We start from the raw sequence: 72,089 nt of genomic DNA on the forward strand, positions 1-72,089 counted from the left end.
AATACAAATAAGATGTAGATTTTGAAACATTGGTCACACGTGCGCTTAATTGACGTTGTTTTGTGGAGTGCTGTTAATTTTCGTTCGGATATTTTGAAACCAGAACAAAGGCAGCGTTTTCAACGATGAATTCGTGCTTGAAAAATGTGTTTATCGGCTATGCATCGAAGCGCAGTTTATCGCAGAACGACGAGACTATGAAATAGAGAATGCAAAAAAAAACACACATTGAAAGGAAAGTACCCAGGATGAGAAGTAAGTTCCAGAGCCTGTTAAATTTCATCGTTCTGCATTTAAACCATTGTGAGCCAGAGCAAGCCAATTTGCGATTGCACAAGACAAATAAAAAGAAAATGAGGCATCTAGTGTTAACTCTTGAGATGTAAAAGAAGTTTCATGAGCGTATATGATCTGCTTTAAAGGAAGGCAAGGAAAAAAAAAACTCTAACTGCATGCACTAGGAAATTGCAGCAAGCGCGTCAAAAAAAGAAAAAAAAAACGATACAGCTCGTTGTGCGGCTGACTACATAGTGAAACCCTTAGGTCTGCTTGCTTGCGCAACAAGAGGTAAAAAAGGAGGTTTTGCATGGTGGATGCCATTAGGTCTCAGCAATCTGCGGCAAAGCTTGTTCACCTTTGAAACTCAAAGTGCCGGTTCTTCGTGAACTATATGTAACAACGAACGGGAAGCCACACTAGGGGGATCTTTGTGGCCGTGTGTTACTGCGGAAAGAAGTCCCGCAGTGATTTGACATGATTTGTTGGTTTACTGGAAAAGGTTGCTATTTGAGTTTATTTTTTTACTACACGCTGGGTATTGTGATAGCTGAATTTCAAAGTTAAGTAGAAAGGAGAGGGGGAACGCAAACTAAACTTTTACATGTGGAGCAACTGTTACTCGTGGGTATGCCACGCGTACATATTCCGCCCTCACACTACGCACGCGCGACTATCCTCCTTCCTTCTCTTCAACAGCTGAGCCTTACTATTCTACTTCACTCCTACCACCTGCTTGCGCTTGCTCCCCCATTGTGCATGGGCGTCTCTTCTCCTCTCTCAGGCCGCGTTCACACTGAGCATTCCGGCCGCCGAAAGTGCTCCGAATCCGGTTCGGCGGCGGCGAGATCCGCCGAAAGGGCTCTGTCCGCGCCGATCGCTCTCGGACCGATTTTTGCGGCGTCTGCCGCCGAATCGGTCACCGCGGACCAATAGGAGCGCTAATCAAGGAGTTTTGAAAAATGGCGGCCAAGCCCTACTCACTTGTTATGCTGCCGTGCACGTAACTGAATGTGGAAACCAACGGGAGTTTAACCTACTCTGCGCCTACTTCGCCTCCGTATTTCGTGAAAGAGGTGACCGAGCTTGCTGTTGGCGTGACCGAGCTTGTTGCGGTCTAGCAAAGCAAAACGAACCCACCGACGCCGCTGAAGTCGGTGGTTTTTCTGCTCTTCGTGCATTACAAGACAGCCGCTTGCCAGCAAAGTAAGCAGTACTGTCTTTTCTTGCGTACGAGAATCGTCGAAGTACACACCACCGGATAGTGTAGTAGCGTTTGCGAGCCGCGACAACAACCGGGTGACAGCACATCCATCCCGCGTTCGCCCCGTAGTAGATGGCATAATCGGCGGCGCGGGGCGCGTTCAGTGCGAACGACGCTGTGTTTTGGCGGCAGGGGAATTTCGGTCGTTGTAGAAAGCGGATGTTTCAGTGTGAACTAGGCATCACAGTTTGAATGTTAAGCTAAAGCGGACTGCTGGTCTCTGCGTCCAATCGGAGTATTCTGTATATCATTGGCCATTATCAGCGATCAGCATGTTCCAGTAGGAAACACCGCTACGTCGCTACGTGCTTTGCGCCTTCCCAGATTTCCCTCCTGCGCAACGCCGCGATGAACACCAGCGTCAACGCCGCTGGCAGCTTAAGCGTTAGCGCCTGCTGCTTCGTGTCTACTCATGGTTCTCTATAGCGAGAGATGGTGTAATTTTTTACACACAATAAGCCTAAGGTACCAAGTGAAGTATGAAGGATCCTCCGAATGATCCTGCGGGGCTCATCGCGAGTCGTTTTTTTAAAGAGAATGCGTGAAAACGTACAAGATTCAGTATTCAATGATGAAAAATATAAAAAAAGGGAAGTGGTCTTTCGAAGTAGTGGAAGCACGTCAACTCATTGATTCGAAGATCTGACCGAGGACACAGATTCAATTTCATACTTTCTTAAAAAAAGGCGCTGAGTGGGTGGTCATATTTCTTATAATACTGTTTCTACGACCATAGTCCTTTATCGAGAGGATTGGGACGTTGATTGGGTTAATATTACCCGCTGTGGGCACATGTCAAGAGGACCTCGAATAGTTGTCTCAGACAGGTATACTCATCCGACGTTTGTTATCGGAAGCGCCAGCAGAGGTGGGAGTCCTTTGTGGGGACCGAATGTGAAGTCTATTGTTTAATGTCGTTAGCGATCCATTTAGTTTCTCACTTTCTTCTTATCGTTGCGCCAGGTTAATGGTACGTATGGGGGCGGGGAATCGTTTGAAAGCGCCCTGAACGTGTTCGGGAAGTGGTGAATTTAACAGCTTTACTTAAACGTACGCAACGAGAATAAGCAAGCATGCAAGTTACATTCCTCTTGATTCATCGTCTATTCGGCCACTTATTTCAGTATCAATGCTTAGTTACTCACTTAGACCAGTTTTTTAGAGTCTACGGGGCGCTCTGAAACAACCACACGAATGTACGGCGAGGGAATACTGTGTGCAAGTCTGGGCGTTGGATCACCTACCGGACTGTTGTGAAACATCGCCACTACACAGGTAGATTCATCAGCACACGTGTCCTCAGCAAGGACAAGGACAAAATGTCCCGCACGATTCTTGAACAATTTCTGTATACTCGAAAAGAAAACGCTAAATGTTCGAGAGTAGCTGTAAACATATTGTGCTAAAAAAAAGAAAAAAAATACGTGATTATCTCATTGCATAGGCTGGCAAACTCCCTGATGAGCCCATTCACTAAGACCCAATGAGCCTAGATTCAAGCCAAGTGTTAAAGTCCGAGCTGTTGAGAAACAATTTAGGGAGTCTGAGTTAGAATCACCTTATCACCTTTTGCTGACCTACGTTTGTATGATAGCCTCCTACGTCAAATTGGGTCTTGTTTATCAATATATATATATATATATATATATATATATATATATATATATATATATATATATATATATATATATATATATATATATATATATATATATATATATATATATATATATGCGTTGAGAACAAATAGTATGAAGATCAGATTCTTACCTGTACTGTGCTCTTTCTGTTTCCTTTCCGTTAAGTTTTTTTTCAGCGCTGCAATGGTTGAAAATACTTGTTATATTTGTTCTGATGCAGCAGATGCCAACAGCACTGCGCGTAACTCCCCAAGAAAAAGATAAGCTATGCACAGCCGCTGACAGGCTCGTTAGCCCAAGCCAATCTGCGCCATCTCGAAATTCACCAAAGCGTGCCAAATCGTAAATGTTCCGATATGGCAGCGCTAATAATGTTCACCTTCGAGTAGGGACAGACTTCCGCAAATGCTCCTATTCCTTCGAATCACGCTACTGCACCAGCATAGTAGTGAAGCCATCGTTTATGATGCAGCACCTCATCACCACAGCTCGAGATGCAAATGATGTGGTGCTCTGTCGCTGACGTGCAAGCTATGGCGGTCGGGTGTGAAATGCCTGGCTCTATGGCAGACGAGAAGAGATCATTATCTTTCCGCGTGAGGAAGTTCTTGTTTCTGCACGGTGCACTGAATTTCTGATGATGACTGAAGAAACTTCTATAAAATAGGCGTATATTGAACGAGTACGAAGAACACAAAAGACAAAAAAAAAAGGTTGACGCCAGACTCGAACAGTCAAAACTTGGAACCCGTCCTAATATTTTGTGTGTGTGTTCTTTGTCCACCTTCAATGTGTACCAAAAAGTTTGTTTCCGCCGTTATGAACCATGACGACCAGCTCTGGCCGTGATTATTTCGAAATAAACTTGTGATAATGTTTGTTCAGTCCTGGCGTGTTCTGTGTGTGTTATATCACCCTTTCTTTGCATTTCACCTTATTCTGAATTGGGACTTGTTTCTCATCAAAAGTGGCATTCATATTCATATAAAACTGCTTGTATAGGCAGCGGCTTCTTGTTTCCCAAGATATGGCCAAATTTTTATCTCTTAGAAGTTTGTGTTTACAGTAGCTTCATGTTCCAAAAAGTTGGTTGTTTATTCACTCGCAGGGGCATATAGCAACATGAATGTTTATTCAAGTGCACGTTTAAAAGCATGGGAGCCCTTGGCATTTTTTTCACTCAAACCCAACTGTAAACATAACAGACAGAATGTGAAGAAACTGCGGAATATCGGTCCTGAGGCACATTGAAAGCCATAAACATTAGCGACATAAAACCTTTAAGGAATCGATAGATGAAAAAAGAAAACTTCAAGAATACCCAGTTGTCATTTGCGCAAAAAATTAGACACTTGCCACTAAAGCCGCAATTTCATCGAGACTCGCGAATGAAGAGAAAATGCAGTCGTTTAAACCATTACTGCAGAGAATGCAGTCGTTTAAACCAAGTTACTCAAAAGAAAATAGTAATGCGTTCTGAAGTTAGTACCAAGACCACCTTAAGCACTGGAAAGGCAATTGTGCCGGCAGCCAACCATGACGTCTTTAATGTAACGTTATTTTCCTCGTTGAAGTCGATTGACAAACACAACAGTTTCGGGGAAGTATAAATGTGCGTCTCTGCGTATTTCAAACACAGAGAATGGTGAACCTGTTTGGCAGATTGACTCTCTACAGGTGACCATCAGCCCCGCCGCGTTGGTCTAGTGGCTAAGGTACTCGGCTGCTGACCCGCAGGTCGCGGGTTCGAATCCCGGCTGCGGCGGCTGCATTTCCGATGGAGGCGGAAATGTCGAGGCCCGTGTGCTCAGATTTGGGTGCACGTTAAAGAACCCCAGGTGGTCAAAATTTCCGGAGCCCTCCACTACGGCGTCTCTCGTAATCATATGGTCGTTTAGGGACGTTAAACTCCACATATTAATCAATTATTTCTCTGTTCAATGAAAGGTAGTGAACCACGTTACAGGTCGCATCTGGTAAACTTCGTTTCATTAAATAATTCTGAATCTGAGCGCCAGCCTCAGACATCATTTGGAAAGCCTGATAAAGTGTTTATCGTGAACTTTTGCGTTTAATGTATATGTGCTAGTGCGCGTGTGTTTTCTTTTTTCACCTAACTTCCTTAGCACCGTACGCTGTGTGTGTTGCAAGACTGGCACAGCAACGGCTGTCAGTGCACTGAAAATGGCGGAGCTGTCATCGCTCGTCTGTTATCTATCATCCCAGAATATTAACCGTGCACCGTCATTCACGTACCCTGGCACTCACTATACCTGCAAGAGATAATCGAGACAGAGATACCATCAGGAACTCAGATAAAAGCTAACACCCAACGTGAAATTTACGCCTTTTGGTGCGCAAGCGTGTGATCATCGTTCGAAGCTACGAAAAAGATGTCGGTTTAGCCTGTGCTTTTCGACTTCGCAATTTTGTCATAGGCTAGGTCAGGAAAGCATTGATGATTGATATGTGGAGTTCAACATCCCAAAACCACCATTTGATTAATAGAGACGCCGTAGGCCAGGGATGCAGATGATGCCTTCTTACACGTGCCGTTGGCTACAACAGACGAGAAAAACAGGTGCTTTGTTGAGTTCTGGAAAAGTATACAGGCAAAAATGCTCGTATAAATCATAGTTAGAGCACTCCCACATTAAAGTTTCACAATGATTTCACTGGACCTCATTTTTTTCTGAGCGCTAATGTCGACATTGACAAAAATTAACTTGGATTGACAGGGGAACTTTAACGGGATACCGTTAATTAAATTTGAAGGTCTGAGCTCTTTCGGGCTGAAGTAAAGGGACGCAAAGTATATAGAGATCGTAATAAGAAGCCGTCATCTCACTACGTGTCGAGGAAGCCTGAGGATAAGCGAAACATAAAGAAAAAAAAGCCTGTCACTGTAACAAATACGCACGTCGTATCTAGCAAGAGACACTATATTCGCCTCTCACCAACCGCTCGACACATTACAGTTAGCGCGGTCCTCAAAGCCGGCTACCGTTAAGGCCTCAGACGGAAAGTGCCTTCGCGAGACCTTTCTTCACGGCATACATCGTTCCTTAATGAAATAAAGCAACGGAGTCGATGCATTTGAAACACTGTACTCTGTGTTCTTCTGTGAAGTCTGGCGTTACTGTTTTCTGAGACAGACATCCAGAGGTGACAGTATGCACCGCTGTTGATAACTCTTCAATGACCGAAAGAACGAGATCAAATATTTCAGTGGCCCGGGTGCAGCCGGAAAAATGGGAGTAAGCAGGTGCGGCTTGGCATGCACGTGACTGATATATTACATTCCCTTTCTTTCTTTCTTTCTTTCTTTCTTTCTTTCTTTCTTTCTTTCTTTCTTTCTTTCTTTCTTTCTTTCTTTCTTTCTTTCTTTCTTTCTTTCTTTCTTTCTTTCTTTCTTTCTTTCTTTCTTCCTTCTTTCTTTCTTTCTTTTTTCTTTCTTTCTTTCTTTCTTTCATACTTCAAGATACGTACTCTCCTTATTTCTTTGTTTCTTTTTAATATGAAGTGACTGTTAGCAGATAAATTGAGTTGCTATACCAACTGACTTGCGTGCTATGCATTGGCAGCAGTACTTCGACTGTGCCTGTGCTTGACTGCGCTAAGCTCCGTCAAGCACAGGCAACAGTGTACGGTAGCGTTTAATAACAAGAAACCTCAATAAAACCTCACATTTCCATGACAAACGTCTGATCGCTGACAGCTCCAAGAGCGTAAATTATTTCAAAAACGGCGGATGTGATCGGTGCCCTTTCGAGCGTCGCATTTCGACAGACTTGCCGGCAGCTGGTTGTCCGCGGAAAACACAGCCGCAGCAGCCACTCAGATAAAAGACTCGTTCACGCTGAGGCCGGAGCGACAAAGCGGCAAAGCGAGCTTTTCCAAGCGGCGATGTGGCAAGTGCGTGCCGTGTTAAGACTGCACGCCTTCTTTGGCTGGCCGCGCGGCAGAGGAGGCGGACATCTTGCGATTTTTCGCACATGTCACCATCTTGTGGCAATGCTTCTCCCAAAGCTACACCATCGCCACAGCTGCGCCACCATCACACTTACACCACGTAGCGTTCTGATTGGCTGTCGCAAAGCGGCGAACTTCAGTGGGTTGTGAAAAAATATGTCCGGGAGTGACAGTACTTGCCGCCTCAATTCCCACCCACTTTCGCCACCTAAAGAGGATGTTTACTCCGCTTAGGGCCGTTCAACGCGCTTCCCGCACAGCCGCAACGCACGTGCCGGGACCCCTTCCGCTCGCAAGCGGGGGACAAATAATCCAATTGGCGACACTGCGAAGGGTAAAAGAGAGTCGCCAATAGGCTTATTTGTCTCCGGCTTGCGTGCGGTAGGGGTCCCGGCACGTGCGTTGCGGCCGTGAGGGAAGCGCGTGGAACGGCCCTCAGGGCCTAACCGCTCTATCGTCCGTTATCCGCGCTGTCGTTATCCGTTCTGTCGACCGCACGTGGTGGGATGCCTGCCGCACGCAAGCGGACAGGGATAGAGCGAATCGGTGACGCTCTTTCGCCTTGCGGTAACGTGCGGCAGGTGTCTCCGCGCGTGCGTTGCAGCTGCGGATCTAGCGCATGGATAGGCCCTTACCGCTTTGCCGCTTTGAGCGCCCAGCTTTCAGTGTGAACGAGCCTTAAGAAGCTTCGTTTCAAAAGTTTCAACGGCATGATTAACTGAAGAGTGGGGCTGTTTGCGTTTTTTGCGCCGTTATTAAGGTGATACAGCATACTAAGAAGTTCCTGCGTGCACAGAATCTTGTGCAGCTATTATATCAGTCTGCTGATCTCGCTGTGAATGCTGGGATTAAATGTTAAGCAACAGAAACTGTGTGTTACGTGTTAACTAATACGGTAGCGCTAAAACCACTTTTACGATACTTCTCAATAATACAATTTCATGCTTGAAGTAAACTAAGTGTATTGTTTTGGAGTACAACGGTGCGCACACTTTGGTTCATTGCAGAGCAGATAGAGGGAGAGAGAGAGGAAAGGCAGGGAAGTTAACCAAGCTTGGCTCGGTTGGCTACCCCACACTTGTGGTGGCGGAAAGGGAGAATAATAGAAAGGAAAGAGATAGAAATGAAGAGGAGTAAGAAAGAGAAGGATGAACATCCCTCAGGTCCTCCCTCAGCAGGTCGCAGAGCAAAATCAATAAAAACTTCCAGGCAGAACCGTTTATAGGGCCGGGCCCTTTGCGTCGGAGCCAGCTACACTATCACAAAATCACGACAGCTTCTTTTGTGCATTGTTTTATGGTACTTGTTCTAATGGGTTATGGCGCTTGTGACAAACCTGACAACACATCGACATTTCGAGTGTTTACGTGGTGATGCAGCCTGAGACGGCGTCGCATTTTGCATGCCTAAGGGGGCTCACTGGTACAGAAATGAAGTCATGGGGCTGTTAAACATAAAAAATACAAAAAAGGCATACAGAATTATCGAGGGGAAGCGTTGTTTTTCCCTCTGTTATTCAATGTTTTCATTTGGTTATGCCGAGGGAAGGAAGAACTAGAATATTCTGCCACGTAATAATTGTACGCACGACAGTGCAGGGTAAACATAATCTGCCAGCACACTTTGCTTGTTCTTTTAATTAAGAAAAAAAAGAACTTCACAAATGAAAACATCCTGCATGTTATTATAAACTTCCTGCATGTTATGTTATGCACCATGCTACTTATAAACAGGACACCAATTATCCAGGCGTTCTTTCCAGCACCTCTTCCAGTGTTTTTTTATCCCTTCTTTCTTCGTGCATACTCAACAGGAGGGGTCACATGTCCTGGCAATAGGACACCTGCTTCTTATCTCATTTTTATTCGATTGTTTGCTTATCCTTTCAAGCTCAAGGATAACAATAATGGTGCCCTTTATTCTCCAAACATGGGCGGCCTATGAAATCTCATCGATATATTTTACGCGTTGCTGACGTCATCCATGAGTAAAGGGATGAAGCCAGCACCGCACCACAAAGAATGTAACAAGTTTCGAAGTTCACCGTTAAATTGCTGTTGGATCTTTTGCGGTGCAGCGTTTTGTAGAAAGCGTATGTCAGAAGACATACACATGCGCACGTTTGTATCCCGTTTCAGCATATATCCCGGAAAACTTCCCAAAAGTTCACGCATTGGCGTTTGCGTCGCATTTTTATATATACTTTTCTTGCGCATTATGTTAATGTTGTAATGTATCCCAAGCCTAAGGCCTTGGTTCTGAAATAAAGGGACAAGTGGCCAGCAAAAATATGGGTCTAAATTTTAGTAAAAATGAGAAGACCGTGAAATAATACATACAGTGTAAAACATTATTTTCGCTAGCTACATGGGATTTGTATGCTTTGTATGTCTTTGTTGCGGAATATATTTTATTTGAATTTCAATTTTAAAAAAAAATTGTGTTTCAATGTAACATAAAAAATGGTCCTACGAGCTCGCTTATGGGCTCAATTGCGTTGCTGTAAGTTGTCCCGTAGTGTGATGCTGTAATGTGCGCCATACACCAAACAGCAATTTGTAGTATCGTAGACTTAGCAAATATTTCAAGACAACGAACATTATCGCAATTCCTGGAAGCTTTCTTGCGCATTCTGAAGAAAAAAAAAAACATTTTAAGCGAATTTTCGGATGTGGACTTTTCAGTTGAGCGAACTTTATCTGCGCACCCATGTCCGTTTCTGAGATAAACTCGATGAAGCGTTGAGCTCTGCAACACTGGCAGAGCCACCACGAGCTATACTCCAAATCGTCTATCCACCGGTGGGGGTGCAAAATTGCTTGCGCCAGCAGCTCCGCCGAGGTAAAGTGACTATGCGGAAAAGCCCGAGCTACATCCGCTTTAGTATCTGTGCAGACATATCAGTTCAGAAAATTGCTTCTAGCGTTCAACCGGAACCAAAAGAAGTGCGAACAGGAAGTTGTAATGGCTGAGGCAGGTTCAAATCTTCTATTTCCAGCTGAAGCTGCCAGATATATTCGAAAGTTGCCAGACTTCGAGTCACAGCAACAACGTCAGAGGCAGAGCGCAGAAGCGTTGACTCTCTGGACGGCTTTATTTCTATGCGCATTAAGCGTGCCAATCCATACAAAAATTACACGACTATTTTCAAAATTATTGGCGTTTCATACTTTTGACATAATATCTGCTGGGCCAAATATTATACCGTATTTTAGTAAACATTTAGTGACATAAATAGCATTTTGTAAACTGCACTATTTTCTTGGGTCCCTTTATGTTCGCTAAAAAGAGGGTTCACTAATTAGCCCTCAGAATAGAGGGCCCAAATTGTTGCCCAGTCCCACTGAATCTTGCACTGCTGACGTCGCAAAAGGAGTCGCAGGTTAAGAAGCGGCGCTGCGCTCGCGGCGAACGGTGCACCACGTCATGAAGTATGCTCGCAGAGTGTATGCAAGCGGAGTAAACCGCAGTGCTCCAACACTAACTGTTTTCGCACTCACCGTTCGAAGCATGTGTTGTGATGTGCGTATATGACTTCTTATGCATGTCAGATAGAAAAAACAAACAAACAAACTACTCATTTCAAGTATTTCGTGCCCTTTTCCACGTTACTATTTCATCCTTTACCGCTCTGAGCGGTATGTTTTCTGGTGCTCTTAGGGTAACATGTAGCATAAAAGTTGATTGACGGTCCCTTAAACTACGGCGCTTGATGGTGCAGACAAGAACGTAAGGTCAAAACAAGAGACATAAGCGACTGTGCAATGGTCTCGACAATAGCACGACAGGACGCTCCGAGCATACAGTCGTATAATCCAGTCTTGCAGTATAACACGAAAACTTCACCGTTGACGTGGAAAAGAGAACAATTACTTGGAGCTCGTCTCGAGTTCGAAGTTTTCTGCCAGCTCGTATAACAGAAAAGTGCGTTAGCCATGATTAGGGCTGGTGAAACGTGAGGTAGAATAATAATAAGAAGGAAAAATAAACTCAGTTATTTTCAAAACGCGCATGCCACAGGACAGCGAAGCTGTAGAGTTCCACCTGAGGCTCACCGCGATGGTCTAGTGGCTAAGGTACTCGGCTGCTGACCTGCAGGTCGCGGGATCGAATCTCTGCTGCGGCGGCTGCATTTCCGATGGAGGCGGAAATGTTGTAGGCCCGTGTGCTCAGATTTGGGTGCATGTCAAAGGACCCCAGGTGGTCAAAGTTTCCGGAGCCCTCCACTACGGCATCTCTCGCAATCATATGGCGGTTTTGGGACGTTAAACCACACATATCAATCACATCAAGAGTTGCGCCTGATGATTGACTGGCAAGATCCGGCGGTGTCGTAGTATACGCAGCTAGGTTCCAAAGAAGCAATCTTACTCATTTCGGGCATCATCTGCATCGTGACTAATGAGCACAATCATAATTATTTCCATTATCATCAGCATTTAGCCTAATTTCGTTCGTTTTCTTTATTCGCTCACCCGTCCATCCAATCACGTGACCTGTAAGACGTGTTTTACTACTACTACTACTACTACTACTACTACTACTACTACTACTACTGGCGCTCTTTGGCCACATCTGGCTCTTGCGCCGATAAACTCCACTAATCATTACTACTACTACTACTACTACTACTACTACTACTACTACTACTACTACTACTACTGGCGCTCTTTGGCCACACGTGGCTCTTGCGCCGATAAACTCCACTAATCATTACTACTACTGCTACTACTACTACTATTACTACTACTAATACTATACTACTACTGCTACTACTGCTGCTACTACTACTACTATTACTACTACTACTACTACTACTACTACTACTACTACTACTACAAACAATGGTGACGACAACGAAAGAGAGAGAGAGAGGTCAAGCTGCCTTTCGAGCAAGAGCACGCAGTGATGCAGGCAAGTAACAATGTACTTCCCTTAAGAAGGAGAGCTGGGTGTTCAGTTTCACTTGGCTACGCGGTCAACATAGAGTGTTTTAACAAGCGCGAGCGTGTTTATCTTATCCACCGCCTTTTACATTGCACGTCGCTCCTGTTCGTGGGGACTGTCGGGCTTGAGAAGCTGGTACGAATCCGTAGAAAGCGGCCTTTAAAAGGAAACCTTGTCACCGGAGCACCGATGCTCAGCATTTCTCCAAGCACCGCAGCTCTTACAAAAACACACGTTGTGCATGCACTGTAGGCGTCACTGCCGAAGAGCTTCGCCGTGCTCTCGATCACTTTCGTGACAGTAAACGTAACGCTCTGAAGGACATGGGGCGTAATAAAGCTGCCTTGAGATTGAGGTTGGCAGTGCGATCGCTTTTTGTAGCTTCGCAGATATGACGTTACTCTGCTAAGCTCGATGACGCAGCTTAGATTTTTAATTATTCTTACTGCAGTTCAAAAGTGCTTGATTTCGAAACTCCCATGTGCTTAGAGTGGGAGTATATGTGATCGCGTACGTGAGTGAACAGGTATGGTCGTAAGTGCACGTTAGTGTCAACTGGAGTGAGTGCGAAGCTGAAAAATATGAGGAAAGGTGAGTATTAGCTCGCACTCTGTTGTAGTGCCGAGCTACGCCTTGCCACCGTGCTTGCGACACTAAGCTATTGTCATGTAGTTCGCCGCGAAATACATGCTCGGTGACGTAGCAGCTAGCGTCGGAATCACGATGGCGAAAGGTTGCGGGAAAACTCGTGTAAACGAGGAGACTTAACACCCTTGTTAACACAGGCAAGGTAAACGCAGTTGTGACTGACCACCTTTAATCACGTTGGACCGCAATTATCGCCAACTTCGGTTCCCCAATGTCACACAGCGCAAAATGTTTCTCGGTCATGGCGGATAACGCAATCTCTAGGGGCTCCCCGATTTCCTTATAGTTAACAGCCGAACCAAGGTTACTAACCTCGGTTTTCTACAACCGCGTTTAGCGGAATAAGCGTGCTTTCGTGCACCATGTGATATAAGCGAACCGCGCCTTAGGCTGAATGTGTAAGAAGGAAGTAATCCTGCTCATTGTCGCTGTTTTCGACAACGTCTGCGTATTTCCCCAGACAAAAGAGGATTGCGTCATCTACAAATGGTGCATAACCTCGACTATATACACCTAACAATGCTGCTTGCGACAGTGGGCATTGCTTCATACAGCCCTCGTTGCTCAATAATCGATCACCTCTTATTAAATCATGCTCATTTCCGTCTGCATATGTAGCCGAAGGCGGCAGCCTAGCGAGATGCAGTGTCGGCATTTTCGCGTGGTTGCTTCTTCGGGCTGCTTTTTTCTCCCCTTCATCCCTTCCCCAGTGCATGGTAGGAAACCGGATGTGCGTCTGGTTAACCTGCCTGCCTTTCCTTGCATCTTATCTCCTCTCTCTCTCTTCGTGCTCGAATGAACTGTCCGCAACAGGTCAATGAAGGCGACGTCAAGTAGTGAGCTTTTGCCTGTTCTGATGTCTCATTCGCTCGACGAGGTTACTACCTAAAGCTGGAAAAAAAATCAAAACTAACACTACGACAAGCAAGGAAACGAAACAAGTTAGCTGGCAATCCCGCTCTGCGAAGGGGGATGACCCGTTGAGCTTCTAAGCTAAGCGCACAACACTGTGCTGACACAGAGTCATGATAGACGGTACACGACATTTATTTGAGCCTATATGCTCATTAAATGTTATTCCATCACTATTTTAGTGGGCTGGAAGTACAACACACTGGTGATTTATTTATTCTATTTATTGACATTTCAATGATATGTTGCATAATTGATTTTTTTTTTGTTGGGTGGTGGCATTCTTAGTGAAAGAGTAGTGAGCTGGTGGTTTTACTACATTTCTGTGGCACCTGCCTGCTGAAGTTGACTGATAATAGCTGTTCACATATAAATAACTGTTGAGACGGTGGTTGTGTCTTTTGGATACATCGACAAAAAAGTTGCCGATGCATTGTAGGAGCTTATTAAAAGGTAAAAAAAAGCTGAGGGCTTCATGAGTTATATTTTGCCGCATCAAAACTTTTTTAAAATTTTTGTTGCTAATTTTACGCCTTATTCTTTCTATCCACATTTTCCTGCTTATCTGTTCCTAATATTGCGATTTTTTATCACCATACTTCCTTCTTGCTCAAATTAATAAAGTAGGACATGATATATTTGAAGATTTGAATAAAACTACCCGGTTCTCGGACGATACCGCGGCACGGGTCTGTTCCACAAGTTGAAGATTCTACTATACTGGTTGGTAAACATTCCCGGAGTTACGAATAAGCTATAGTTATGTACAGACTTGCAGTAAAATTTACGTTATTGTACAGATTCAACGCACATCGTGAAATATGCAACGGCTAGCTTTACCCACGCGGCATCAGATCAGCATCCGTTTCTGTATCTCGTATGCACTTGTCTTTGAATTGCGAGTAATCTTACAGGTCGACTTGCGTCCTTTATTTCCGAGGCTTAAGGAAAATTACTGCTTGCCGCTTTAGTCGCACGTTTTTACACAAACAATAAAAACCAATTCTCCTAGCCATTTGTTATGCTTACGGTCTCGAAATGTGGTGCTTGTTTACATCAATTAGAAGCATCAATGAGGTGAGAAGCATATCTCACCTCATGTGTAGAGAAATGGACACTATATCATTTTATGTTCTTTTTTTTAAGTTGGCGTTTGGTACTTGCACATTTGTTCTCAAAATAAAAGGGCGGAACTCGTATTCTTGTTAGCATTTCTGCTGCGTAGTATAACAGTCCCATGCGCAGGACGTATGACACGCAATGAAATATTTATCAGATGGACACGAACAATAAATGCTTAGTATATGAGACACCTGAACTATTCGGTCATTCCAGCGACTCAGGCGGCGCCACGCTGCTTTCCTCCGAACTTGGCACACGGCGATAAGTCTGCGACGCAGTTCGGTCTCCTGGTATTGATAAGTGCTGATTCGTTTCCATTCAAACATATATGTGTCTTTTTAGTGAGAAAAAGTGTGGTCTGCAGCAAAACTAGGGGGCCTGACGAGCTTTGCTGCCTAAGACGCGCACAACAGCACCGTTTCGTTCACCATTTTGACCTACCGTCGTGCCACCTATAGTCGCTGGAATGATCGAATGGAACGTGCTCTATAATGCAAACTGATGTGGTACTCACTGGCGCGTAACTTATGTAGCATTTAATCTTGCTTTTTTCTTAGGTGGAAAAGATGCAAATAAAGCGCAATGGCGCGTTTTTGTAACCGGTGTTAGGATTGCGCGCGCGCACGCACGCACGCACGCACGCACGCACGCACACACACACACACACACACACACACACACACACACACACACACACACGCACGCACGCACGCACGCACGCACGCACGCACGCACAGGGGGTGGGTCGTTTCAAGGAGTCTTGCGAATGTTTTTTGGATTTCAGACAATGTAAAACATAAGCACAAACTATTCGTTCTGGTCAGCGACTTCAACGTATACATTATAAACCTTAGGACTAGCTTCGCCCACTTGTATGAATTGACGTCATGGAGATACAGAATTTTTTTCCTTCATGCACAGTGACATACAGGAAGATGATGTTGTGACATGCATATAAAACAATTCGGTGCCGCTTTTTATGTGGCACATTTATTAGCATCTTTGAAATAACAAAATTTAAGAGAAACATTCGCAGCGTCAATTTTGTATTTACCTGAAGCTACTGGAAGGCGAGATTCTTCCTAGGTCTTCTTAGCCGATGTTTTAAGTTTTATTAAGATGTAAAAGTATCGGCGGGCTGCAAGGCACGAATTCGTGCCTTGCAGCCTGCCGAAGGTCTTCCGCGCATAATGAGGTTTAGCACTGCCTCACCGATCCGTACATCTTCGACCAAGCGATTTATCGTTTAATGACGACAATCGCGAATGTCATGTGGTATGACGTCACGAATTTCGGTAATATTTGAGGTCTTAATTACGCGATGACATAGCATGGCGGTGTTATCACGTGATGATGATATTTTGCAACACTCGTGTGAACGTCGATGTCACCGATATGGGAGTGCCGCTCAATATTTGCGTTTGATGAAGCATTTGAGATATTCGCCTTGGAACAATATCACCCCCATGTTCATCACGAGCTGCGATTCAAAGCACAGCCTTATGGCTAATGTTTCATTTTCTCTGTCACGGCATTTAAGAGATGCGTACATCAATTAGGCTTTACGTTTAGTGCCGTTAGCTTAGGCATACTATAAGAACACCTGAAGTATACATGCTGCTTCTGGCATGACTCCTAGCTATATATATTGGTAGAACCTGGACACAAACTACAGTTCAAAACGAACATAGTCCTCGAAGTAGTGAATGCCAGCATTGCTTCTGCATTGTAGCTTCAGCGCACTCACAGATCGCAACATTTCTCCACCTTTTTTTGCGCGTATACTTATTCCCAACTAAATAAATAAGCCTACTCAAGGCAAAAGGAAACAGACATTGAATTGATTCATGGAACCGTTATATTCCAACCACACCAACAAGGCTTCCGTAGACGGGCTCTCTCGCTCGTATATGGAGACGTACTCTATACGTATAGGGTACTCATATGGCAGGAACCTAATGCATCACGCCACGCATTCTGCGTGTCTTCCGCTCTGCGATACCTGCTTGGCACTTAGCCGGCAAAGCACATGCCGTATACCTCAGCGGAGAAGCTCGTCTCCTTCAGTTATTTGCAGGAGGAAATACACGTCGGCGGAAAGGCGTCGCTACAGCGTTATAGGCGCAGTATCTTTGGAAGTACCGAAAAGAAAATGGACAGCATCCGTGGCATCGCGACGACTGTATAGAATGCTTGAGAATGCGCTGCCTGAAGCTTTTAGTGCCAGAAGCCGCCCGTGTGGATTGTTTCCACGTGTCAAGTTTCCCACACTTTTGCGTCGTTTTGCGCTATACCATTACAGAGAGCACAGTTCTAGTACACTCCTCCCTGCTCATCGCTCACTCGGTCCCCGATGTCACTCGGGCAAACGTTGATGGCACTCCTAGCCTACCTCACGCGGTTCTTATAAATTGTGTACTGAAAAAAAAAAAAAACAAGAGTCAACAGCTCTTGCTTTATCGGGAAAATGGGCGCACTTGGGTTGTGCGCACTTGGTCGGTCAGTCGAGAAAGACTTGCGTCTTTCTCGATTTTTATGTGATGGTCATAATGATAATTTTTCACTCACAACAAACGACGCCGACACATATCTCTAAATGTCTGCAAAACTAGCTCTTGAAAGCTGTCGCACTAAGAAAAATGCAATGACACTGAGTACTCACAGGAAGGGAATTCTTGTGTTCTATAACAGCTTTGCTCGTATGATATTCGTGTGAAAAAAAAAGTGGCAGATCCCACGTACAGTGATAATCGATGATATGCGAAGCACAAATGAGGAAGGTCGATATGTCACTTTAAAATCAGCACAACGTTAGGAGGTAAATTATGCCGTACATGACTTCTATGTCCCGATTGTCGTGTTTGCACCTGTCATTTACCTTCGTCATCTATTCCCGTCGCGTAATAACAAATTTGGTATATGTGAAGCTAGCGAAACGGCGGCGAGCACGTCATGTAGGACCCAAAACACTTTGAATTACCGTTGAGGCGCGCGCACACTGGGCGACGCTATACGCTAGTAAAGCGTGAGCACTCTGCCGCCAGGTGCGACCGGCGCGATCGGCGTCCATCGGCGTGGCCAGGCGGCAACCGGCGCCACATGTGACGAGCTGCATTTCGAGCCGACGGCGTTACGCAGATAGCACTGTGTCTGCCTCTCTTCGGGACGGAGGGACGCCAGGCACGCTCAAACGCGCATGCGTCAAAGCAACGCAGAGCGTGCCGGCGAGTATCGGCAGGCAGAACGATGCCTGGCGTGGCAATGCCGGCGTGACGCGCCGTAACAAACGCCGGCGTGCACGCGTGCTGGGTCATGTCAAAGTGTACCGGCGCCTTGAGTGTGTAATGTAGTCATGTTCTTACATGACACGCCTCTCATGATTATCATGTTTGCACCAGCCACATACTTTCGTCATCCATTCACGTGACGTAATGCCAAATTTGGCATATATCAAGCTAGCGAAACGGCCGCGAGCGCGTCACGAGAGTGTAGCATGTAGTCATGTCGTTACATGACACGCATGCCATGGTTATCATATTCGGACGTGTCATTTACGTATGCCGTCCGTTCGCGTCACGTAATACCATATTTGGTATATGTGACGCTATAGCGAAACGGCCGCGAGCGCATCATGAGCGTGGAACGTAGTCATGTTGTTACGTGACACGCATGTCATGATTTTCATGTTAGAGTACTCTATCGCTTGTGTTCGCCATGCCATCATGTCATACCATACCAGTTTTGCAACATGCCATGTGAACTAAGCCATCGCAAGAGCAGCAATACGATGAAATGTAAATCATGGCATTTATGACATGCATGTCATGATTTTCTAGTCATGACTTAGATAGATAGACAGATAGATAGATAGATAGATAGATAGATAGATAGATAGATAGATAGATAGATAGATAGATAGATAGATAGATACGCTCAAAGTCGCCGAAGTTCGCTAAGAAATGTTTCGCAATTAAAACTTCGTACCCCGTTTGTGAAAGGAGCGCGAGCGCATAATTACGAGATAAGAATACCCTTACCTCTCTTCGAAAGAGTGCTTGTACTAGTATTTATGCTTGATATTCTCAGCATCTTCACCTTTCGAGTCATTGACGCAGGCCAGAGTATAAAAAAAAACAAATCTAAAAGGCAGGTCAAGGCAGGTCAACACCAGCGCTGGCAGCGACGGCGGACAACTACGGCCCGCACGTAATCCGCGTTGAGATATTATAATAGCTTCAGCTCTAAAAGCTTGTCACTTGTTAGATTGACAAACCGTTTCCTTACTATTATGAAAGGTACGCGTTCTTGACAATGTCAATTACAGTAACGCATTCGGGTGTTGAGTTACAAGTTGCAATAAGCAGTAAATAAAGAAATATTACTCGGGGTTCAATATATAGTGGTGTTTCTTTGGTTAACTTGCTTGCTAAATCGCCGTTTCAATGACTGCGGTAGTTATTGTCAAAGCTAAACATGTTTGACTGCTCGCCACGGTAGAGTACGAGCTATTCTGAATCGATACACACTTTTTCTAAACACACATCGTTAGACATTGGTTGTAAACACGGGTCTGCTGTGCAAGGGTCGCGTACTACTCTCGTTATCCGGGCATCGTACCAGACATATTCAAAAATCCCAGCATATCCACGGAGTGAATGGTGACGAGTTGGCTGAAGCGTCCGTTTGTGCTCCCATCCATGAGTTTGTTCGTCCGTCCGTCTGTCTGTCTCGCTGTCCGTCCGTTTTTATCCCTTTAGCACTCATCAAACGAACAGAGGGTTCGCTTCACTCATCACTATGCACTCCGTGGATATGCTGGCTACGCAGAATGGAAGGAAGACTGACAAGGTGATTGCTATAAGGAGATTCTTGTGACATGTTCTACATGTGAAATAATTGATTGATTTCTGGGGTTTAAGGTCCCAAAACCACCATTTGATTATGAGAGACGCCGTAGTGGAGGGCTCCGGAAATTTTGACCACCTGGGGTTCTTTAACGTGCACCCAAATCTGAGCACACGGGCCTACAACATTTCAGCCTCCATCGGAAATGCAGCCGCCGCAGCCGGGATTTGAACCCGCAACTTGCGGGTCAGCAGCCGAGTACCTTAGCCACTAGACCACCACGGCGGGGCTACATGTGAAATGTGTGCGTTGTTTATTTTCACGCATTCCAGCTCATGGGATTTTAAGTGCGTCTAATTCCAATACCACCACAACAAGCAGGTCTTACTGCCACATAACACGAATATTGCTCTAAAAATGGATGAACAAAACAAGAAATTTTCTTCGCGCAGCTATTTTTGAAACAGTGTTCCACTGGTTGCTAAGCGGCTCCATGTTTCGTCACCAGAATGAAGTGTAGAAAACGCGAAGGCGAGACATGACTCGGGCGTCCACCTGCATTGAAGGTATTCGAAACAATAGAGCGAGTGACCACCTGCAGCTGTTGCTCGCGCCCGTGTCCCCTCATCCTTTTTTATTAGATGCGGAGCAGGTTCTTGCTCTTCTTCCTTGGAGAGCACGAGTTTCTGTGGCATTGGTCGTGCCCTTTCGTCAAGAAGGAACACGAAAGGGTACAGCTCATTTTTCGACCGACTTGGTGCCAAGCAGCGCCCGTTGAGTTGTTATATATGATTTCATTTGTTACAAATTGTGTTACAAATTGTGGTATCGTTAGACCATTGTATTATGATATCGCATTGTAACGCCTCTGTAACGCTGTCCGTCCGTGACTCCATGCCAAAGCACCGTAGTGCGCCCCCCCCCCCCCCCCGGCCACTGTTGCTGGAACGATGCCAAGTAGGTCAAGTCGCAGCTGCGTGTTGACGTCACTCACTTCCTCACAAGCAGCAGCTGCCGGCTGCTCCTAACAAACCTAGGTGGTGTTGCTCCTCTACCTGCTCGCAGCACACTTTTCTCTCGGTTCAACCACTCCACCGCCAGGCACACTCGACCGCACGTCGAGTGGAAACGCTCTTTCGCCCCGTTTATCTGCCATGAAACCTACACAAAACCCAACCCGCCTTTCATGTCTTTGCTTCTCAAAGAAACGTTTACTCGAGTAAAGGCTACGCCTAGTTTCAGTTCAAACCTTTCTTCCAGCACCCGTGACGATGCCCATTTTAGCCGGGTCAATGGCGTGCACACCGCTGCTGCTTCGCATCTCGTCATGGTTCCCTTCGTGGAGACGGTTCATAATTTTTTTTACAACAGGGGGAAAGTTTCAATCACTGGGATCCAGACCCGCACTACAGAATGTAATATGTATGGGTCATCTCACTGCGTTGTGACGGTAGTAAAATCCAACTAAAAAGTGGAACAGCTCATACCGAGGCTTCGTGCAAATATTTCGTAGAACTAACGCAATGAAACCCTCTCTAGGATAGTAAAGCTGACGTGGGAGATCGCCTGAGTGGCAGAGTTGCAAGTGACCAGTGAGCACAAAACTTCTTGGATACAGACGTTCAGCCTTCTGAATCACACTTTCAAGCCGTAAAAAGGAGTCTCAAATTGACGCGCTTATATAATGCGCAAGAAGAGCCTCCGCTTCCTACTACTGCCCATAATTCTCTTATTTCAAGTCTAAGATGGAGTATAATAACAATAGTAATCACCATAATATTAATATGCAGGATTTTACATGCCGAAACTACGACATGTTTATGAGAGTTGCCATGTGGAGGGCCCCGAAAATTCCGACCATCTGGTTTTTTTAACGTATACGCTAACGTTGTGCAGCGCATGGCGATTCTAAGGCTAAATGCGTAAATGATGCAAATACTTGAACATTATAAATACTTTGAAACAATGCCCGAACTATTACATCTAGTCGGCGAGAGACCACAGCAATGCTGCTCCATCGAAATTTGTGTTTGTATAGTGAAGTTTTCAATAGCGAAGTTTTCTTTTTGACGTATAAGTTCTTATACCATGGCCTGCTGCTTAAAAAAAAACGAAATAGATGCTTTACTTGAGAACACACCAAAAGCTGCAACCTTCCAGTTCATTGACACATCCAGCGTCCTCAACATGAAAAAAAAACATTTGACACTAAAGATCCGCTTGCACTAAATAAACTCACTATCGGCCATACAGACTATTAAACTTTAACTAGAACGCTCCTACCATAAATGTGAACTTTTCCGGAAGTCTCTCCAACAATGAAAGCACTCCTCGAAGAAGATAGAATAAAATCAGGCGTTATATTTAATTTCATTATTTGCTGTAATAACAATACACGCGGCACGGATTCACTTAAACTGGTGCTTAAAAATACAAACTGAGCTTCATATGTAGTTTTGTTATAGTTGGTGATAACTGTCCTGATTACTGCTCAGTTTCGTGATTATTTCGATTATTTCTTAAGTGATGTGGTATTCAATGTACACATCTAGTGTTCGTGGGTTTATGCCGTACTATAGCACGCAGGCAACTTTCGTCAAAATCCTGCATTAGTTTGCCCATATTTTTTTAATGTGACTGCATTTCTCAGCCGGCAATGTCAGGCATCCGGCGTTGTCCGCGGCGGTGTCCGCATGCTGGCAGGTGTTATCTTTCCGCTCTCACTACCTTTTGCATAGCAACAGCAGAGGGCTCACACGCTTATCCTCACCCCTAGCAACCGGATCATATGTTGCGAGAGAGTGTAGGAGAGGGTAGGTGCAGTGCTTCACCACTTCTGTCGCTGTTCGCTCTCTCTTCTCCCTGCGCCTAACTTTCCCGTCCGCTCGCACCTCACTCTCGACCGTTAGCTTGCTTGGAGCCTGTCAAGGTCATTCGGAAATGCGTGCTATCGCATATCCCCCCCAATGGATATGCGCCGCAGTTAATGTGTGAACGAGACCAAGTTTTATAAAGGGCTGGAACATTGTACGACCCACTCGTTGCGCAATCGGTATTATGCGACAGATGGTTGTTCATTTGCTGTTCTAAAACGCATAATAACACGATTCCTGTCCCACCATCAAGCCTGCCAAAAGCCAGTTTGCGAAGGAGCTTCATACATTAAAGAAAAAATTGCCCGCAGCTTCCTTCGGGGGAACACTGAGGAGGATGCGGAGCATATAATTGGTTAACGGGGTGTTAAAGTGCGACTTACTTGGGTCGATGGCTAAATTGGTTAACGTGGTTGTAGGAGGGGGTGTTAAATGAGTGAACACGTACACACGTATGCGAAAGGGCGGCGCTGGTCGAAGGGACGTCGATCATTGTGTTTGTGGATTCGTTGCAATTCATTTCACCGCGACCTTGGACGTCGACGCGCCGTACAAACCAACCGACGAGCGGCAACTGAGCGAGCGAGCGCCGACCTTGAGTATATATACAGCACGACGGCGCATGCACTGTCAGCTGTTGAATGTTCTCGAAGCGCGACGCCACATGTGCGTCCACTGGAGAATCAGGAGAATTGTAGATGTCGAACGCGGTGTGTAGTGGAGGAAGGGTGCACAGATGGTGGAGGAGTGAAGCGCGCGCGGTGTGTAGAGGAGGAAGGGATGCACAGATGGTGGAAGAGTGGGCGACGGTGCGACGGCGCATGCGCGCGCGTCAGCTGTCGAATGTTCGAGAAGCGGTGCGGATGGCGCGGACGGCGCACTACAAGGCGCGAGTATAAGATGCTTCCGCATCTAAAAAAAAGCACCTGCATGGTTTTGTGGTAGAATGCTGGGCTTGTACGAAGGGGACACGGGTTTAAATCCCACTGTGTCCTTGGTAATTTTTTTGTTTCATGCAATTGTGGTTATAGACACCAATGGCAGTGGCAGGTAACTAAGGCGCGCACAAAAACCATGTTGTGACGATATAACTTTCGCTGTAAAGGATGTCTTTAGTTATCGTTCTCTTCGTTATTATATGACATTATTATAAAAGGTACGCGCTCTTGATAAACTGAAGTACAGCACACCATTTGGGTCGTGAGTTAGCACAAGTTGCAATTAGCAATAAATAAAGGAACATCACTTATTTATTGAATATATATCGGGGTTTCTTAGGTTAACCCACTTGCTAAATCTCTTTCGATGATTGCGGTGACTATATTGACTGTTGGTCTGGTAGCTGCCTACAGGACGACTTTGGTGCCGTTTAGGGTATCGTTAAGGGTGTACCCATAGTAGAGTACAAAGTACTCTAAATCGTTAACCACTTTTAGGGGCGAAGCTCCTTATGGCGTGGCTTGGGCGTCCTTCGTATGTAACCCCCCAGTGGCACATACCCGAAATAGGTATAACACTTGACCTCCAAAGTGGTGCCAGTGAGAGATTTCTTCTGTGCGTTGTTTAACAATAAAAAATAGTGCTCAATGTACATGCCAATGGCTGCTAATGGGTAATGAGAGACATGAGCATTCGGCTTTTAGTCAACGCGCACGCTGCGATCCCCATTAGCAGCCATTGGCATGTACATTGAGCACTATCGGACAAGAAAGGGATGCTACATTATACTCGCTGGGTGTAACGTCCTTAGCTTTAGAAAGGTTTAGCGAGCGTTGAGCCGCAGTGCCATGAATACAATGAACTTGTATATACCATGAATGAACTCAAGGTGGTTAAAAATGAGAAGTACATATGAAGCGCAAGCCGTAAGAAAGTAAAAGCCGAATTCTCCTGTCTCTCATTTCTCATTAGCAGCCATTGGCATGTAAATTGAGCCCTATCTGACAGGGAAAGGTTGCTACGTTATACTCGCTGGGCGTAACCTCCTTGGTTTTCGAAAGGTTTAGGGAGCGTTTGGTCGCAGTGCCATGAATACAGTGAACTAGAATATACCATGAACTCGAGGTGGTTAAAGGTGGGAAGTGGACCCAAAGCGCAGGCCGTAAGAAAGTGTGCGTGTGCCACCTCTCGTTTAGTCCTTGGAATGTCCGCTGGATGGCGGTGCTTCTATATGGGGAATATATGATAAAAAGATGCGAGATGGTGGGACTTGGAGTGTTGAATAGATGAACGAACGGACACACAAACAGATGCATGGATGGACGCATGAACGGACGCAGGGGCGGATGCATGAAAGAACGCAGGGACGGGCGCACAAACAGACGCATGGATGGTCACACAGATGGACACATGGACGGACGAATGCTTCGCCCCACTCTCCATCATTCACTCCGTGGATATGCTGCGTTTTTTTCTAAACACACAGGACGGCTTTAAACCATCCCATAGTAGAGTACCTAGTACACTAAATTATTCCCCACCTTTTCTAAACACACTCATGGAATGGCTTTCAGCTCTCTCATAGTAGATTACCAAGTACTCAAAATCGTCACCCACTTTTTTTAAACACACCACTCGGCACCATTGTTAGGGACCGCTAAGCAGCAAGTTTCAGGGCGTCCTTAGGCTGGTGGGCGCCCATCATGGCAAACAAGCCACCGAAGAAAGCATTAGCCTTCGATGTCGTCGTCGCTGAGGGGGCAAGTCCTGAGGACATTGTTGATGTGACGTCTTCAATAGTAGGAGTCGAAGAAGTTTACTGTGTCCAGCACTTCGGAGCTCGGAATTATAAGGTCACTGTGAACAGCGAAGACGCCCTGGCTCAAATCGTGGATGCGTCCCACCTCACCATTCAAGGAGAGCGCGTCGCCATCGTACCCTTAGGACCCCAAGTCACCCAGGTAACTGTACTGTTTCTGCCGTGCCACGTCCCCAGCGAAGTCCTCGCAGAAGCACTGCCCCCTACGAGAAGGTTTTGCATATCACCAGAGGACTCATGGTATCGTGCCAAACCGTGACAACTAGGCCTCGATACGTCCGCATGGACATGAAGGAATCGTCACCGGTGCCCAACTACTTCAAGGTCACAGGCCATCGAGTGACCTGGGAATATTAAGGGATCCAGCGAGTGTGCCGCCAATGTGAAGGCAGTGGGCACTTTCGCATGAACTGCACAGTTCCGTTTTGTGGAAGGTGCGGCGTGCCCCGCTGTGGTGGTCTACTGACTAAGGTACTCAGCTGCTGATCCGCAGGTCGCGGGATCGAATGCCGGCTGTGGCGGCTGCATTTCCGATGGAGGCAGAACAGTTGTACGTCCGTGCGCTCAGATTTGGGGTACGTTAAAGAACCCCAGGTAGTCGAAATTTCTAGAGTCCTCCACTACAGCGTATCTCATATTCAAATGGTGGTTTTGGAACGTTAGACCCCACATATCAATCAATCAAGGTGTGGCGTTTATGGCCACGACAGGAAAGTCTGCTCGCTGCCGTATCGCTGTTGTGGGGACTCGCATGCCACCGTCGCTTGCACCATCAGGCCGTCATATTCCGAGGCGGCGTCTAAAGATTTCCCTACACTTCAGCCGGAAACGCCGTCTAAAAACAGGTGCGATGGTTCGTCAACGCGAGCCGCGGTAAGCGACCACGATTAAGGTGTGCCAATCACGACGCTGCACCAGACGCCCACTGCGTCCCGAACGATTCCGGACCTGGTAATTCCTCCAGGTTCTGAAACCTCAAGCTCCCTTGGTCGCTTGGTCGTAAAAATTGACTCAGCTGCTCGTGGGGCACCGGCTCCCGCGCCTGCCAAAGGTACCCCTGCCTTTGCGTGACCTTATAACATGTTTTAATTTTCGCCGTGGCTTTTACTCTAACAGTTACTACTTTTAACGTTCAAGCTTTACGCAATCCACAAAAACAGGCTGAGGTATTGGCTCTCGCGCGTTCAGTGCACTGTGATTTGCTGTTCGTGCAAGAAACGAATTTTTTCAAGCTTTCTGATGTACTCGATTTCAAGCGCGCGTTCAATATGGATTGTTTCTTTTCGTACACCAGCACGCGTTCGACTGGAGTCGGAGTCATTATTTTTAACCGAGGTCTTTTGCGTGGTCATCATGTTTCCTTCGATGCCTTCGGACGCGTGCTGGCGTTCGGCTGCACCTTTCTAGGGGCGAAGCTCTTTATGGCGTGGCTTGTGCGTCCCTCGTGGCACCCCACCACAAGTGGCACATACCCGAAATAGCGGTCCTTACCATTTTGACCTCCAAGGTGGTTCCGGTGAGAGATTTCTTCTGTGCGTTGTTGAACAATAAAATATAGTGCTCAATGCACATGTTAATGGCTGCTAAGAGGGAATGAGAGACAGGAGCATTCGGCTTTTAGGTAACGCGCACGCTGTGATCCCCATTAGCAGCTATTGGCATGTACATTGAGCACGATCTGACAACAAAGGGTTGCTACGTTATACTCGCTGGGTGTAACCTCCTTGGTTTTATAAAGGTTTAGCAAGCGTTTGGCCGCATAGCCATGAATACAGTGAACTAGTATATACCATGAACTCGAGGTGGTTAAAGGTGGGAAGTAAACCCGAAGCACAAGCCGTAAGAAAGTGTGCATGTGCCACCTCCCGTTTAGTCCTTGAAATGTCCGCTGGATGGCGGTGCTTCTATATGGAGAATATATGATGAAAAGATGCGAGATGGTGGTACTTGGAGTGCTGAATAGATGGACGAACGGACAAACAGACAGACGCATGGATGGACGCATGAACGGACGCAGGCGCGGATGCATGGACGAACGCAGGGACGGACGCACGAACAGACGCACGCACGGACGGGTGGATGGACGCATGGACGGTTACACAGAAGTACGCAGGAACGGACGGAAGCAAGAACGAATGGACGGACGAATGCTTCGCCCCACTCCCCATCATTCACTCCGTGGATATGCTGTCATTTTTTTTTTCGTTAAGAATAACATTTGTTGGCGTCTACGTCCCAGCGGCGTCCGTGAACTCTAATGTATTCTTCCAACAAACGATGAACGAACGGGAAAAAAAACTCACTGACGTTAGTAAGGGACAAAATCTGGTAGATCCCTTGTTCCATGAAAATTCATGTCATACGATGCATGCGGATGGAAAGTGACAGTGATGCCACTTTTTACTTGTTGAGAGAAATACAACAAAATAACGCTACACATATGTAGAAGTGATATACGTGCTGACATGTATGTTGAACAATCGTATATGCCCTTTATAAGCAGCCGTTTGCAGTTGTGCAGTGGTGCCAAGAGTAACATGTCATCAACAGCCGACGCGGTAAGCTGAAATGCGCATTTGTGTGTTTGTGCATTTGGTAGCCCTGGATTGTGCTACGTAGACCAACTGCAGCAGATGGCACCTAACTACAATTGACGCGTTCCCGACGTGACACCTGTGTCATTGCAGTGCCTATGTAATGCTTATAAAATTAGGCAGCCCTGCAACTGCAGGCATTTTATCAGCGTTACACCTGCATAGGGTTTTGTTTTTGTTCCAAAGCAGTTTTGAAACGTGGGGTGGCATTGGGGTGGCGTGGGGTGGCATCCCTTGCGCACGCGCATTTTCTCTGATTCTCGAGCTGCTGCACGAGCGTTCATGACCGGGTCAGTCTGTGAGCAGGCGGCCCATCTTCTTACCAAAAGACCACATTGCACGGAAATCGACGGCCGCATCACCTGGTTTCCTGCCCACATGGGCAAGGATGTCCACCCTGTTATCCCCAATGCCAATGAGCTTGCCCATGCCCGAGCACGCGAACTGTCCCACCGTGACGGGCAATCGGCATCTAATTTTGGGGATGGCATCCGGCAGCTTGATTCGCTCGTCACCTTTAACGAAATTTGCAAAAATTATCAATTGGCCAGGCATAGCCTTCCGCTCCCGCACCCGCAACTCTCTAGGGCCCAGTCAGTCACTTTAAGAATGCTGCAAACGGGTACTTACCCGTCGCCTTTAGTGTACAGCAAGTTTATCGACAGCATAAAGCCGCAATGCCCTCATTGCGAAGAGAGACGTTGCACGTTACCCCACATGCTCTGGCAATGCGCGGCGCTGCGCGATGGCGAGCCTCTCAGCACAGAAGCTGCCTGGAGGGCGGCAATTACCAGCTCGGACCGAGAGGTCCAAATCCGGGCTGTCCAGAGGGCCCGCAATTTGGCGGAGGGGCTCGCTCTTCCTGTCCCCACGTGGATGCGGCCCGCAGCCGACCCTCCCCCTTGAGGGGAATCGGCTCCTCAGGCAATTTGTAAATAAAGTTCATTGACTGACTGACTGACTGGCATTGGGGTATAGTTTACTGCCAAGCAGCAATCTTGGGTTTCATTTCTGCTGTGACCATAACATTTACTATTTGCATTTGTCGGGTGAGCGCTGCCAGAGTCGATTTTTCTTAACGCACTCTCATTAGAATTACGTATGTTTTTTCCTCGTTGTTCTTAAGTAGAGAGAGAGAGAGAGAGAGAGATAATGATGCAAGGAAAGGCAGGGAGGTTAACCAGACGCACATCCGGTTTGCTACCCTGCACTGGGGAAGGGATGAAGGGGAGAAAAGAGGTTGTAGAGGTTGTAGACTGTGTGTGCTCCCCCGAGCGTGTTCAGTAGATATAAAACTTCCATTATCTATGGCGCATACTCGCATACCATGGCCCATGTTATATGGGTATGGTCCACTCGTGTCTCGAGGGACCGGTTTGATATCGCATGAGATGGCATTTTCGTATTATTTTTTCTTCAGGACCAGACAGTCAAACTGTCAAACTCACTTACCCTTCCATACTAATTTTGGTCTACCCCAAGTTAAGGAGGTGGTTTCGAGAGTGCCAAAACACTGGCGGCTAGATAGATAGAAGCGCTCAAAGCGTCATCAGTACGCAAGGAAGTGGTTCCCATTTGATAAAAATCTAGCAGTTGCTTAGCTTGGCTATGCTTGGATAAGCGTAGTGGGAGCTAATGGGGCGCCGCTTAACTCAAAGTTACGCACATGACGCTAATTACCGGCGTTAAGTATGCCATGCGCCACAGTCATTCACACACACCGCACACATGTCCAAACGGATTGCACCAAACGTGGTGTCGCACATCCTTCCAGGATTGGTCCGCATTCGGCCATGCCGTGAAGTCACGGGATAATGTGATCATGTAACGTAAAGTCGCAATAAAATCATAGTGACGTAATCATTTTGGCGATCTGTTTCATTGTGATGACGTCATAAGTAAACGTAATCACCTGACTGTTTTCGCATAACGTCTGCTTACGCCGACGCTCAGCTTCTGCGTTCGATGGGGCTACTAACACTTTCGCATTAACAAATAAAAAGGAAGGAAGGAAAGCAGGAAATAAATGTACCAAAGGTCGCCCACGTTCGCCAAAAAAAGACAGAAAGGCGGGCTATAGTATGTTTCACTGCATAGTGGAATGCTTTAATTTGTCCTCACTTGGTGGGCGCAAATCTTGCACTACCAGTCCCAAAGTCGAGATTATTTGATCCAGCCAGCTATGCTACTCGAGCTATTTTTTTTCTAAAGTTCATGTAGCCATTAATTCAATACTTGTTGATTTATTCAGTGAACCAGTGCATGCGAGGCAACTACTGTCGTTATGTGGCAATAATAATAATTGTAGGTGTTCAACACCTTAAACAGCGATGTGATTATGAAAGATGCCTTAGTAGAGGGGCTCTAAATATTTGGACCACCGCTGGTTTTTTAACGTGCTCCTAAATCTAAGTAAACAGCCCTCAAACATTTTCGCTTCCACCGATAATGCAGCCGCCGCAGCTGGGATTTGATCCCGCGACCTGCGGGTCAGCAGCCGAGTGCCTTAACCTTTAGACCACCACGGCAGAGTCTTCATCGGGCAAAACTGTAAGCCTTCAGTGACGCTGCCTCTACGACATATTGCCATTGTTTAAGGAAAATTACCAGCACACCTCAGTCTATCTGAACATCCGCCTTCTTTAACTCTTCAATCAGAACTTTTGTAATGAAAGCCATGTATGCTTTTTCGTGCAAGCCGAGAAAAGTTCTCGCAGGACATGTGTCAGCATAAGTTCGGCCTTGGTTTCATGTTGCTTTGGCCATGAGGTCCAAATCAAAACGCCATGTGCTCCGATTAATCCGGTACGACCGCCTAATGGGCGTATTTTTAAGAGTAGAACAAGAAAGAGGGGAGATAGGTCAATGCTTAGTAGATGGCTGTCGAGAGAGAGGTAGAAGAAAAAAATTCCGCCATATCCACGAAGTGAATGATGATGAGTGGGCGAAGCTCCGGAGATAAACCTGGTAAACCATGAATCCTGTGTACATTTTGCCCACTCGATTTTATTACATCGCTCCCCCTAGCGTACGTCGCCGCACTAAATCGAACGATTGCCTTCAACCAATGACACGCGCCATATGTGACATCATTCCTATTTTATAGGATCTCGCGTCTTTCATCAACTACAAGTACCGCTTTCTAGTTTATAACATCTTGCATCTTTTCATCATCAGCTACAAGTACCACCATCTAGTAAACACTACAAGAACTAAACGAGAGGTGGTTACATACAGGAGACGGTACCGCCATCTAGTGAACACTGCAAGAACTAAACTAGAGGTGGCTACATACAGGGTACGGTACCGCCATCTAGTGAACACTGCAAGAACTAAACTAGAGGTGGCTACATACAGGCTACAGGGGACGCACAGCCCACGCCCTAAGGAGCTTCGCCCCTAAAAAACGTCATAATTGAGGGAGGAAAAGAATTTTCATCGCTTCTCTGCTTCCGGTTACATGAGCAGGAATATATTCTGGCCCTCATGGAAGTATTTTCGTAAACTCCTTTGGTTTGCCAAACGGGACGTTCAATATCCTCGTACTGCTGGGTGTTCATCCAGGTGACCTCAAGCTCTGTTATCGCGGTAACACTTCGATGAGTTGAACTCCAGCATTCCCGCTTTTTTAACCCATCACGATTAGCGTGCAAACCAGAGGCACCAAACCTAGCGAGTTTCGTTAAACGAGACTCTGCTGTGTTTATCGGTGTGCGTGTTTTAATTTGAAAGCTTCACATTCCTCATTAAAGGCGAAAAATGACTATAGGAGACATCGTCGCTCGCAAGTGCATGGTAAAAAAAGTCATGATCAACAGATGATGTCGGCATGTGTCATTATCATGACATTACAGATAACTGGAGTTATTAATATAATCAAGACGGCACTGTGGTGTCACATAATGTGACGTCACGTGACGACGTCATCACATTTTCATTTGACCAAAGGAGGGTGAATATCGTAGCCAGTGGAACGCCACGTAAGGTGAAGTATACTTTCGGGGAATATCCATACAATCGACTGAGAAGAAAAAGAAGGGAAGGTGTCAGTCGCCTTAGAGCCTTCCTTGACGAATAAAAGGCTACGACGCAGACCCCACGAAATAAAGATGTATTGACATTTAGGCACTCACAACGGCAGACTTAATCGCAATCATCGAGAAGGGAGGAGTATTCTGAACAAGGCTTCCATTTTGGGCGCTGATACTGAAAAAAATGGGTTGAGCGGAGGCGGACTGAAACATTCAACTAAAAGAAAACGAAGGCGGTTTTCAACTTCCAGTCGTTTGGGGCATTTGCCCTTTCTCACCGGAAAATTACCTCACAACACTATTCCCCAACTAGAACCCGACCTAATGTGGAACCATGCGATCATCTGGTGGCCGGGTCACGCAGGACTCGATGGCACTAACGAGAGCGTGGACGGTCCAGCTAGAGATTTTACCAACCGAGCAGCATACCACTCCTACGAACACCCTTTCATACCGCAAGACATCTTGGAGGCTGCGGCGGCTGCATTTTCGATGGAGGCGGAAATGTTGTAGGCCCGTGTACTCAGATTTGGGTGCACGTTAAAGATCCCCAGGTGTTCGAAATTTCCGGAGCCCTCCACTACGGCGTCTCTCATAATCATATGGTGGTTTTGGGACGTTAAACTCTGCATATCAATCAATAAATCGAGACATATTGGAGCACCAAAGGCAACGAAAGTGCTGTCCACTAAATCCTCGTCGTTCCGGGTGGGATAACTTTTACGACTGGCGCCTTGTACAAACGCATATATATTTGAAACTTGGAAATATGACATGCACCCCTCAATGTGTGGGGAAAGCGGTCCATGGTGCGGAGGCAGGCCCACTCTCACCCACATAACGGGGGATTGCCAGAACCGGCGGACCGAAATTAACTTGCCGCAAATAGCCGGCAAACTATCCGCAAGGGAGCAGTGTGAAACTTTGCTCGCCATCTAGAGGTGCAACGAGCACTCCCCGACCAGGCGCAGCGGGCTGCTCAAGACAGTAGAGCCCTGGTATTGGGGACCCACCTACCCGCTTCCGGTGTATTTTCTCTCTTTCTTTCAATAAACGTTTTGATATATAAAAAGGGGACGTGCGGAGGTTTGCTATAGGTGCGAGGGCAAATCTGGCTATAAGACTATAGCCAAAAGCACTTGAACGCAGTACGTGAATCTTCTGCTTCAAAAGAAACAGCACCACCACCGACAGCAACAACAACAAAAAAAAATGTTTCAAAATTAAGCGCGACCCTTTGTTATCCATGCGACTACAGGTGGCTTGAACGTACCGTTTAATGCGAAGAGGAAGGCAAACGGTGAGCGAAAGGGATAAAAGAATTAAGGATTCCTAACACCGGCATTATTTGACAAGAACCTGGTATCGCTTTCTAAGTGAAGTGGACGTACAAACAGTGCTCAAAAAGTACAAATTATCGCGCCATTTGTAAAGAAATTCCGGAACTTACACGTTCTCCTTAATTTTTATTTCCTGCAAGAACAAGGCACACTTTTTACAATTTTAAAGCTATGTATAATAAAAGAAGAACTTTATGGCAAATTTATGAAAACGTTACGAAAACTTTTTATGCTACTCTCCAGAGCTTTTATTCATGCGTTCTGGGGCCGCGGCTTGAGTTTGTATGGTGGAAGCGTGTTTCGAATTGAAGGTAATGCACTCTACCTATGAGCAACCCGAGAGACACTGACCAATAAAGACGCTTGTTGAACGTAAGAAGATATTTCGCAGGAAAAAAAGAAAAATCTCTGGTGCTTGCAGCACTTTCTTTTTCCTTGGAAGCTATGCGCCAAGGCTCGCTACGTCGGTAAGGCTAACACGTCGTGGCGTATCTTCGGCTGCTGGCGCAGTATTACGAATTGCGGGCTTCTCTAAAGTGCTTCTCAGGTAAGCCAACTTGAAAATTACAAACACTGACGACGCTTTTAGGGCTGCCAAGAAGCGTTGAAGAATTCAGAAATTTCTTAGAAAATATGTGTACTAGAGCTTTTTTTTCTTTTTTTTGTCCCTTTAACCGCCAAAAAATGAAGTGCTTGAGCCTGCTGCTGTCACCTACACGTCCTTCTTGTCGTCCATCCAGCTTGATAAGAGAACGTTTTAACCTGATTGCTGTTCCGCTACACGCGAAGGCGTAACGGAATACCGGATAGCGTATGCCTGATGACGTAGTAACGCTCGCAATCGAGTTTTAGCGTATCATACGCCCAAAATACGCCAGCTACATTCACGTATACCAGTTAGCTGACGCGTTATCGTATGCTCGATGCTCTATACAATAAGTGCGCCATCACTGGCGTAAACTCTAGTATTGCAAATAGTGGGAGTACGTGCTTATTTGTGTAACTTTCTTGCTTTATTTTTTTTCTTTGCTGCTCATTGTACTTAGAACTAAGCGATAAACAAAGCATTGACATCAAGCAGTACAAGCTCTGGAGTGAAAAAAAAGAAAGAAAGGCAGCCGCCTAACTTATGTCTTCTGGAAATTTGGAAGCACCAATCACCATTCGATAAGCATACATAATCGATTATTTTGGTATCGATCTCGTAAAGCGTGCGGAATCGACATGAATGCTTTGCTGTCGAAGTTTAACGGCATGCATCTAAAGCAAATACAAGCTCAAGTGCATGCGGACCTAATGAGCTAGAGCTCACGAAGGCTATCGTTGGTAGATTAGAGGCGGACAGCGACTGCTTTCAGTGGTGCGGTTATGTTCTTCGGTCATTTCCGGCAATACCAGGTGTGAGACACGGGCTGTGAACAGCACGATTGCGGAGAGCACATGCGCTATGTCGCTACACGCAAAAAGCGTTACCCCCGTAGGTCGCAGGATCAAATCCCTGCTGTGGCGGCTGCATTTTCAATGGAAGCGAAAATGCTGCAGACCCGTGTGCTCAGATTTCAGTGCACGTAAAGAACCCCAGGGAGTCGAAATTTTCGGAGTCCTGCACTACGGCGTCTCTCATAATCATATGGTGGTTTTGGGGCGTTAAACCCCACGTATCCAGCAAAATCCTTCACATATAGCGGAATAGCGGACAGGCTGAAACGTTCTATTAGAACTCGTAGCTGGAAACGGGAGATAAATTTGTTTCTGGGACTATTCGGTGCTTTCTTTCGCTGAGCACCAAGTGTAAGATGAAGGCTGAGAACAAATATGTTTCCTTAAGGCAGTCATCATCGACATTATCACCGTAACGATCATTATCATCGTAATGTCTCCTCGAAAGTCTTAACGATAACTGTTACAATGCTTAGTTAGCTTGTTCTCCTCAAGAAAAAGGGAAATATACTAAAGAGCCTTCTTTTTTCTTTCCTTTCTTTTTTTGTTAGTGAGCAGAAATGATTTGTTCGTCGGAGCTATGAACTGCAAGCTTCATGCTTATATTAGAGTGATTCCGGAGAGCTGCTTACTAATCTGATTTAAGATAACGGTCAAGCCAATGGAAAATCAGCACTGGAAGTAAATTGAAAAGACTTATGTGTCAACAGTGGGACCACAGTTCATTCGCTATTTCTCAAAAGGGTATATCACTGACGGAAGATCCCAGAGCGCCCCTTTAAACTGTAAAAAAGAAAGAGGTGGGGGGAGACAGATCTAAATACACTACGCAGGCAACAAACCCGGTGTTTGGTTTCAGCCGAAATTCTATTTACACCTCTATATGCCTCGATGTGTTCCCGTTATGGTTTACCTATACGCGAAATTTCAAAACTTTCCGACAATGTTAAGTGTATTATCGGTTTATCGCGAGGGGAAGAGAATGGCGGACTCTTCGGATTACGCGTAAAAACAAAAAAGCCCGTACTAGAAAGGAAGTCTCCAAAGGCAAAGTACAAAAAGGACCCTCTATTTGCGAACGCGTGAAATGGACTATACATTTCAATGGTGCACGGCATTCGATTTCATGGGAATCCTTCCGTAAGTCGTTGTAAGTACCGCAGCCAACTCGAGTTTCCCTTTTCCGTTCCAGAAAATCCATGCTCTAATGTATGTGGCGAGAAGGCAGCAGAATCATCTTTGCTCGGTCTGAATTTGTGCGAAGTAAATCTTGATAACATGGCCGTCTATAATTGCGTTTGAAGTCAGCTGAAATACGGTTTTTGTGATCATATATTCATTAGTATTCATACATCAATCTTGCATTTTCCATGATGGTGCAAATTATAAATCACACACGTGAACAATAACTTTTTTTCATGAATCTGTGGTACCAATTCCTGAATGACTTTGCCGAGCCTTGGTAATATTGCACATAACTGCCAGGAGTGTTCAGCAAAACCTCAGAGCTTCAACTATTCTTAGAGAACACGTGACCTGGATGAAGTCCCATGATGTTCGGGTCGTTGAATCACGCTCGGGTGGACACATCTTAATCCCACTCGGAAGCTTTCGCAGTTATATTTTTACACTTGCGGAGCGATTATCGACGATTTATTGCTACTGCCTTTTGACGTTGGTCTCACGTGAAAATATTTGTTTCTTATTTTGCTTAAAATGTGTGAAAGTTGGATCGCGTTCTTCGGAATGTGAATAGTTTTGACGTCTACGATAAGTTGTTGGAGTCCACAACGACCGTTCCACCACTCCTCGGCATTTTTTTTGTTTAGTTAGGGTACAGGGCCTAAGATGGGGCGAAAATGTGAATATAGCGTCAGCGTTTCATCTGGTGTATTATCATAAATAATTTATCTCTCAGCGTTTTAGTGAAACCTAGATAAGTAATGTTTGTCTAAGTTGCGAAGAGAAGATAGACCTTGCTACTAAGCGAATACAAGGGCACTCCGTGCAGTCAGTTGGTGAAGGTAGTTTTTGTCATATTATATTCGTATTTGTTAAAATTGTGATACTATGGGAAACAGTTTCACTGCCACGAAGCTTGCGCTGGCCAACCGTAATGTTCATGAACGAACCATTCAACCTAGAAGCTACTTGTAATAAAAAGTATTACGAAACAAAACGCACGTAACAATAACATAGGCATTTATTAGGGACGAAGCTCCTTAAAGGCCATCTCCGGCGATTTTTCGAGGTGAATATATCTCAATGAAATTCACTGGGTACGTTTCTTTGCACATTTCCGCCATCTATGCCAAATTACAGGCTTGAAGAATGCGTTGATTGTTTGCAAATGAGTTTTGAAGATTGCCTCGAAAAGCTCATCTTGCTTGCCAGAAGTATTGGCAACACTGTCTGTGTGACGTCATGTTTCAAATGTGAACGGAAGTGACGCAGCCGATGGCATCGCTACTTCGGCCACTACAGCGTTTATTGTGCTGTCTATAAAGTGACGGTGTCGGTCTTTGGCACGGCTAAAGCACGAAAAGCTTTCTTCCTTCCTCTGTGGTGTTAAGCCGGCGCTTCGCTCGTCCGGCTTTCACAGTTTTTAAACTACGCGCCCTCGGGAACAGCATACCACCTCCGGTTTTTACCATATAGTACATCATACGCAGACAGGGCGCCCGGCCAGGTATCGGTTTCGCTTTTGCACATTTTTGCTCATTAAAAATTACTTTCAAATTTCCTGAGCATTTCAGCTGTTGGGCTCGTGACAAGAGTGTCTCATGAATATAAAAACACCATTACATTGACACGGTTGAAAAATCGCCGAAGTTGGCCATTAAGGTGTGGGTCGTGCTTCTACTGTAAGTAGTATCCACCTCTAGTTTTAGTTTTTGGAATGTCCACTGGACGGCGGTACTTATATATGATGAATATATGATGAAAATACGTGAGATGGCGGTACTTGGAGTGTTCACTAGACAGACGGACATGAAGGCAGACAGACAGGCATACATGCATGCATACATACATACATACATACATACATACATACATACATACATACACACACACACGTACATACATACATACATACATACATACATACATACATACATACATACATACATACATACATACATACATACATACATACATACATACATACATACATACATACATACATACATACATACATACATACATACATACATACATACATACATACATACATACATACATACATACAGATAGATAGATAGATAGATAGATAGATAGATAGATAGATAGATAGATAGATAGATAGAACCGCCGTAAACATTACGAAACAATGTTTGTTCGCGTAGGCTGTAAACACGCTGGAATAAAGTGCACCTTTGGCCCAACGTCTCCGTCCTTTATGGCGCGTCTGCGCAGATGTTGGGAAAGTAGACATGAAAATATATGCTCTGATTTTGCCACAGTCCAGGCGGATAGTTTGTGAAAGAATTGTGCACAGGCATACTCTATTCCCCGCTAGTACGCACACACGAACACCACCAACTCCTACCACCTGCTTTCGCACAAAGGCACATGCGTTAACAGACCCACGCACACACATACGATAAATGCATAATTTTATCGGCACGCCCATACGAGAAAGCTGTTCTATATATTGTTCTCGAGGGACACACCGAAATCATGCGGTCGTTATTTTGTTTCTCTGTGGCAAGCGGGAACTCTGGAAGGCTGTATACGCTTGGCAAGACCTCATAACATCTCCGCTGAGGCGCTCGTAAGACACCGAAACGCTCACACATCATCATTATCATCATCATCATCATCATCATTGTCATCATCATCATCCTGACTATGCCCACTGCAGGGCGAAGGCCTCTCCCACGATACGCCAATCAACCAGGTCTAGTGCTTTGCCATTGCCACGTTATACGCGCAAACTTTTAGGGGCGAAACTCCTTAGGGTGTGAGTCTGTCCTTCCTTTGTTGCTGTCGTACGTAGCCACTGGTGGGACATACCCGCTCTAGAGCAGGTATGTGCCACCGGTGGCTACGTACGACAACAACAGAGAGCGGGTATGTGCCACAGGGGATGCGAGATGGGAGGTGGCGGTACTTGGAGTGTTCACTAGATAGACGCACGAACGGACGAAGACAGACTAGAAGACGGACGGAGAGATCGACGGACGCGCGGACAGACGAATGAACAATCTCACGGAAGGAAAGACAGACGGACGCATGAATGGACGCGTGGATGGTCGCGCGGACGGCGAAAGCAAGAACGAACGGATGGACGGAAGCATGGACGGGCTGACGGACAGTTCGCCCCACTCATTATTATTCACTCCGTGGATATGCTGTGATTTTTTATTCTCATCGGCCCACCTAGCCTTCTGTCTCCCCTTCGAGCGTTTGCTTTCTCAAGGAATCCAGTCAGTTGCCTTTAATGACCAGTGGTTATCTTGCCTACGCGCTACGTGTCCGGCGCATGTCCATTTCTATATCTCGATTTCAACTATGATATCCTTAAGCTCGGTTTGTTCTCTCACCCACTCTGCTCTCTTGTTGTCTCTTAAGGTTACTCCTATAATATTCCTTTCCATCGCTCGCTGCGTCAGCGTCAATTTAACCTAAACCTCTTTGTAAGCCTCTTGTATTCTGCCCCGTATAGGTAAGCACTGGCAAATGCAGCTGTTATATGCCTTACTCTGGGGGTTAGTAGCAGATTACCATTCATGATTTGAGAATGCTTGCCGCTTGTGATCCACCCCATCTTTATTCTCCTAAAGTTTTCACTCTCATGCTTCGGCTTTACGGTTACTACCTGTCCTAAGTATCCATGGCAATTTACGGCACGATTTACTTCTGAAAACGAGTTAACCTGTAGTAAAGTACAGATTTCAGAAGTCTGCACCACTTTGGCCTTCAGCGGGGAAAAAAACATGACAATGCACGAAGGGGCTATGGTGTCTAAAAGGGTCAGTGTGACGGGAAAAGGCCAGCAGGTGCGCATACTGGTGACGAAAGATGGCGGCGGGTTTAGGGGGGCGCTGCGCCCGTCGGGAGCGCATTCAATGGTGTTTTCGAGTGCGGAGGACGGCTGCTATACTTTGCAATTTTGGTAGTTGAGCGTCATGCATTCGTTGGAAGCTTAATTTCTCATATATTATGCATGTGAGCAACTTTATTGAGTTGCCAGTCTCTGCACGAGATATGTGCTAGGTGGGTGCGGTGGAAAGGAAGGTGACAGAGTCCAGTGTTTGTTATGTATATTTAGAGTTGGGTGACCGTCAAATATATATATATATATATATATATATATATATATATATATATATATATATATATATATATATATATATATATATATATATATTCACCCACTTTTTTCTTCTTATTTACATTCAATTTGTTCTAATAACTTCCCCTATACATTCCTCGGCATTATTGTCTGTTAGATCTCATTATTACTGTGCACAATTTTTAAAGACGATAGTCTTTCTTGGGGACCTTCGACACAAAAATTTCGGTCTGTCTGTCTGTCTGTCTGTCTGTACAATTGTCTGTTTGTCCACACTTAACAGCATCGGTTATTTGAAACGGCTGACCCCACCCACAGCGCCCACCTTTGTTCCTCAAGATCCAGCGTTCACATTTGTGGAATTGTCGATTAAAAAGCAATCATTGCGCATGTCTGGGGCACTATAACAACACTTATATATTCTGCATGTGCGTCTTTTACTAAAAAAGACATACATAATTAATTTTAAAGACCGCAGAGCTTATCACGCTGTGCTGACCATCCAACGCTTGTACCGAAAGGCGAGTGTTTCTAACGCTTTGCTAAAACGAGACGGTGGTGGCTACCTACCCGTCGCCTTGCGTTTTACACCTTATCACCGAGTCGGGCACGCACAGCCGTCTCAGAGCCACGTGCTTTGTTTTTGAAAAAAAAAACAGCCAGATTGCGCACATGTCTCACGTGTGACGTGATTTGCTACGCCCGTACACCTCCGCTGCGCGCTCGAGGCACTCTAACGCAGCGCCTCCAGAATACCATTCACCGATTTTCTTGAGGAGAACATCAAATAAATGTTTTGTTCTCTTTCTCCACACGCAAGATTTTCGTCTTTCGACGAAATTCGCAGAATAAATGCAGCTGCGGGCCATTTTTTTTTTTCGTTTTCTGTGGATGCTTGTCCAGGTGTCCCTTGTTTTCTACCCCACTAATACAATGCAGAGATAATCGACCGCTGCCGGCTGTTCTCCACCTCTCGTTCTTTTTTTTTTCTGTGTGCGTTGGGGGGGGGGGGGGGTGTTAAGGAGACTCTGGGACCAATATTTTTGACAGCCTTGTTTTTTTTAGCTCCTTGGCAGTGATAAACGAATGCTATTGTTACTTACCTTAGCACTAGCGATCTGGGTCATTGTGTAAAGCTTGGGGTTGACGTGTCAAAAGTTTCAGTCACGGGCCAACTTGCCTCCGAGCGACACTTTCGTGCGTAACGCTATTTTGGTCCAAAACCAGAATGAGACATTTTTAATGTCAACCGACAGTGACGTTCATCCATCCATTACGGTTCAACAATTCCAGTTCTTGTCCTAAAGTCTGCTTTTTTTTTCTTATTTTCTTTCGTTGGTTGGCTATTCGCAGTTTTCCTGCGAAACCGATTTTCCCGGAAATCGATTGAAATGAGGCGCGATTTTAAGCCAAGGGGGGGAAGGGATGGGTGACAACAAACGCGCAACCATTGTAGCTGGATACGAAAGCAATAAGGTTGTAGACGAGCCATGTCGCTTTGTAAGTACACGAAACCAGCAAAACCATGGTGCCCGGGGTGTTTTACTGAAGGCAAATAAAAATAGGTTTTGTTCCAAACCTTCAGTCAAATTACAAAAATAACTGAAAGGACGGACGAAAAAGAAAACAAAAAAATAAAGAAAAGCAAAAAAGGCAGAAAGGAAGCATGAAAAGAAAAATGAAAGCAACACAACGGAAAGAAAAAAAAACAAAAGAAGCAAATACTGAAAGACAAAAACAAGAAAGGAAAAGAAGCAATACAAAAGAGAATGAAAAGCTGGAAAATAAAAGAAAACAAAAAAAATAAAAAGTACGAGAGAGAGGAACACAGGTCTACAGTTTCAGAAGATGACACCACTGAGCGCACAGGGACCCATCCGCTTGGATAACACCGCATAATCCTAACATCACACAAGCGACAATATATCTGCGAGTGGAGCAACAAAAAAACAACAACTAAAAATTAATTAATGCGCCCAAGAACGTAGTAATACCCGCGAAGGAGCTGTAATACGGGGCCTTCACTGGTTTCGGAATGTGCGTCCGAGTAGCCGCAGCAGTGTCTAATAAGCAAGAAGAAAAGCACAGGCAATGTATATGGCGAAGCACCGGCTACGTCACTCAGTGAAAGCGAAGACACACTAAGTAATGCGAGTAGGGGATCGCTTAGGGACACTAACCACGCCTAAATGGCATCCTCAACACATTAGTCACGTGACTGACGGCTCGTGCAGCCTTGACAGATCTCTTCCACCGTGCGCCGCAATTGTGTCAAGCTCGAGTCGGGTCGTTGCCCGCGCTCATGTTTGCCGCCAGGCTCATTGACATGTAAGATATAGAAAGATTGTTTTCGCATTAGCCCGGACAAGACGAGAGCATTAATGTCATTCCGGGCTACACAATTCGAGCATTGATAGGTATAAGAAACCAAGAGGAAAAAATAGGTGAAGGGGCAAAGAATTTATTATTATTTTTATATGTGAGGTTTAACGTCCCAAAACCACCATTTGATTAGGAGAGACGCCGTAGTGGAGGGCTTCGGACATTTTTGACCACCTGGGCTTCGTTAACGTGCACCCAAATCTGAGCACACAGGCCTGCATCATTTCCGCCTCCATCGTAAATGCAGCCGCCACAGCCGGGATAAGAACCCGCGACCTGCGGGTCAGCAGCCAAGCACCTTAGCCAATTGACCACCACGGCGGGACAAGGGGCAAAGAAAGTATACGATTAACAAAAACTAAGAACGAGATAAGTCCGGTGAACATAAGCAGCTAGTAGACATGCTGACCGTATAAGTGCGATTGTAAATTAGGCCCGAAGGCAGGGGAGGGAGGGAGACGCTAGCCTCCCCATCCCTTCCCCAAAATCTGGATGGAGGGGACTGTTTTACTGAGGACAAATGATAAGAAATAGGCGTTTTTGAAGGCATTCAACAAGTGCCCCCATCGCGCCCGCCCTCCGAAAAAAATTCTTGGCGATAGACATTCTGTAAACGACCACTTTTCCTACGTTTTATAGCGCATCTCTTTGTGCCCATTTCTGCGTTCATCAGCGTCGCCATTGCCGTCAGTGGAGTTAACCGATAGACACGAGAAAAGAAGATGAGAAAAAGTAAGAAAAATAGAATGGGGTTTGAACACAGGCCCTGTGCGTGGCAGTCGAGTATTTTGCGCCACAGAGCCACGCTCACTTACTTTTCTTTTCTTCAAGATATTTATTGAACACAGGCACGATATGTATATACAAAGAAATAATGTGTTCGTATCTCGATGCTGTGACCAAACACACGACTCAAAAGAATCCGCGATCATCTTTAGAGCAAATACGCGAAGCAACGGGCTTTTATACATCAAAACGGTGGTAAGATACCTCAGGAGTGCAATATGCCATTCTGGCTGATTTTTCCACTTGCTGGTGGCCTCGCCGCGGCGGTCTAGTGGCTGGGGTACTCGGCTGCTGACCCGCAGGTCGCGGGATTGAATCCCGGCTGCGGCAGCTGCATTTCTGATGGAGGCAGAAATGTTGTAGGCCCGTGTGCTCAGATGTGGGTGCACGTTAAAGAGCCCCAGGTGGTCGAACTTTCCGGAGTCCTCCACTACGACGTCTTTCATAACCATATGGTGGTTTTGGGACGTTAAAACCCACACATCAATCAATCCACTTGCTCGTGGACTCTTGGACAGTTAGGCTTCCGAGTGAACGTTGGCACCTTAGACTCACTCGTAAAAAACGCAGTTACTGTCATGTTGGTCGCGTCAAGTCGGATGCGTCATGTCGGGCAAGGAATTGCTGTGACGTATACGTCATACAGCGTGGGAGAAGTGCAAAATGACAGCCGTTTACCACGCACTAATATTTGCGTTATTGCTTGCGCCCAATTTAAAAGTGGCGACACAGAATCGCTCATCCTCATAGCCACGAGGAACATGAAAAAAAAAAAAATGCCAGTCCTCCGTGGAAGGCGCAGCATAGTCGCAGCGAGAGCTAGAAGAGCGGCCTTTGAGAGACTTTAGTTCTGAACACTCATAGGGTAAATGCTGCAAGCACACTTGCTTGATACCCCCTGCTTGATATGCACAATAAATGTATTTGCGTAGTAGGTAGGCATTAGCTATGCTATTTTTTGTCATTCTACAGAGAAGCGTAGTATCCACTAAACACTTTCAAGGAACTTTGTGCGCATTGTCCATGCAGTGGCTGACGACGATGAGGAATTAAGGCTGAAGTGGCTATGCACCACAGTTAATAGGGAAACAAGAACAAGATATTGTAATGGGTTGGAACATTGGACGGTCCACTCGTTACGCTATTATCATTCTGCGACGACTGGTTGTTATTTCACTGTTGTAAAACACTTTAAAGTCGTATTATTGTGATTGCTTTCCCGACATCAAGCCTGCTTAAGGCAAGTTTGACAACAAGTTACAAGATTCGATCGACGTAACTCAGTGGTGAAATTCTGGGCTGGCACTGAGCGGACCCGGGTTCGAGCGCCACTGTGTATTGGTGCTTGGTCCAGCTTGCCTAAGGCAAGTTCGACAAGTCACAAGCACCGGCGTAACTCAGTGGTGGTATACTGGGCGGGCACCGAGCGGACCCGGGTTCGAGCACCACTGAGTCATTGGTGCTTGGTCCAGCTTGCCTAAGGCAAGTTTGACAAGTCACAAGCACCGGCGTAACTCAGTGGTGGTATACTGGGCTGGCACCGAGTAGACTCGGGTTCGAGCCGCGCTGTGTCATTGGTGCTAGGTCAAGCCTGCCTAACGCGAGTTCGACAAGTCACACGTACCGGCGTAACTCAGTGGTGGTATACTGAGCTGGCACCGAGCGTACCCGGGTTCGAGCCCCACTGTGTCATTGGTGCTAGGTCAAGCCTGCCTAATGCAAGTTTGACAACAAGTCACAAGCACCGGCGTAACTCAATGGTGGTATACTGGGCTGGCACCGAGCGGACCCGGGTTAGAGCCCCGCTGTGTCATTGGTGCTAGGTCAAGCTTTCCTAAGGCAAGTTCGACAAGTCACAAGCACCGGCGTAACAAAGTGGTGGTATACTGGGCTGGCACCGAGTGGACCCGGGTTCGAGCCCCACTGTGTCATTGGTGCTAGGTCAAGCCTGCCTAACGCGAGTTCGACAAGTCACAAGTACCGGCGTAACTCAGTGGTGGTATACTGAGCTGGCACCGAGTGGACCCGGGTTCGAGCCCCACTGTGTCATTGGTGCTAGGTCATCCTGCCTCAGGCAAGTTTGACAACAAATCACAAGCACCGGCGTAGCTCAATGGCGAAATTTTGTGCTAGCACCGAGCGGACCACCATCTCGCATCTTTTCATCATATATTCCCGATATAGAAGCACCGCCATCCAGTGGGCATTCCCAGGACTAAACGAGATGTGGCACACGCACACTTTCTTACGGCTTGCGCATCGGGTCTACTTCCCTCCGTTAACCACCTCGACTTCATGGTATATACCAGTTCACTGTATTTATGACACTGTGGCCCAACGCTCCCTAAACCTTTCTAAAACGATGGAGGTTACGCCCGGCGGCTATAAAGTAGCAACCCTTTCTTGTCAGATGTTTCTGAATGTACATGTCAATGGCTCCTAATGTGGAATGAGGGACAGGAGAATTCGGCTTTTACTTTCTTACGGCTTGCGCTTCGTATCTACTTCCCACCTTTAACCACCTCGAGTTCATGGTATATACTAGTTCATTGTATTCACAGCACTTCGGCTCAATGCTCGCTAAAACTTTCTAAAACCAAGGAGGTTACACCCAGCGAGTATAATGTAGCAACCTTTTCTTGTCAGATAGTGCTCAATGTACATGCCAATGGCTGCTAATGGGGAATGAGAGACAGGAGAATCTGGCTTTTAGTTAATGCGCACGCTACAAATTTTTTATTGTTCAACAATGCACAGGAGAAATCTCCCACCGGCACCACCTTGCAGGTCAAAACGTAAGACTGGTTACACACTATGACTACGACTACGAGGGACGAACGGGTGCCGCTATAAGCAGCTTCGCCCCTAAAAATGCACAGTTCTGCCGCAAAGGTGAAGCAATGAAGGCGACATAAACAAATCGGAATGTCACGCGCAAAATGGCAAGCAGATCGAGACTGGATTGGATAAACTTTCATTTGGCCCTCCAAGACACAGATCACTATGTTGCGGGCAGCTCCCACGTGGGGACTGAGATGCCGAGCTCTTCAGGCGCCTCGCGGGCTTGGTGGACAGCCCAGAGCTGATCTGCCAAGGACGAGCTGTGGATGGCCGCCTCCCATCTGACCGAAGTGATGTTCGATAAATGAGCGAATTTAAGGAGATCAAGACGTGCCCCGCGTTTCTTACACACAAATGGCACACGAAACGTACTCACTGGTACAGATGAACGCAAATAAGCGTCCCAGTTGTTACTTCGCTGTGTCTAAAAAAAAGCACGCCGCTTTCGCAAACGGAGGCTGTGCAACGATTGCAGTGACCTTCGTGCACCCCGTAATTACAACAGAATCGTTACAGCTCAAGCCGAACGCCAGCCGAGACGTATGATCCTCACCACCGGGATATTAGGGCGCGTGAGAGACTGTCCACTCCTCCTCTCCACGGGCCAAAGTACGTGTGAGAGATGAGAGCCGAAGTGCGCTCGTTGCGCTATCTTGTTGATAATGCTGAAAACGCCAAGGTTTCACCCCGCACAGCAAAAACCGGCTGCTCGCATGCTCTACATAGACGTGGCCGCGGCAGTACGTTATTCATGATGGGTATGTGGTAACGCAAAGTATATGTGTCCTCAGCAAAAGTGTTTAACGATTCAGAGTACATGGTACTCTGCTACGAAAGAGCATAGAGCCATCCCAGGTGGATAAAAAAGCGAGTGTTTAGAAAAAGTGGTTAACGATTTACAGTACTTGGTACTCTACTAAGGGAGAGCTGAAAGCCGTCACAACGATATAGTCAGTCTGCAGCACTGATAGAGACAATACAGTTTGTTTTGTTTTGCCGTCTACTTTTCATCCTCAACCACTGCAAATGCACAAGGTGCCCATATTACTTGTTTTATTTTAACTTCGCTCAAGCTATGTGAAGCCGCAATTAATCCCGCAAGATACACAATACACTGAGCAAGGGGAAAAAGTGTTAAAGTATAAACGAACCATAAAAATAAGGCAACATTCCCGAAACGACTTTGTCCCTATAGTTCAAAAAACGTTGCGTTGTCCTTTGACACACAGTGAGACAGCGCAAGAAACGCTAGGACACAGGCAAAAAAGATGATACGGGACCTCACTTTCAACTCACATTGATGAACCGAACACCTTGGGTACCTGATAAAATGCGAAATTTGACCATTAGCATCCCGAATCGGTGTCGTCTCGCATGCCGCAGTGATGGTAGATAGGGAGAGTGATGCAAAGAAAAAATGTTTAGATGGCGTCATCACATGGCTCTGTGCAGGCTTGTCGATTCTCGTCATGAAGGAAGGGAAAATAAAGGATGAAGCATTACGTCACACGAGTGAAGCCAAACAAGCCCACCCTGTTGGTCCAATGAGTGACCAAAACGTCCGAGCGTGTGGTAGGTTTTAGTATTCTTGCAAGGTGGTGGGCCGTTTTTAAGCTCCTGCGTAAGCCTGCCGGTCTGCGCCGAACAGGTGCGTTCGGACTAAAAACTACCGGGCTCTATACCACGAAGTCTTGGCAAGTCTCGTTCACGTGATCTTGACAGTAAAGGTCACGTGTTGGGCCGACACTGCTTACTTCAAAACGGGTTGGCTGGTGGCGTGACGTCATGCTCTCTTCTTTCTTTTTCCTTCCTCCTTGATGCTCGCATAGCAACGGATTCGCCTTAGATGGCAACCAAGTTTTTTTTAGCGGGTGGTATGCATAGCATGGATTCGAGGTGGTATACCTGATAAACGTACTGACCTGAGGACACGACATTTGATTTCGTCCACATCGTTTCCACTTAGAAGCGGCCGGACAAGTTTGTTCTTCCATAACCTTTGTCACTCTGAAAAACTTCCGGGTATGCCCAACATGTGAAGATTGCTATCCGAAATCGAAAACTTGATCCTCCACGTGTCCAATGACGTGGCTTTGTGAAAAAAATGTCATTTCGAAGTTCTGCACACATTTTGACGGTGCGCAGCGAGTGAGTTATAAAAGAAACGTGTACACTGACTCAGCTGGTCTGCCCTTATACATAATGTCCTTATACAAATTATGTCTTTTTTTCTTGGCGTTTTTTCGTTTTGCTTTCACTTTGCTATAAAATATTCACGGTCTTGAAGCCCCTTAGTATAAAAATACGAATTCATTTTTTCCTTCATCTCTCCTTTTTTTTTCGCGGCCATGAATAATGTTATTTTGTCGTGATATTTTACTGCGCCACCCCAGTTGGCGAGAAGGTCCTTATTGAAGCTTTGAGCTTTCTCGCCAACGTAGGTCCGAATTCTCAGCACTGAGAATAAACAACACAGTTATAAAATCTTTACAAAATCCCCGAATCGTGCAGACGCTCTGGTGCTTCCTTTTGACAGTACGAAATACGTGATAACCTAGTTATTGTTCAATATATATACCACATTTTTATTATCATTGCGTGCGTTCCCACGAGGATCCAGCAGAAAGTTCTTCTATACGACAAGACATAGCTCTTTATCGGCTTAGGACTTCAAAGCGATGTCTAAAATGCAAAGGGCGATTGCTCCTTTATTTCTCCGAGTATGCCGACACATACTGTAGGAAGATATCGGCGATGTTGCGTTTAGCGCTTGCTGCATTTAAAGAGGCCCCTTTTTCTACTTGTTGTTCGAAGACGATGGAGTGGCTTTTTTTGTTCTCGCCACCACCATGCTTTTATATGCGCTAGCTCCTGCTGACCATTTATTTTTTGATTAAAAGCGTGAAGTGTGTTAGTGCTAAACGTTGAGCCTATCAGTATTTCGCGCTTTTCGGCTACACGTTCTCATCTCCACTTGCGCAGTCGAAAAGGCACAAAAGAAAGTTATGCGAGACAACGATAGGTGAGACAAACGATATAGTCATCCGAGACAGTGTAGAGTGGGTATCGACAGCTTCGAGAAGCAGGGTAGCAAAGAAATCACTATCTGCATCCCTCGTAAGTGTGGACCGATCTAAAGTTTATTTATTCATAACGTCGCGTGGACAGACTTCTGGTGTCACGAATAGGGCCACAATGACGGGAAACGTCGAGGTAGAATAACGCACTCGTTTTTCGAGTTTTTGAAGTTTATAAGTCCTATCTCAAGGAGTTCCACTTTCGCTCTCTCTCTCTCTCTCTCTCTCTCTCTCTCTCACACACACACACACACACACGCACACACACACACGCACACACACACACACACAAACACACACACACACTCACACACACAGAGAGAGAGAGAGAGAGAGAGAGAGAAGATCAATGAAGTGAAAGAATATTAGATATAGCCGTACATCTTACGCAGTGCACAAGTTGCGATACAGATTTGTTTTATCTTTCCAATAATCGTCAATTGTCAGAAATTGGGTAAAAAACATAACAACTTGACATGAAGGAAGAGGTGAACTGACGGACCCTACGTTTGCTATTCATAGCTGTCTGATCTGTTAGCTTAATATTGTTTTGGCAAGAAAGAGAGAGAGAGAGAGTGTTTGTGTTTGTGTGTGTGTGATAGTGGGCATCTGCATGTTAGTAACAAAATGCTTGTATACTTACCTCGGACTACCCGTTATGGCGGATTATGGCTCTCGGATGCTGGGCCGAAGGTTGCGGGATTGAATCTTGGCCGTGGCGGCTAAATTTAGATGCAGCATTAGTGCTGCTTTAGTGCCCATGCATTTAGATTCAGTGGCATTTCAAAGGGACACTAAAGGCAAATATTAGGTCGACATCGATTCCTGAAATAGCCGTCCAGAAATATCGCTGTGCAGCTTTTGTACTACGGAAGTGCTTATTTTGAAATAAAATCCCGTTTTAGTGGGCCGCATCACGTTAGCACACTTCAAATTACCCGCCTCAAAGTGGACGCTTTCACGTCACTTTTGCCATGCACAAAGATGCCCTGCTTTATTGCACGGCCACCTACGCTACTAACATAAGAGACAAGGACGAGCGCAGTTTTATATGGATTACCAACTAGCCCAATCCCACACTTTACGCTACTAACAGCAGCAGAAAGTAGCGGGACCCACAGCAGTAACAACGCCTATAGAAAAATCTTTGGTCGTGGTCTCCAAGATGGAAGGCGTGCTGGGTTCGACTGGGCCCCGCTAGATGGCACGATGTGTTCACTTTAACCAGGCAAAAATGGAACTTCTGAACCCTCAATAGGGGTTCAGAAGTGAATAGTAGCGCCCGTTGCTTGTTTTTTCTATAATTCAAACAGAAACGGACAGAGCGAATTCGATTATGTCTCTTAATGCACGGAAGGTTCTTTTTCATAGCAGCTAGTTGTATTGCTAGTGAATAATTGTAGTCGATTGCTCAGACGTCATTGGGATCCTTTCGAAACCGTCCCGTTCGCGGAGACATCGTGTGGTGCAATTAGCTTAATTTCTAGGTAATTAAGGCACTGCTCTTGATGGTAACGTTGCTTTAGCCATTGTCATACATAAGGCTTTCACTCTGACAAAGATATAGTTATTTGCCTTTAGTGTCCCTTTAAAGAGCATCACGTGGTTAGTACTTCGGAGCCTTCCGCTTCGGCGTCGCTCATAACCACATCAGTCGTAAAACCCCAACATGCCTCATTTTCACGGAGCTCGGGTGGCGTTCTGTGCCCTCGCCACTCGCCCTGGGTTCTCGATTTTGGAGATGACCAAGGTTTATCCGCACACAAAGCTCTTCGTTGTGGTTCAGAACAAGGGTCTACTGTAGGTTGTTTCCTTTGTTTTGCAACGTCCATACCGTGTATTTAATGAACCTAGGTTATTTGTTGCAGGTGTATTTTGGGGAGAAGGGTGAAGTGTTTCTGCGGTGATTTACGATTGGTTGAGGCGTCTTCACCTGCAGAGTTTGCAGTGATCGCTTCAGCAGCATGTGGCTCTTTTGCTTTGATATCGCAGAATGACTTAGAACCAAATCCAATTATACGACAGAACAATTGATAAATCAAATGTCAATGAGTTCACTGAAAACATGAAAGACACCGGGTGATAGATCGTTCACCGATACTGAATTTGTTGGTAGAGGCAAACGATTGCTATCCACGTAATCGTGAGTGATTGTGTGAATGACTTTATTCCCTTCCTGCAGGTGTTCGGGATGAGTTCCCTAGTGGCAGCCGGCTCAGAGACGGCGTCTCCGAGTAGCTTCGTTCGCCAGGTGGATCGTCCATAGTTGGTGGCCTATTCTCGAGCTCGAGCAGCGTGGCCAGCCCATGCATTTGAAGGCCCTCATCTTACCGGCGGATGCGTCGGACCGTCGGACATCTTTAAAATTTTGCCAAATTACTGGGCACTTACTCTTCGCAGTACTGTACCTGGGCCCTTGAAAACTTGACCTCTCATTTGAAAAAAAAAAAACTGAAAGTTTTCATACCAGGCCCTTTAACCCTTTCAAACCCGAGATATGAAGTACTGTGGATAAATGTATTGAATAGACACATTATTTCGATGCAGTTGATATGACACTTCAGCCAAAACAACGTCAGAATACGCTGACTAATGTGTGTAGCATCAATTTTTCTTAATTGAATCGTGCACAAATGTCTAGATATCCTGTAGTTCTTCATGCTCTGTTTTTTGCAGGTATAAAATAAAACCTACGGCAAAAAATAAAGCGCGATGTATTTTTTGAGGATGTTCAGTTTCATCAAAAAGAAAAGCTTTTGTAGTGGCTGAAAGGACAGGTCAAACTATTCGTCGAACACGGTAGTTCCTTCATCAAAACGAGTCAATTGAACAGTACACCGCAAAATGAAATTAGGGGAAGACATTTCTTACAAACTCAGTTCATCAGAACCTCCAGCGTATCTTGCCCTTTCTGAAGCACTAGATAACAAAACTAGTAAAAACGAGTGGTGTGCACAACTGCCACAAAGCGTCCCAAATGGTTAACGTTCCGCTTGAATATAAATATGAACACAGACAGTCTACTCTGCGAGATGTACTGTAAAACTTTGATATCTTACTGGGGGACACATGTGGCCAAAAGCTCAGTGTGGTGTCTTAGCACAAAAAAGGACAATTTTTTTTCTCTGCAAAGCTTTGCTGATAGCATATTAGAAACGCGTTTCCTTGGAATATGCACAAGTAACAACGTGCTTCAGAGGCCTGGGACAGCGTATTCAGTGGAACGTGAATATTTAAAGCAGCGAGGCTATACAAGTCGTTTTTTTCGGGTCAACGTCATTTTTACGCTGCATTAGCTACAGAACAAAGCCATGTCGCAAGCCACGCGTGCATAGAAGATTGTAAGATGGGAAGCGCGCCGAAGAGTGTGAGATGGCAGCGATGGGTGAATATTCAAATGCAGTATTCCTGTGTGCATTCTCCGAATGTTATTTGACTCTGCAGCGCCCGGTGAAAGTGACGGATCAAATATGCATAGCCTCAAGATAGTGGAATGTTGGAATTTTGGTGGATATCACGCTTATGGGGTTTATTTTCTTGGTTGAATACAAGTGGATGAAAGTAATGTCGAAATACTGAGCTAGCAGAGGACAAAGAGGACCGCATTCACGGACTGTCTTGTGCTTGGGGCCCCGTCGGAGACAAGAAATAATAAAATGTAACAAATATTCACTACAAACGTTTTTGTCATCATTTAGAAATGCGCTTGGTTGGTAATATTTGTCATAAACACAGAAACAATCCAAAATACAAATGAAAAAGGGTACAGTGATTGAACGTAGACATTCCCAGTAAAGGAATTTTGTGAGGATTAAAGCAAACTCATGATTAGGTAGTTAGTAAGTGACGAATGGCACTTAATCTCTCAAACGAAATAGCAAATGCTATGCACCATTTAATGGACACCTCAATATACGCAGCGTAAGTGTCCTTGTATATATCTCCTCCCGAAATCGGTCCACCATAGGCAGAAAAATAACCAGCGATGTCAAGCTGAACACCATGAACGTATAGTTACTGAGCTATCGTGGCAGGGGAACGTTAATTAAACAATTAATATGACTTTATTTACGTTAGGTAATAAAAGTGGTCAATAATATGTTATCTGCTATTGTATATGAGCGTTATGTGCCGAGCTACGTGTTTGAGCAGCTTATTTCTCTCAAAGTTCTTAAATTTTTTTTTTTGAGTTTGTTGTTATGACAGAAATTCAGCGTTTATCGAAGCTTATTCTTTCGAGAATTCTTCATTCTCTGAAATACAGTGTGACAATCTGAATGATGAGCTGTTCGACATTGTATCTTCTTTCTTGTTATTCTGTTATGTATTTTCTTTCGATGCTTAGTATGTATTTTCTTGTCTCCGCCCCTGCATGGGCCATGAAAAGCCTGCAGTAAATTGAAATAAAAGAAAATCGCAGTTTATTTTTTCACTACTCCCAATTTTGCCGTATCATAGGTGGATGGATATCTGAACCCCAAAAAGATTATTTTATTTGTCTCGAACTTCAGGCGGACAAGCACGTATGCACACAGCCAGAAATATTTGAATACAAAATAGCTACATCTGTGTGTGCTACAAAGTTAAAAGGACCATAATACCCAAATTTTCAATCATAACTAGTGTCATGTAGATTACTAATTGAGTATTTGCAAACTACTTGACCCGTAACGTAACAAGCAGTTGGCTGTGAGAGCGTCTGCATCCAGGCGAGTGATATTTTTTCGTGGTCAGCTGTGGGTGCAATGAAAATTTTTAAGCTCTCTTCTGCGTAGTATCTGCCATGCGAGGAACACCTGTATGTTCGTCTTGCCTAGTTTTTTATGGGATCATCCAATAAACATATGGCCGCAATATAAAAAAAGAAAGTATACGGCTGCGGTCACCTTTTCAAAAAAAAAAAAACGCCCTCTAAATGCTCGCACTGAGAGCAATCATTTCGTTACAAAACTCTGGCTCTGAAGGATTTCTAAAGTGGGAAATCTTGCTAGGCTGTAAGAGCAACATAAACCCGATTTTCCACTTACATTCCTTTCTCAGCACCACCACCATCTTTAAAATATATTTCCCCCTTTTATTTACGTTTTGTTCCAGTCGCAGATCACAAGCCTTAAAGGCGTTCAGCTCAATATACGACACCATCGAAAGGCCCAGCCGGTCTTGGATGCCTTCATTGTCGTCGGGTTTATTCGGCGTGTTTGAAATGCCACAGCGAGTGGAAATATATTTCACCTTCTTAAAATGACAGGAGAATCCGCGCAAGAAGAAAGAGAAAAAAAGAGAAGGATAAAACGTAACATGCCCACCTTTATAGAGCCTGCCGTAAACCTGGTTCACTGGGCAAGCTGATTGGCCAAATTAGAACTTATTGAAAGTAAACATTGCTGAGGGAGTATCGGTTTCTTCGACACAAGTCGATGAGCACACGCTTTGCTAATACTTCATATAACCTAAAGTGTACGCATTCCGGATTTGTCCATGGCGCATTTATATATTCTGTGCTCTTTTCCAAGCTGTTGCAGCATACTGTATGCATTTTTTCCCGTTTTCGCAAACAAGATTCCGCGAAAACTAGATTTCGCAGAGCCTGCTGTTATGGGCTGTGGGATTGCGGTTGAAGGGAGGCGCAAACTCTGAAGGAATGCGCACTGTAATTTTTTGCTCTGAACAGTGTTTCTCTTCTGAACTTCGACTTACCGGATGTTCTTTTTGGCAAATGTGAAAAGTCTGACCCGTACGGTGACTGAGTCCTGCATTTACTGATTCTTTCGGCACTTTGAAAGACCCTCGTGCATCACCTTCAGCATCAGCAGCATCATCTTCATTGAAAAATTAAAAACCATAGAATTGTGTTGAAATGCCGTTAACTCGGACACACCGTATTCGCTTTATGAACACGCCGATTGACATTTATCACTGGTTTGGTTCGATGAGAGAGCCACTGGATACAAGTCGGATCACTGGTATTTGTAAAATTCGGTAGTGGAACCGCCTAAAGTAATTCTTAGACAGCATTGAGAAACTGCGCAGCTACATTAAGTCATCTTACCTTACGGAATCTCAGCTACACCTAGTGGTTAGTAACAGCTATTTTGATGGTGTTGTGATGCCATCCTTTATTTTTTGAGTCTTCAGTTGTTCAGCTTCACACGAAAGTATTTCTCAAGATAGAAGGATACTGTCTAAAAAGAACATTTTCCTAAGACACCACTTTCATGCATCACTCGTTAGTTACCGTTAGCGGAGACAGTAGTCACTTAATAGTTTCTTTCTGAGCTTTTCTGCAACGGAAGAACTGCATTCGGCTGAGCACTCTTTTTCCCCACTGAAGCTAGCATATCAACCCCATATCTTAAGTCGGAGTGAAAATTTCAGGGACCAGAAGAAACGAGAAAAAATCAAAATGACACCACTGCCTCAGCCAGCCGCCTTGAATTGAGATGTCGGGGCTGTTTTGAAGTGCGTAGGAACATGCGTTGTGCAGTTCTACTGAATTACTGGAAATTACTGGAAAATTCAAAGTTCACTCATACCTAGTGGTCTCGAATCTTTTGTTGTCTCGCCCACTGTACATGCCTATACTGATTACACGATAATGGCGTTAACCTTACGTAGTGGTTGTTAAGAACAGCAGAATACCATAAATGAATAAATTGCAGTAGTTAAACAGCAGCTTAGGTGATGAGAATATTTGAGACTCACTCTGGAGATTTCGGTTCTCCATATCTTCCACTGGGGAAAGGGAACATGAAGACAAGGATAGAGTGTTCGCAATACGCAGAGACATACACAGCACAGGGACGTGTTCACGTTGCATTAGAGACAAGCAGTGAAATGAAACGTGTGAGTGCCTTACAATATATGCTGCCTTCGATCTTCTCCATGGGCATTACATTTTGATTAGCCGGTGTAGCGTTGGTTATGTACACGAACTTCCACATCTTAGCAGGCGAAAATCAACAATCGCTGATGCAAGAGACATGCAAGTGGGACAGGTGCTGTTCTCGTGCCCCCTTTTCACCTGATCGTTGTTTTGCATTGGGGAAAGGAACAGGGAAAGGGGAAACAATTTTTCTGTTGTCAATAATTACCTTTTCACACTTCCAAAATCACCGCGCTCGCTTCGAGAAGACGCTTGGTAAGCAAAAAACTTTTCAATAAGAAAATATGGGTGGTGACTCCACGTCGAAACTCCTGAATCGATCACCACGATGGCTAATCTTTTTTTTTCATATTTAAACTATAAGGCCTACGTAGCTTCTACTAGGTAGAAATGAAACGCAATGTCTGCTGATGGGACCATAGATTTACGATACAAAATTTGGGGAAATTTTGTCCAGTCAATGTCAGCAAAATATGAATATTAATTTATTGACGTCATGGGCACACAATTTTCGACAATAAAGTTTAAGATGGCACTTCGAGCTTGACCTAATCCTGTAATAATCCATTTCTGATGTTAGCATTAACGTCATTAGAGTTATTAGAGAATGTCGTGAATCTAAACCAATTCATATTTTCTCTTTAGTGTACCTTTAGGATGTGCATGAAGTGTGATCATCGTGCAACTAGACCGCAAGTGTGCGTTTGATGTCTCGTGCTTTAGAAAGGCATCACGCCCTTTCACGGGCCAGTCGACTATTTAAACCGATAGCGGTAGAGCAATCTTTTTAAAATGCCGGCGTATAGACGTCGGTATCGTTGAGTTTAAATCACAACGAACGCAAATGTTAAAAATTACAAGTCCAAGCCCAAATCAAACATCGGCGCTGCAAATAGGTCTTCTACCAATGTCATGCCTGTGCTCGAAATTGCTCCCCAAAACAACAACAAAAAACACAAATGTTTTATATAGTGCGAGAGACTATAACAAGCTGCCAAAATACTGCTTCTAGTGTATAGTCGACTCCAGTCAGCGATTTGTGAAAGCCGATCTTGGAGCGATTATTCGAAAGTGCGTTATTTCTCCCAGGAAAGACCTATGTTTCCTCGTATGGTATTCAGTGTGACGTTACGTGTGTGAGTGTGTGCTTCCCCCTCTCTCTTTTTACTCTTCTTTCAATCTGTTCACCCTTACACTTGGGCAGAGAAGCAAGCAATCTGGTTACGCCAATCTGGTTACCACACCTGCCTTCCCACTCTTATCATTATCCTTCCTTCCTTACAATTAAAAACGTGCTCGCTGAAGAGACGATGTTTTGTTCTAGGTGCAATTGTAGAATATTCAGCGAGTTGGTTTCGGTTCAGGAGGACGTGTATCACAGCTCACTAAAGTGGAAATAGGTGACCGAGTAGAAAAGCAACGCTGATTGGCCCTAACTGATCTTCAATTTGCAGAAATATAATAACGCAGAACCATGTAATTTGCAAAATTCTACATAAAGGCATGCCCGAACATACGTAAGGTATGGTATATGGACCTTCCCCTCATGCAGAGAAATGTTTCTTATCATTATCGGCAGCCTTGTGAGCTATACTTATTCAGATGAAATCGAGAAGACCCAGGCTCTCGCATTATTACACCCACATCCAGCTTTTCCGCTACAGTGCATGTGTTTCGTGCATATACTTTGATACAATCTCTACCACGCATTGATTGCCCGAGGAACCTGGTGAACACTTTTAGACGTATAACGCCGCTCACTGCTGTGCGCTAGCTATCGCGTCAGCTGCGTTGTAAGCCATGAGCTATATGCTCGCTCATACACTGGTCTCGGCAAAAGGCGCCGCGTCAAATAGCCAAGCCATGCACTCTTCAAGCTGTTGCCTCTCATAGCCCGACACAACAGCGTCGGAATCACTCACGGGGACGCTATGAATCGCTTCTCTTTCTTCCCCCCGTTCTTTCTGTAGCAATTACGACAGCTGGTACGTTTTTCGCACTTTACTATTTCCGATTCACTACCTTTCTCTATTGTTTACACACCGACCCACAAAAACTGCTTCTTTAGCTCGCCTCACTCAATTACTTCCTCCACGCGCTCACTCTTCGCCCTGCAAGTCGTTTGTAGGCGGCAGCTCCTTTTCTTTTTGTGACCTGCGAGGTGCAGTGAATGGGCTGCCGTCTCACAATACCTCCAGCTTGCTTATAGTTGGGCGCCTATATTCAGTGCGCAGATTGGAAGCGCAGATTGGGGTAATGAGGTGTTTACCGTGCGGTGAGGAACGAGAAAGTGTTAGCGTAGTGCTAGCGGAGTCGTGATTTGCTACGGAAGGGAGACGGCTTGCGCTCATTCACGCAACGGTGCCCTCTGCTTAAGTTTCACCGTGTTCTTATGGAGCATTCTGCGTGTAGTGGTGTCTCACTCTTAGTTCATTTCTATCTCTGTAGGTCTAAGAGTAGCCGAATGCGCGAGGGGAAGACTGAACGTTAGGTGGGCGGATGGGATTAAAGAATTTGGGGGGTACAACATGGCATCAGCAAACACAGGACCATGTTCATATTTGTGGAACGTGCGATCTAGGGGCTTCTCTGTCTAAGCCGTGCCATGTGGTTGCATGAGGAGCCGTGTTACTTTCGCAAGCAGTACTGCAGTTTTTTTTATTTTCACTTTAAATGCCCGTATGTGTACTAAAAAAGAAGGCTACGATTGTGTCATAAAGCGGGGTTATCGAGCTAGGTCTATAGCAGAGGACAAAAAAAAGTGGGTTGGTCAAAAAAGGATCAAAAACAAAAGAGGGCAAGCCGCTTTCATTTTGCCGACAGCTTTGTGGCGGCAAATTGCCTGTCACCGCCACAAACCAGCGGTGCAAGCAATGCGCGTTGATGCTGCGACGCTGCTTTTCCGCTGTCGACACGGGGTGCTTGGAGGCTATATGCACGACTTGCGGTTATGCAGTGAGGATTCTTCAGGAAATTAGCGTCTTTAAAAAGAATGTAGGATAATAAAATGAAATGTAAAACTGATTCCTTAAGACGAGGTGTTTAGAAAAAGTGGTTAGTGATTTAGAGTACTTAGTACTTTACTGTGGGAGAGCTGAAAGCCGTCCAGCTGCAGATACTCACGTGCCTCGATTTTCACTATAGACGGTATCACTCGTACTCATAAAGTTCTGAAAATCTAATGTACAGCTTCAGGCTTTTTGTTTACTGGCATCACAAAGGGGAGCGTGCGATAGTGCCAGGCTTTTCGCTTCACAAGAACAAACAAAAATACGAGAAGAAAGCACAAAAACAAACGAAAGTACTCAAAGATAGGTATGCAATTAGGAATATTATAATCACCTATGTTTAACATCTCAAAACGACGATATGATTATGAGGGATGCCGCGGAGGAGGGCTCCAAAAATTTTGTCTATTTGGGGTTCTTTAATGTTCACCTAAATAATAGTACGCGGGGCTGAAACATTCTTAAAATGCGGCCACGGCGGTCGGCATTCGATACCGCGATATAGAAATGAAAAATACAAAGAAAAACTCAGAACGCCACAATCAAAACGCAAGGTAATTCGTTGAGTTATAAGCAAAGTTGTTACCTGAGAGTTGCAGCTTGAATTCCTAAAGATGTAGCCACCACGTGGGCGTTGAATTTAAGTCCCAGTCTCAAATGGACAAACTATACAGATACCCTAGAAAATAAACAGTTATATTATTTTAGGGTAAATACATACAATCATTAACATGTTCTGCACCTTATGTCTTTTGTAATGTTTTCATTTACATGAATGTTCATTAAATTAATTAGGCTGTCCTTTAGGTTTTTCTCATCATAATCTGATCCTTAGCAGAATAACGTAAGTATTTCAAGTGTACCATAGTATAACGATGGCGAGTGTATCACGACCGTCAAATTTCCCTACGCGAGCGGCAGAAGTTTCACCTTTGTCCATTTTGCATTATACTAACGTGAGTGTTTCGTCAAAGATTCTTTAAATAACTTCAGTTCTTTTATCAGCGTCACGGCCTTAGCAAGCATCAATTGGAAATACAGATGCAGGCAATATAGTCGAATGCAATGTTGTGGCCGGTAGCAATGTTGCTTGCGAGAGCTTTGGCCTTCAAAGTTTGCCGACATGAAAATACAACTGGTTAACTGAGGACAAAGTAAATTGAAGGTGCTTGAGGGAAGCCTTCCTTGCTGAATCAACGTCAGAAGATTTAGACACAGCAAGACATAGAAAATCTGACTGTTCCCGCTGCTTGAGTAGGCAGCGTTGAATTTAAAGAGGCCGGCCTGTTTTAAAGCTCTCTAACAGCGCGTACTGTGCCAACGTCGACTTTCACTTTAAATGAGTCATTTAAGTCTTTCCTTTTAAAAGGACAGGCGGACAGGAAAGTGTTACCGCAGCTGCAGTACAGGCCCCATAGCGATGCGTTACAAATGATTATGCAGACAAATGAAGTAGTCTGAAAAAAAAAATCTACATGGGTTTGGTCAGGAGTTGGATGTATACGCACCCCATTCCTTTCCTTCCGGACCAAATAATTGTATTTTCTCTCCCTCTCTGCACCATCTTCGCTTCGCAGACACTGAAAAAGCAGTGAGTCTTGTGGCCTTCCCCTCGTCAGGCTATCGCTTTTTCTTATGTTTCGCAAGTCTTTCATGGGTGTTGCATCATTACTCTTTATTAAACGCTCTTTGCTAAGCTTTGAGGTGGTAGTAGAGTTTGATCGCATTTTGACCATACCACTCTTATATAAAGCTTCACATGTTGCCTTCTTCACTTTTAGTAAACCACGGGGGATGGGGATTTAATTAACATGTTTGGCGCGTACGTGTTTATGACCAGCGTCACTATCATATGATCGGCCTCGACTAAGAACTGCTCACCGTAAAAGAAAAAAAAATGAGCATGCGTTGTTTAAGCGATTATTCCAACTTCTTATGTGTCAAATTTTACTTTTAAACGCGCGAAAGATGACCAGGTCACACTATAGGCATATATGCTCTATATCGCCAGTCCTCCTCATCAGCCTTCAAAACTAAGAGCCTTCTTTTTCTACGAGCATATCTGCTTTTATTCACTGATATTATTCGGCACGTCCGTGGTGGCTTGTCGACAGCGCTGGCAAGTACTCTCCCACAAACGCAGCAACAAAAACAACAACACCAACCACAGCAACAGTGACTACAACAACCTCAATCGGAGCAAAGACAAGAACCAAAACAAAAACAGCAACACTGGTATGCTGGACAGGTTGCACCGTCGTGTTCGGTACATGCCCGACTAACGACATTACGAGGCTAGTATTTGTTTTTTTTTTCGCGCTGACAAGGTTCTCAACGAGTAGCCCATGTGCAGAAACCGCGTCACGTGCCTGGCTGTGTTGTGTCCACCCGAGCACGAACCTCGGTGCCCTTGATGTTGCAAAGGCAGCTAATGGGCTTTGATAATTATGTGGAGAGCAGCGTCTCGTAGTGCGACAGGCCTTTTACTTCTGATTTCTGTAAACATACAACAGGTACATAGGGTGAGTAAAAGTAAACGTGGGAAGATAAAAAAAAAGAGGATGGCGTCTGCTTTACTAAATGGCATTGCGTTTAGTGTAAACTTAAAGGCAACCTTGGGCTTTTGTTTTCTGAAAATTGCTTTTTTTCACACATGCTATTAGGCGTACAGTTTACTTGGGTATGTAAAAAAAGAGTGATTTTCGATCTGCTTTATCTATATTGTGTTTATTCTAAACGTGATATTATGTCTCAAACTTCGTTCTAGAGCTCGAGGGGCTGAAATCGAAATATCAACACGAGGCGCACCGTAGTTGCGCCATCCGAGTAAAGTCCGTCCATATAGGATTGCTTCATTGTGAATCTTAATCACAGGGCAAGGATGTTTGTGTGTTTCTCACGCACGAAAATCCGTGAAGATAACACTGTAATATGTAACCAACCTGCATTGATATCTTAAAGATCGCAGTATTCATGAATGAATGAATGAATGAATGAATGCTATTAAAGCCACACATTCATACTCAGCAGCGCAGCCACCTCGTTCTTATGCAAACCTCTACGGCTGGTCATAGCCTTTTAACAGCTGTTCAACTCATATGTTTTAGCTTTACGTAAAATGTGTCACCACGCCCGATAACTGTCCTCATCATAAAAAGGTGGCAGCCACCGTATTTGGGTGTATCCCACAACATATCGCTGTGCCAGTGTCTGTAAAAACCTGAGAAGTAAATAAATAAATAAATAAATAAATAAATAAATAATTAAGGAAAAGAAAGCGCAAGACAAACATTTTGACAAAAAAAAGCAAGAAAAAATCTTCATGAAGCATTGTTCGAATCAACCCAAGGTGAGTGTCCTAACAACATGGCTATCCAGGCAGGCTAGTGCACCATAGCACAGCCTTTTTTCGCATACTGCACGATACTGATCAGAAAGGGATTTCATGGTGAGCTGGAATCACGATTTCATGATGACGAGGACTATCACGGTGTGCGTAAGTACTGTCACATGAAAAAAAGCAACAAAATAAAAAAGGAAAAAATAACAGCATATCCACGGAGTGAGTGATAATCAGTGGGGTGAAGAGTCCATCAGCCCGTCGATGCTTCCATCCATCCGTTCGTTCTTGCTTCCGTCCGTCCGCGCGACCATCCGTGCGTCAATCTATGCGTCCATCCGCGCGCCAGTGCGTCCCTCCGTGAGTCTGTCCAATATCCTAAATGGAACGGGGTGTAAACCAGGGCACTGCGACCATTGCGGCCGGGATTGAACGAAAGACCTTCTGGTCACCAGCGGAGCACCGTATATCCACTGGTCCACTGTGACCAGCAGGAGCCAAGTTAGGACATGCAATATACCGTTGTGGAGGAGTGAAACATTAACCAGGCGACACACAATGCGAATTGCTTAACTGGTGGGTCATTGAATGTTTTCAACTCACTACAACATGTTCTGGCACAGCATGAACAAAGTGCGCATAATGCAAGGCATAATGCGCACTGATACCATACTTTTACCTGAGTGAAAGGTTCATTATACGGTTCCCTACTTATTAAAAATTGTAATTTATAGAGTAGTGGCTCCTCGCAAATACACCTGCTAATCAAACATAATTGAATTACTGCTAAAAAGAAAACATATTCTTGATATGTGGGGTTTAACGTTTCAAAACCACCATAGATAATGAGAGACGCCGTAGTGGAGGATGTGCCAAGCGGTACGCTGTTTGAGTATCTCTTGCCATGTTTGCGCTATAACATATGCTCCTCGTGAACTTAGCCTGGTGAACTGGTCAAATGCCCCTCATGAACCATGCCCTCGCTAGCTGGTCCTTGTACATCGGCGATGTACAAGGACCAGTTCGGATATCTACCAGGTCCTCCGGCATCCTCGACGGCCACGTCTAAGAAGCGGATAGAACGTGACTGTGACAGCGAGGACACTGTTGTATACTCACCGAAAGGTGAGGGGCCATCAGCGACGTACAAGGACCAGTTCGGATATCTACCAGGCCCTCCAGCGTCCATGATGGCCAAGTCCAGAAAGCGGATGGGACCCGATTGCGAGAGTGAAAACACTGATGTCTACTCGCTGGCAGGTGAGAGGCCATCAGCGATGTACAAGGACCAGTTAGGATATCTACCAGGTCTGCCAACGTCCGCGACGGCTACGTCCAGGAAGCGGACGGAACCCGACTGCGACAACAAGGACACTGATGTCTACTCACTCACAGGTGAGAGGCCATCAGCAATGTACAAAAACAAGTTTCGATATCTACCAGATCCTCCAACGTTGGCGACGGCAACGTCCAGGAAGCGGACGGGACCCGACTGCGAGAGCGAAGGGCAGTGATGGCTACACACTGACAAATGAGGGGCCATCTGATGATGACTTCGAAGTTGTAGCGAGCCGAAATACAAAGATACCTAACGTCATGGACTCTTCATTCCCGGACACACCGAATGAACGAGCTCCACGAAGGCCAGACGCCAACACCACCATTTTCGTTCCTACTGAGCCCATCGGCAACATGAAGCGCCTGAACAGGCAATCTGTTTCGGCGTGGCTAGAGCTACTGGTGCCAGATGAAATTATCGACATCAGAGTGAACCCGCGTAAAAATGTCATGGCGATTGATTTCTTGCATGCTACGCACTGAACGTTCTTCGCAACGTCACAGAGGCGGGTGGTATCAACGTCCGCTCATACATTTTAATGAGCTCCGACATCATCACCGGTGTGATCTACGAAGTTGACGCCATTCCCAATTCAGACTTAAGTGACCTGGTAAAGCCAGTTAATGAAGCTAGTGGCTTCGTGAAGGTTGCTCGATTGGTTATACCTCACGCTGCGTGGAAATAGATTTTAGAGGCAACTCTCTACCTTCGCAGGTAAAGGTGGGCCAGTTCCGACACTCTGTAAGGGAGTTTGTGCCAAAGCCTCTGCAATGTCTCAACTGCATGAAACTCGGCCACCTGAAAACCGTATGCGAGGGCAAGCGAGTATGTTCTCGTTGTGCTGAAATGCATTCCGCAGCCACTTGTGAAGCCACTGCTCTCAAGTGTTCAAATTGCAATGGACCCCACGAAACTTCCTCGACAGATTGGCGAAAAATCGAAAAAAAGATAGCTGTATTGAGGCAAATGGTGAGAGACCATACTTAGCATCACGATGCCACCACAACCGCCCAAAAGCGGTGCCGTCGTTGTCAACGTTCGTCAGAAAAATTCAATGTATCTGCATCCGCAGCAGCCATTCGACGCCATTCTCCAACATCTACTTCTCCAACCGGATTACACTCGGCTGGTATGAAGCAGAACGCCGTGAAAAGCATGGTGTCTGCAGACTCCACTTGGCCTGCATTGCCAAAACCGCAGTCACATGGATCAGCGATGGTCGATACCAACAAGACCACCATGAACACAACTGACACAGTTTAGCCTTTGTTGCCGAAGCCGCAGCGTCATGATGATTCCCAGCGCACTTCGGCATTGCCAGAAGACAAACCAATCCTAATAGTTATGCAATCACTGCTCGACACACTTCAAGTGTTCGTTGGCAGGCTGAAATCACCACACACTGAGGCCGTACAACAGGTACTAGACGTTCTCCGTCCAGTGGTTGCAAGCCTTCAGTAGGCATCATGGACCAACGACCCACGATGGAACGTGACACACCTGAAGTCTTGCGTCCACTGCTAAGAACGCAGCCGTGTAGTTTCAGTTACCTATTTTTGTTTTTTTATGTTCCCCTCTTTCTATCTTTCTCTTTTAATCCCTCAGTACTCTTCCCCCGGGTGTAGGATAGCAAACCGGACGCTCGACAGGTTAACCTTCCTGCCTTTCCTTTTTATACCTCTTCCTACTCCTCCTCCTCGTCCTTCTCCGTAGTGGAGGGCTCCGGAAATGTTGATCACCTGTGGTTCTTTAATGTGCACTCAAATCAGAGCACATGAGCCTACAGCATTTTTGCGAAATTATATTCTTATATATATGACTGTGTCCCGATGTTCGCTCAATTTTCAGCGTCTGCATTAGCTGGCTGTTTCTAGCTTAATTTATCACTGACAGCGAAGTTGTAATGTCATTCCTTCTATTTATCTAAGCAGTCCCACCCTGTGCTCTCAAAAATGCCATTGTTCTATAATTAAATCTAATTAGGTGCTACTTTGCTGCAGTGCTCTGCATTCTGTGATCGTCGGCTTTGAGCGCCTATCGGCCTTCTTCCATCTAGTATAAAACACGCTCAAACCTGTGAACGCCATATATTATTTTATAAGATGCGTGCGAACTCTCCGTGACCTGTGTACGCAATAGTTTTCCAGTGTAATAGATATAAAGCAAATTAATGTCTCTACGTTGTGTGTCTCTTTGTTTTAATATATCTTACATTGAAACGGTTTGAGCTGCACAGGACTTATTTGCAAGATAAATGCCAAAACATTTGAATTTTTAGTCACCTGAGAATCAGTCAATCATTCGATAAATTTTTCTTTAATTCAAAATGAGTATAGCAGCCTAAGAGCGCAAACAGCTTGAAGAGGTCCCGACTCTGCCACAAGATGTCTAAAGAGGAAGATTACGGTCAGTGATCAAGAATGACTGTTTGATGATTGATATGTGGGGTTTCACGTCGCGAAACTCCTATATGATTATGAGAGACGCCGTAGTGGAAGGCTACGGTAGTTTCGACCTCCTGGGGTTCTTTAACGTCTACCCATATCTCAGCACAAGGGCCTACAGAATTTCTACCTCCAACGAAAATGCAGCCACCCCAGATTCGTTCTCGTGACTTGCCGGTCAGCATCCGAGTACCTTAGTCACTACGCCACCACGGCAGGGCGAGCCATTAACGAAGAGTACGAAAATATTGAGAAGTATTGCATATAAATTTAAGTAACAAAAATTGATAGAAAAGCGCCGAGCAATACAGAAGAACTCATTTAAGTTGCATGAACATGAAAAACAGTGATACACAAGAGGATGCCCTAAAATTCGCAGGCATGTAGTGTTTTTGAAGTTAAATGAGCCGGGGTAAGATATTAATTACAATGTGTTCATTACACAAATCATGCATAGATAATCACATATTCAAACAAACACTGTGATGTATATGTGAAAACTGTACGTCTAGACTAAAATAAATAATTCGGCACCACGAACGTACCTTTGCAATTGACGTTATGCATACGGAAAGTACGTGGCTATGCCATCAATTTTTTTTATCGAAACGTTACGAAGTGGCGCTAAATATATGTACAAAGTCTATAAATTTACGCACAGACATACTGAAACGGCTGTATCAAAGAAGTTTATATATAATGTTTATAAAATTGGATAGCCCCCTACTACTGCAACCACAATTGACATTTCACAAACATTACTTTCTATTTGAAAAGTAGTTTCGAGATCTCGCGTTGTTCTGGAATAGAATACTTGATTGCCACGCTGAATGCTGGAGTTTTATTCTTGCTGCGACCCCAACATTTATTATTTGCACTTGTCCGGCGAATGCTGGCGATGTCAGCTTTTACGTTACGCTCACGCATTACAAAACCCTATCTGCGTTCTCGCAGTTCCTGGGTAGTATTATGTCCGCCACGTCACCTGTGGCATTTACCCCCATACCAGTGGCACATACACCTGCATGTGTCACTGTCTGGCGCAAAGTGTTTGACGACGTACGCGACCGGATTGTCACATTGTTCATGTAATGACCAGCCAGTCGGATTAGTCAAACCATCTTTTCCTCCCACACTAATCGCCCTTTAAATTTGGTTTAACCCAAGTTAGGGGTGATCACGAGAGAACAGAGACAGACAGACAGAGAGATAAGTAGATAAATAAATAGATTGAAAGATAAGTAGATAAATAAATAGATTGAAAGATAAGTAGATAAATAAATAGATTGAAAGATAAGTAGATAGATAAATAGATAGATAGATAAATAGATATATAAGTAGATAAATAGATAGATAAATAGATAAATAGATAGATAAATAAATAAATAGATAGATAAATAAATAAATAGATAGATAGATAGATAAATAGATAGATAAATAGATAAATAGATAGATAAATAAATAAATAGATCGATAAATAGATAGATAGATAAATAAATAAATAGATCGATAAATAGATAGATAGATAAATAGATAAATAGATAGATAAATAGATCGATAAAGAGATAGATAGATAAATAGGTAAATAGATAGATAGATAAATAGATAGATAAATAGATAGATAAATAGAGAAATAGATAAATAGATAAATAGATAAATAGATAGATAGATAGATAGATAGATAGATAGATAGACAGACAGACAGACACAGACAGACAGAGAGATAAGTAGATAAATAAATAGATTGAAAGATAAGTAGATAAATAGATAGATAGATAAATCGATTAATAAATAGATAGATAGATAGATAGATAGATAGATAGATAGATAGATAGATAGATAGATAGATAGATAGATAGATAGATACATAGATAGATAGATACATAGATAGATAGATAGATAGATAGATAGATAGATAGATAGATAGATAGATAGATAGATAGATAGATAGATTTATAGCAAGTTTTATGCATACCGTGTTAAGTGCAGGATAATCCGAAGAGGTTTTGACGGCGCAACTTTCACGATGCCCACGGTACCGCGACTAGATGAACAGATTGCCAATGCAGGTCAGAAAACTAAAACAGCTAGACGTGCCAACCACAACAGTACGGTTTTGCCGTACTTATCGCACTGTCAACAGGCTTTGCCGATAGAAATATTTCTGCTGCACTTATTTAGGATGTATACAGGCCCGAGATATGAAGCCTGGCATGTGGAATACGACATTTCATGCAATGTTTTTTGTAACGATGTTTCAACAGAACAATACTGTCTGTACATTCTTTTAAATTTGCCCCCCCCCCCCCCTCTTTACTATAGGGGCTGAATTACGGCACTCTTTGATAAGTTCCATTCGATAGGTTTCCTTGCCGTGCCATTCATGAGCCATGCTTACTTGACTGAGTTAAGCACATCTACCCCTCAAACTTCTGCTCGAGATTATAGCAGCCACTAAACCAGCAGACTCAAGGGAAGCTATGAATAAAGCTGGATTACATGAGTATTAGTAAAAAGCTGGTGGTTTGCGTGCATTGAATGCTCGAGATAGGTCCATATAGCAGCGTGGGTGTTTCTGCACAATAGAACATCGCGAACTACTTACGACATAGAAGAGTTTCACCATGTCCTGACAATCACAGACGCGCATTGGGTGCTCTTTGAGTGTTAATTAACTACAATTTCTTAGTATTGTGTAAATATTGATTAACATACCTCGTAGTTATGACAGATATGCGCATATACAGCTATACGCATATACGTGGACTATCCGCGGTAATCTATATGAGCACCCTCTATGTACTGGACTGTGCCCTAGGATTCCACTAAGCATTTATATACCACATGTCGCGTATGGGCATAGCACTTCTGATTACTGTTTTACTCTTCATGATCTATTTCTGCTAGGTTTCCTTGCTTTTTTGTGTTCCTTCCGTACTAATACCATGGTGGTGGGAGAGCCGGCTGCAACATAGCTAATAATCCCACGGTTCTGGTTAAAATTTATTTAATTAACAAATAACGAATTAACGGATGAAGAGAGGGAGAAAACGTTATTCTCAAAGACAGGAAAAGAACGAAACTGCAATGTTGTTGTTTTTCGTGCGTTCCTAAAACAAATGCTCAATTATTCAGAGTACAAGGTACACTGCTATGGGAAAGCAACTGCCTGCCCAAGTTTGTGTTTACAAAAAGTGGTTAACAATTTACAGTACTTAGTACTCTACTATGGGAGAGCATAAATACGTTTCATGGGCCTCACAGCTCATGCGACCGCTGAGTGTTTAGAAAAAGTTGTTAACGATTCAGAGTACTTAGTACTCTACTATGGGAGAGCATAAAGCCTTCCCTAGGCCTCACATTTGATGAGTCCCAGTTAAGAAACAACACTTATGAATGACAACAGCGTCACATGGACGAAACTGCAACAGAATGTAAGGGGTTAATTATCACGTTAATAGTGCTCGTGGTTACGCCTGTGGAGAACAAATTAGTTAAACCAGGAAATATTGAACCACTTATTCAAGAGAAAATTCTCACAGTAGAATGATAGCGTGAAAACATCCTTGGTCGTTTGATCTACGGTGGAACATCTTCGCTTTTATGCAGGAGTCACCGGGCATTTAAGTGTTATTTGTCGCGATTACGTTAATTCTCTAATATTTAGTTATTACCCTGGAGATCTTAATCTGCTTTGTCGACGGGAAACCGCCTATAAAGACAGCGGCTTCCCGTTAGCGCGTATGTGCCACATTGAAGGCTGTGCAACAAACGCGTTATGAACGTGCTGTGCCAAGGCAGCACGAACGCAGAAACGCTTTTCAAACGCGCTGCATTGACCGGGCGGTGGTCCCCCAAGTTTAAGTCAAGAGCGTTTCTGAATACGGGGATAGCTGTCGTGTGCTTGATGATTACGGTATGCACAATTATCACACACACACACACACACACACACACACACACACACACACACACACACACACACACACACACACACACACACACACACACACACACACACACACACACACACACACACACACACACACACACACACACACACACACACACACACAGAGAGAGAGAGAGAGAGAGAGAGAGAGAGAGCACGAGCACTACTTCAGTATTACTCATCGCATAGGCGCTGCAGTGCCATACGGGCCGGATATTTGACATTGTACTCCAATATTTGCGTCATGCGTGCAATACAGCACCGAGCAGACCGTTCGGCAACATCGGAGTAGATTTACATATATTCAGACGCACCCTGTGTGAAGCGACAGCACGCGCTTTAGATAGTGAAACTGCGTGGTGGAATGTGTTAGCTGCCACTCTCGAGATTTCGTATTTACTATCCCCTTAAACATAATGACTGCGACGGCAAACGGGGCGTCCTAAAACGAATCGCAAACGTGAAGGGATTTTGTCATGCCGAACAGGGTCACGTGTGGCTATGCAGGGACAAACGGTGTGCGGTAATCAATCGATAATGATTCGCAATTAGCCGAAATACGTAAGCTCTCGTACAGCTATGCGTGTTGATGCTCAGTCCCAATTATCGCCCTTCCCAGTTATCAGCACAAGCTAAAGATATATAACATGCGACGCAATATGAAGCTTGAAAACTCATTACGTGACATTCCATGAGTGTCTCGCATGCCTAAATGCAATAAGTACCATTAAAAAGAACTGCCAAATATTGTTTTTTATGATTACGTGTGATTGTGCTTCATATTTACGCGCGCAGAGTGTGCTCTAGTCTCGCAGTGCGCCAAGACTAGTAGGGTCCCAAAATCGTGCTGAAGCACGCTGGTCTCAAATTAAGTTTTATTCAAGAAAAAAAATGGCAGCATATCTACGGAGTGAATGATGGATAGTGGGGCGAAGCATCCATCCGTCCATTCGTTCTTGCTTCCGTCCATTCATGCGTGCGTCTGTGTGGCCACCCGTGCGTCCATCCGTCCGTCTGTGCGTGCGTCTGTTCGTGCGCCCGCACGTTCATCTGTGCGTCCGTCCCTGCATGCGCTCCTGCGTCCGTCCATGCGTCTATCCGTCCGTGCAGCAATCCGTGCGCCCGTCCATGCATCTGTCTGTGTGTCTGTTCGTCCACCTACTCAACACTCCAAGTACCACCATCTTGCATCTTTTCATCATATATTCCTCATATAGAAGCACCGCCATCTAGCGGACATTCCAAGGACTGAACGAGAGGAGGCACACGCACACTTTCTTACTGCTTGCGCTTCGTGTCTACTTTCCACCTTTAACCACCTCGAGTTCGTGGTATACACTAGTTAACTGTATTCATGGCATTGCGGCCCAACGCTCGCTAAACCTTTTTAAAACCGAAAAGGTTACGCCCAGCGAGAATAACGTAGCAACCCTTTCTTGTCTTCTGTGTGTTGTTGAACAATAAAAAATTCGCAGCATGCACGTCAACTAAAAGCCAAAATCTCCCGTTTCTCATTTCTCCTTGGCAGCCATTGGCATGTACATTGAACACTATCTCTTATTGTTCAACAACGCACAGAAGAAATCTCTCACCGGCACCACCTTGGAGGTCAAACTGCTATACTTGCTACACACTACTACAACGGCTACGAGGGACAAACAGGTGTCACTATAAGGAGCTTCGCCCCTAAAAAAGTTTTGTTGAAATTGGGCTTTCTAACGCAAAAGATCGGCAATTATTCAATTACAGGATTCATCACACGTTTTTAAAAATCTATAGTTGAAACCAGACTCGGAAGTGTTGTGGAAGCCACAGAAAAAGCGCACAGATAAAATATTTGGTGATAGATGAAGTATATTAGTTAACAAATAAAACAAAAGAAATTACAGCGAACCATAACTCCATGCAATATTAGGCAATGTAATCTTCAACAGGATAAATGAATGTGGATGTTTTTATAATAATGCGCAAAGTTCTGACCACTGCAAGTTATTATACCGAAAAAAATTGTATTGTGACTTTAGTCGCCTATAGCATTATAATGCTATTTAATTTTTTTATTTTTAACATTACGTC

This window comes from Rhipicephalus microplus, chromosome 10 (genome assembly GCF_043290135.1).
Source record: "Rhipicephalus microplus isolate Deutch F79 chromosome 10, USDA_Rmic, whole genome shotgun sequence".
In the NCBI taxonomy this organism is placed as follows: Eukaryota; Metazoa; Arthropoda; class Arachnida; order Ixodida; family Ixodidae; genus Rhipicephalus; species Rhipicephalus microplus.